General features: G+C 42.9%; 2 protein-coding genes across 2 annotated transcripts in view; both read left to right on the top strand.

Moving 5' to 3' along the window:
* Nucleotides 1-36, top strand: part of LOC132896100 (fibronectin type III domain-containing protein 7-like) — a 19732-nt gene extending 19696 nt beyond the window's left edge. Inside the window, exon 14 of the mRNA XM_060936817.1 lies at nucleotides 1-36. This exon is cut by the window's left edge and continues 527 nt beyond it. The gene's annotated coding sequence lies outside the window, so the exon portion shown is untranslated.
* Nucleotides 37-24945: 24909 nt separating this feature from the next.
* Nucleotides 24946-47166, top strand: LOC132895910 (fibronectin type III domain-containing protein 7-like). Its single transcript, XM_060936654.1, has 12 exons — nucleotides 24946-25099; nucleotides 25544-25804; nucleotides 29071-29187; nucleotides 29444-29704; nucleotides 36233-36493; nucleotides 36753-37028; nucleotides 37279-37539; nucleotides 37855-38115; nucleotides 41283-41540; nucleotides 41807-42067; nucleotides 45004-45264; nucleotides 46898-47166. Exons 1-12 carry the CDS (start codon nucleotides 24946-24948, stop codon nucleotides 47164-47166), a joined length of 2901 nt encoding a protein of 966 aa, XP_060792637.1.
* Nucleotides 47167-72089: the final 24923 nt, after the last annotated feature.

Here is a 72089-nt window from a genome sequence, read left to right as displayed (position 1 = left end):
AAGTTAAAGCAAAGAGATCCAACTAATATGGTAATTGTCAAGACACTGAGTTGAAATTTTATTTTGTTTTTAAATTTGCATTAACTCAAATTTTATGAATGCTTTTCCTATGTCTTGTGCCTCCAAAGGAAACAATTGTTTTTATTTAATAAATACTATATATTTTTACTCCCTTTGGATGTGATTAAAACTATTTTGAATATATCTATTAGTATGAAATAAATTCATGAACATTCCGTATTGTGTTGTCATTCCTTTCATTTCTCTCCAACTGCTTGAAGTGGTGGTTTGTCTCAGATATACCATATGTCTAGGTTAAATTTTGCTTCTTTCCATTGAGGGAATGAAACAACAAAGATGATTTGAGATTAACCAAGAATAATGTGATTAATGTTTGCATAGATGGAATAAAGTATTAGGCACAAGCAAGGACAGCTTGATTAATGTACACACACACACACACACACACACACACACACACACACACATGAAATAATCTACATACTTACACCATAAATGTTACCGTATATTCAGAGGTGTGATTAGAAATCCTGGCACCTTGTGAAAAATTCTTCTGGCTTTGGATACATTCCAGATTCCTTGGAGACTAACTAATTTGAGGGTAATTTCCAGTTATAGAGAATGTGAAGTTACACCATGCCATGTTGCATGTTGGGACAGAAGCACCATCTGGTAAGTTATGCACTCTTATACCTGTGCCTGCAACAATGGTTACCTGTATACCTTTTGTTTTGTTTAGCTAAAATGTTGGTTAAATCAGTCAAATTTGACAGAGAAGGGAAGTGATGGAGAAGGGACCAGAGAAAGAAAAGGAGCCCAACGGGGAGAAATGGAATCACAGTGACAAGCTTGTCCATATGTTGATACACAGATTCATATGTCATGGGAGCCAAAGACTGGATTACACACCCCAGTGCACTACATCCACTCACATTTCCAGACACTGTAATCTAGGGACTGTTGGAGAGACTGTGCATTTCCTCGTTTCTTATGATAGGTGTTGACACCCCAACTTTCTGGTGATATACTGCCCCCGATTTTTTAGGAATGTGGAATATGAATTCGACAGGTAGCCAATTCTTACATATAGCCTTAGAGGACTGATACAGAATGAAACACTTGACTAAACTGTCTAGAAATGCTTAGAAAGTTCTTTACCACAATTTCTTTTTTATCTTTTTTTTTAATATTGTTATTAGCGGGAAGGACATACACAAGAAATGTTATGGACGTTGGGTGGTGCATTATAAAGCCCAAATGATATTACTTGATACTCATAATGCCCCATACTGGCCACGAAGTCTGTTCTATACTTTTTCCTTTCATTCTAAGAGGGAATAATGCACTCCAGAAATGTTATAATGGGCTCTTTTTAGCCTAAAGGTACAGCTGATTGTCTATGGCATAATACAGCTCTTACATAATATCTATTACACACTTGACCAACTTATCCCTTTGAATTTCATTAACATACACCTGGAAGATGGAGGGATCATGGACAAGCCCATATATTTGTAGTATTCTTTATAATCATAGAAACTTTCCTATTTTCCTCCCCTCCTTTTATTGTACTGAAGTTATAAGCTATAATTTAATACATTTGATCACAACTTTCACATATTCTATGGCAAAGGGCATTAAAGGTAAAAGGTAACCATAATAAGGCCCTGATACCTAGTAAATGGTGTGAGAAGAGGTATAAATGAGAACCTGACCATGGAAGGAGAGTCGGATATCCTAATACTAAACCCATTTCAAGAAAAGTTGATCTATATTCCACAATGCAATAAAAACAAAATTCAGTGATTTGTTAATTCACATGAAACTTTATTTAACTGACAAAAGTACAAAGAAAAGCTTTTCAATAGTTTTACTGACCAACTTAATTGTATTTTGTAAATATAAACAAAGTTAGATTTGATGCCTGCAACACACTCAATAAAGCTGTGACAGAGCCATTATTACCACTGCGTTACAGCACATTTCCTTTGAATAACACTTTTTTAATCATATGGGATCTGAGGATACTAATTGTTGCAGCTTTGCAATGGGAATTTTTGTCTCTTCTTGCTTAATGCAAGACTTCAGCTGCCCAACAGTCTGTGGTCTCCGTTACCTGATTCTCCTCTTAATGATGCACCATACATTCTCAGAGGGAGACAGATCTGGACTGGCAGTAGGCCAGTCAAGCACACACACTCTGTGTCTATGAAACCACGCTGTAGCGCAGATAATGTGTGGGTGGAGCACAGAGGATGGCAGGACAACGTTTAGATGCAGAGACAGCTTATTTATTTTCCCAAACTTTTCAGTCTAAGCAGCGTAAGCCAAAACACACACACATAAATACACTCTGCATCCGATCCCGGGTTGCGCTCCTTCTGCTCTCTCTCAACCTCCTTAAATAGGGAGCAGTTTACTGGGAAAACACACACAAAACACAGGTTAATTACCGTCAGGTGTAGAGATTCTGCCACTCACCTTCCCTGGCTCCACCCTTCTGTCAAAGACTGGCGCTTGACCACGCCCCCGCTGCCACATACCCCCACCGCCCGACTCAGGCTGGGCGCCCGTCCGGCCCGCAGCCGACTTCCCCCCCCCCCTTGACGGGAGAGGAAGTCCGCCACGACCATCTGCGCCCCCGGCCTGTGGACCACCTTGAAGTTGAAGGGTTGGAGTGCCAGATACCAACGGGTGATCCACGCGTTGGCATCCTTCATGCGGTGGAGCCACTGGAGGGGCGCGTGGTCCGAACAGAGGGTGAAAGAGTGCCCCAGCAGGTAGTAATGGAGGGCGAGGACCGCCCACTTGATCGCCAGGCACTCTTTCTCAATTGTGCTGTAGCGCCCCTCACGCACTGACAGCTTCCGGCTGATGTACAGGACCGGGCGGTCCTCCCCCTCCACCCGCTGGGACAAAACGGCCCCCAGCCCTCTGTCCGACGCATCCGTCTGTAACAAAAAAGGGAGAGAGAAGTCAGGGGAGTGTAAAAGTGGCCCCCCACACAGTGCAGCCTTTACCTCAGAGAAAGCCCGCTGGCACTGCTCCGTCCACTGGACCGGATCTGGCGCCCCCTTTTTAGTGAGGTCAGTCAGCGGGCTGGTGACGTCCGAATAATTAGGTATAAACCTACGATAGTAGCCAGCCAGCCCCAGGAACTGTCTCACCCCCTTTTTAGTCTTGGGCCTCGGGCAGGCCACAATCGCTGCTGTCTTATTAATTTGGGGACGCACCTGCCCGTTGCCCAAGTGGAAGCCCAGATACAGTACTTCCACCCGCCCAATCGCACACTTCTTCGGGCTGGCAGTGAGTCCCGCCCGCCTCAGCGACCTAAGGACGGCCCTCAGGTGTTGCAGGTGCCGCTGCCAGTCATTACTATAAATGATGATGTCATCTAGGTAAGCGGCCGCATAGGTGGCGTGCGGCCGGAGGACCCGGTCCATCAGCCGCTGAAACGTAGCAGGCGCCCCAAACAGCCCAAACGGAAGTGTGACGAACTGGTGTAAGCCGAACGGTGTGGAAAAGGCCGTTTTCTCTCGGGATAATGGAGTCAAGGGGCTCTGCCAATATCCCTTCGTCACATCCTGTGTCGAGTAAAAGCGAGCCGTGCCTAGTCGATCGAGCAGCTCATCAATACGAGGCATTGGGTACGCGTCGAATTTAGACACCGTGTTGACTTTTCTATAGTCCACACAGAACCGGACCGAGCCGTCGGCCTTGGGAACCAAGACCACCGGGCTGCTCCAGTCACTGTGGGACTCCTCGACGATGCCCATTTTGAGCATGGCCTGAAGTTCTTCCCGAACCACCTTTTTTTTGTGTTCGGGTAATCTATAAGGGCGGCTGCGCACTACCACCCCCCAGGGGCGTCTCTATGTGGTGTTCTATGAGGTTAGTGCGACCGGGCAGGGGCGAGAACACATCCGAAAACTCGGCCTGCAACTGGGCGACCTCCGTGAGTTGGGTCGGGGAGAGGTGGTCTCCACAGGGGACCGGAGAGGTACGTGATGCTAATGACCCTTTTTGGACCTCCGGCCCCAGCTCCGCCTTCTCCGGAACTACCGACACCAACGCCATGGGGACCTCCTCGTTCCAGAGTTTCAGCAGATTGAGGTGGTAGATCTGTAGTGCCCCCTCCCTGTCCATTCGCCTAACCTCATAGTCGACGTCCCCGACTCGCCGTGTGACCTCAAAGGGTCCTTGCCACTTGGCGATTAATTTGGAGCTCGACGTGGGCAACAGGACGAGTACCTTATCTCCCGGAGTGAACTCTCTAAGGTGCGTGCCCTTGTTGTACAGGCGGGCTTGCCGTTCCTGGGCCTGCCGCAAATTCTCCTGAGTTACGGTAGGTGGGTGAGCGTGTGGAGTTTTGCGCGCAGATCCATAATGTACTGAATTTCGTTTTTGCTCTGTGAAGGTCCCTCCTCCCAATTTTCCCACAGTACATCTAAGATGCCTCGTGGCTTACGCCCATATAATAATTCAAACGGGGAGAACCCCGTGGAGGCTTGGGGGACCTCTCGCACTGCAAACAACAAGGGTTCGAGCCACTTATCCCAGTTACGTGTGTCCTCACTTACGAATTTTTTGATAATATTCTTGAGGGTGCGATTGAACCGTTCAACTAAACCGTCCGTCTGTGGGTGATAAACGCTGATGCGGATCGGCTTAATACCCAGTAGCCCATACAGTTCGCTCAGTGTTCGTGACATAAACGAGGTGCCTTGGTCAGTCAGAATCTCTTTCGGGATTCCAACCCGGGAGATGACGTGGAAGAGGGCCTCTGCAATACTGCGTGCTGAGATATTGCGAAGAGGCACCGCTTCCGGGTATCGCGTTGCATAGTCCACCAGAACCAATATAAAGCGGTACCCTTGTGTTGACCGATCTAATGGCCCAACGAGATCCATCCCAATTCTTTCGAACGGGGTCTCGATTAATGGTTGGGGGCGCAAGGGCGCTTTTGGAATGGCCGCTGGATTTACTAACTGGCATTCGCGGCATGCCGTACACCACTTACGGACGTCGCCGTGAATCCCCGGCCAATAGAATCGGGCCATTATCCGGGCGAGTGTCTTATCCTGCCCGAGGTGTCCAGCCATGGGATTAAAGTGAGCCGCCTGGAATACCAATTCCCAGCGGCTCTTTGGAATTAACAACTGGGTGACTCGCTCTTTCGTCTGAGTGTCCTGCGTCACTCGGTATAACCTATCCTTCAAAATGGAAAAATAGGGGAAGGACGGGGTGGCGTTCGGCTGGAGTGTTTGACCATCGATTACTCTCACTTGGTCAAACGCGTGTCGCAGAGTCTCGTCTCGCAATTGTTCCAGTGGGAAATCCGCGAGGGATTCCCCAATAGAAAGAGGAGGGGCTGGTGGCTCCTCACTCTGTCGCGGAGATGACGTAGACGGCTCTGCGACCGCAGCTCCAGCCAAAGCGACACCGGGACCTTCCCCTGTCAACCGGCAGGACCCACTCTTTACTAGGCATGCCATTAAACCCCGAAATCCCGGCCAATCAGTCCCCAAGATCAAAGAGTGGGTAAGGCGAGGATTAACCGCCGCCTTCACTATCGATTTTTCCCCTCTGAAATATATGTGGACCGACACCAACGGGTAGCTGTGAATATCCCCGTGCACACACAACACCTTCACCCCTTGTGCTCCTCCCAATGCCTCGTCTTGCACCAGGCTTTGGCGGATCGAGGTCTGATTGCAACCTGAATCCACCAACGCCTGATATGTAGCCCCTTGTACACTTACCGGTATGCAATACGCTCCGGCCCGATCGAGGGCAGCCTCTGGCGCGTCGGGGATCCGCACCACCGCCCCCACCTCCATCGCTGCACACTGTTGCTGCAGGTGGCCCGGTTCCCCGCAGCGCCAGCAAACCGGCCCGGGCCTTCCCTCTGCAGCTGTGTTCTGGGGCTCACTCACCTGAGGGGGGGAGAGACAGACACAGAAGGGAAAAATGGGAGGGCACCACGGGTGCGGCGGGCCGGCTGGGGTGGAGCCGGCCCCCGCCTCCGTGGTGGGAGAATGGGGCGAGGACGGGACATGGGAGGAGGGGGGGAGAAAGAGAGAGAGAAGAGGAGAGAGAAGACGATGTCGTCAGTTGTCCTGCCGCCGGAACAGCCGCCAAATGATCCTCCGCCAGTCCTACAGCCTGATCCAGCGACGCCGGGCGGTGGCACTGGACCCACTCCGCGGTTCCTGCTGGTAAGCGGGCGATGAACTGTTCCAGTGCCACCTGGTCGATGATTCCCTCGGCGTCGCGATCTTCGGCCCTCAGCCACCGCCAGCAGGCGTCCCGGAGCTGCTGGCCGAACGCGAACGGGCTGCCGACTTCCTCCATCCGCAGCGCGTGGAAGCGCTGGCGCTGCTGCTCCGGCGTGCGTCCCACGTGCTGGAGGGCGGCCTGGCGAAGGTCGGCGTAGGCCAGCCGGCGGTCGGTGGGGAGCTGTAGTGCGGCCAGCTGCGCCTCTCCCGTCAGGAGGGGGAGGAGGCGCTCCGCGCGCTGCTCCATCGGCCACCCCGAGGCTTCGGCGACCTGCTCGAACAAGGTGATGAAAGCCTCGGGGTCATCCTGCAGGCCCATCTTGGTCAAGGTGAGGGGAGACGGGCCCGCGGCCGGGGCGCTGGTGGACCCCGCCAACGCGAGGAGACGCCGGAACGCCTCTTGATCTTCCTGCTGGGCCAGCAACAGGGCTTCGAAGCGGTGCTCCTGCTCCTTTCGGAGCGTGATGAGTGCCTGGTGCTGGCTCTGCTGAGCCGTGGCGAGGGCGTGGACCAAGTCCGCGAACGGGGAGGATTCCATGGGGCTGCAGGACTGGTGCTCCACCTTCCCGGGTTTCGGCACCACTGTAGCGCAGATAATGTGTGGGTGGAGCACAGAGGACAGCAGGACAACGTTTAGATGCAGAGACGGCTTATTTATTTTCCCAAACTTTTCAGTCTAAGCAGCGTAAGCCAAAACACACACACATAAATACACTCTGCATCCGATCCCGGGTTGTGCTCCTTCTGCTCTCTCTCAGCCTCCTTAAATAGGGAGCGGTTTACTGGGAAAACACACACAAAACACAGGTTAATTACCGTCAGGTGTAGCGATTCTGCCACTCACCTTCCCTGGCTCCACCCTCCTGTCACAGACCGGCACTTGACCACGCCCCCGCTGCCACACACGCTGTTGTAGCCCATGTAGAATGGGGCATTGTCCTGTTCAAATAAATATGGGCTTCCCAGGAAGAGATATTGCCTTGATGAATATGTCTTTTTAAAATCCCAATATATAGTGGTGCTTGAAAGTTTGTGAAACCTTTAGAATTTTCGATATTTCTGCATAAATATGACCTAAAACATCATCAGATTTTCAAACAAGTCCTAAAAGTAGACAAAGAGAACCCAGTTAAACAAATGAGATAAAATATTATACTTGGTCATTTATTTATTGAGGAAAATGATCCAATATTACATATCTGTGAGTGGCAAAAGTATGTGAACCTTTGCTTTCAGTATCTGGTGTGACCCCCTTGTGCAGCAATAACTGCAACTAAACGATTCTGGTCACTGTTGATCAGTCCTGCACAGCGGCATGGAGGAATTTTAGCCCATTCCTCTGTACAGAACAGCTTCAACTCTGGGATGTTGGTGGGTTTCCTCACATGAACTGCTCGCTTCAGGTCCTTCCACAACATTTCGATTGGATTAAGGTCAGGACTTTGACTTGGCCATTCCAAAACATTAACTTTATTCTTCTTTAACCATTCTTTGGTAGAACAACTTGTGTGTTTTGGGTCATTGTCTTGCTGCATGACCCACCTTCTCTTAAGATTCAGTTTTGTTAGGGTTTTGCTGGGATTCGAACCTGGTTCGTTGGTGTGATGATCCAGCAAACCCCCACTAGGCCACCAGGGGAATGACTCAAATGCAGAGGCGTGAGGCAGAAGTAGAAAAAGAACAAAAGGTTTATTTATACTATGTACACTATATACAATCCAGGGCAAAACAAAAAAAACAAAAACAAAGAGTATAATTCAAAAAGAAAAAGGCAAAAATGCAAAAGCTCAGAAGATCCACAAAACACAGTATAAAGGAAACTGGAGATAAACATAACAGCACAAAGACTCCATGACAAGAGGACTGAACTCAGGGGTATAAATACACAAACTAATTAAGGACACAGGTGAAGATAATTAGGACTAACAGGCAATTAACAAAAAAAAACACAAAACACAGGAACAGTGGCAGCCTCTAGAGGCCAAAATAAATATGACACGAAAAGGAAATAACAGCGGCCTCTAGAGGCCAAAACAGTCCAAGTCCTAACAGGACCCCCCCCTCTAGGAGCGTCTCCTGACGTTCCCAGGGCGATCCGGATGGGCCGAATGGAAGTCCCGACACAGTTCTTTATCCAGGACATCCCGAGCAGGAACCCAGCAGCGCTCCTCAGGACCATAGCCCTCCCAGTCCACCAGATATTGCAACCTGCCGCGGACCCGGCGGGAGTCAAGCAGGCGATGCACAGTGAACACAGTCTGCCCCTGGAAGATGCGGGGGGGTTCCTAGGGGCAGGGGCATACGTAGACGTCAGTACGGGCCGCAACAGGGAAACATGGAAAGTGGGGTTGATCCTCAGAGTCCGGGGCAACTGGAGCCGGTAGGAGACAGGGTTCACCCTGCGCACCACCTTGAAGGGGCCAATGTAGCGAGGAGCAAGCTTGTGGTTCTCCACCCGCAGCGGAAGGTCTTTAGTGGACAGCCAAACCTGCTGCCCAGGGCGGAAAGTGTGTGCAGGTCTTCTGTGGCGGTTGGCCTGAGTCTGGTTGGTTCTGGAGGTCTGTATGAGGGTCTTCCTGACCTTGCTCCAGGTCTTGCGACACCGTCTCACATATTGGTTGACCGAGGGCACCCCCGCGTCCTCCTCCTGGTCCGGGAACAGAGGTGACTGGAACCCGAATTGGCACTGGAATGGCGACAGCTTGGTGGCCGATGACTGTAGGGTGTTGTGGGCGTACTCTGCCCATGGCAGCCAGGTGCTCCACGATGTCGGGTTATCCATAGCCAGGCCTCGCAGGGTGGTTTCCAGGTCCTGGTTGAGCCTCTCCGTCTGACCATTGGACTGTGGGTGAAACCCAGAGGAGAGGCTGGCAGTGGCTCCGATGACCTTGCAGAACCCGTGCCACACTCAGGAGGAGAACTGGGGCCCTCGGTCTGAGACGATGTCCTGTGGAAGACCAAAGACTCGGAAGACATGATTAAATATAAGTTTCGCTGTTTCAAGAGCAGAGGGGAGTTTGCACAGAGGTATGAAGCGGCAGGCCTTGGAGAATCTGTCAACAATGACCAAAATGACCATGTTACCTTGTGACTCAGGGAGACCCGTGATGAAGTCGACTGCCACGTGGGACCAGGGACGCCGGGGAATGGTCAGAGGATGCAGGAGACCCTGGGGACGCTGTCATGGGTTCTTGGTTCTGGTGCAAACCTCACAGGACAGGACAAATGACCTTAATTCCTGCTCCATGTTAGGCCACCAGAAGCGTCTTTTCAGGAAGTCCAGGGTCCTCCGAGCTCCCGGGTGGGCGGTAAGAGGGGAAGAGTGACCCCACTGGAGAACCTTGGCCCGGGCTTGATGTGGGACGTACAAGAGGCCCGGTGGCCCCGTCCCAGGACCGGGGTCCTGGCATTGGGCTCGTCGAACAGCCTCCTCAATACCCCAGCGGACAGGGGCCACAATCCGGGACACCGGGATAATAGGCCCGACTTCATTCTCCCTGTTAGTGGCAGAGAACAGCCTGGACAGTGCGTCAGGTTTGGTGTTCTTGGAGCCGGGACGGTACGAGAGGGTGAAGTCAAACCGACTGAAAAACAGGGCCCACCTAGCCTGTCGAGGGTTCAGTCTCTTGGCTTGCTGGAGGTACTCCAGGTTCTTGTGGTCAGTCCAAACCAGGAATGGATGTTGCGCTCCCTCCAGCCAGTGCCTCCACTCCTCAAGGGCCAGTTTGACCGCTAGCAGTTCTCGATCCCCCACATCGTACCGGGACTCCGCAGGACTCAGGCAGTGGGAGAAGTAAGCGCAGGGGTGCAGCTTTCCTTCCAAACGTTGAGAGAGTACCGCGCCGACACCACTGTCCAAGGCGTCCACCTCCACGATGAATGGTTGGGAGGTGTCCGGGAGGACCAGAATGGGTGCCGTGCAGAAGCGGGCCTTGAGGTCTCTGAACGCCTTTTCTGCCTGAGGAGACCAGCCATAAGATCCACCTGTCCCTTTGGTGAGGTCTGAGATGGGTGCTGCCACAGAACTGAAGTTCCTGATGAACTTGCGGTAGAAGTTAGCGAATCCTAAGAACCGCTGAACCTCCTTAACGGACTTGGGAGTAGGTCAGTCCTGGACGGCCAGGGTCTTGGCAGGGTCCATTTGGAGTTGGCCTGTCCGTACAATAAATCCCAGAAAGGAGACCTCGGGAACATGAAATTCGCATTTCTGGGCCTTGGCAAACAGATTGTTCTGTAGCAGCCTCTGGAGAACCTGGCGGACATGGTGGCGGTGCTCCTGCACGGTCTTGGAAAAGATAAGGATGTCATTGAGGTAGACAAAGACGTACAGGTTAATCATGTCCCTTAAGACGTCGTTGATAAGGGCCTGAAAAACAGCTGGTGCGTTGGTGAGTCCAAAGGGCATCACCTGGTATTCGTAGTGCCCAGACGGGGTGTTAAAGGCAGTCTTCCACTCGTCTCCCTGTCGGATACGGATGAGGTGGTATGCGTTCCGTAGGTCCAACTTGGTGAAGCTCAAAGGTGAGTTGACACTGGGTAAGGAACTCTCGGCACTCACTGAGCTTGCCGTCATACCTCTGTGGTGCAGGAAGGCTGGGTTCATGAGGTGAAGAAGGCAGCATGGCAGGAGGCACTGGAGCAGGAGTGGGAGCTGGATCAGGAGATGCAGGCAGAGATGTCAGCTGTGCCAGGGTTTTCCCAATTTGCTGAAGCAGTTCCTCGTGGCGAGCAAGGGCCTCACGTTGGCTGGTGAGCGTACATCCATGAGCGTCCATGGTCGCTCCGAAGCGTGTCAAAGCTGCCATAATTCCCTGAAGGTTGGCCGGGTAGACAGTTGAAGCAGCCTCTGCTGAGTCAGTCATGACGGAGTCTTTCTGTTAGGGTTTTGCTGGGATTCGAACCTGGTTCGTTGGTGTGATGATCCAGCAAACCCCCACTAGGCCACCAGGGGAATGACTCAAATGCAGAGGCGTGAGGCGGAAGTAGAAAAAGAACAAAAGGTTTATTTATACTATGTACACTATATACAATCCAGGGCAAAACAAAAAAAAACAAAAACAAAGAGTATAATTCAAAAAGAAAAAGGCAAAAATGCAAAAGCTCAGAAGATCCACAAAACACAGTATAAAGGAAACTGGAGATAAACATAACAGCACAAAGACTCCGTGACAAGAGGACTGAACTCAGGGGTATAAATACACAAACTAATTAAGGACACAGGTGAAGATAATTAGGACTAACAGGCAATTAACAAAAAAAAACACAAAACACAGGAACAGTGGCGGCCTCTAGAGGCCAAAATAAATATGACACGAAAAGGAAATAACAGCGGCCTCTAGAGGCCAAAACAGTCCAAGTCCTAACAAGTTCATGGACATCTGTCCTGATATTTTCTTTTAGAATTCACTGGTATAATTCAGAATTCATTGTTCCATCAATGATGGCAAGCCATCCTGGCCCAGATGCAGCAAAACAGGCCCAAACCATGATACTACTACCACCATGTTTCACAGATGGGATAAGGTTCTTATGCTGGAATGCAGTGTTTTCCTTTCTCCAAACATAACACTTCTCATTTAAACCAAAAAGTTCTATTTTGGTCTCATCCGTCCACAAAACATTTTTCCAATAGCCTTCTGGCTTGTCCACATGATCTTTAGCAAACTGTAGACTAGCAGCAATGTTCTTTTTGGAGAGCAGTGGCTTTCTTCTTGCAACCCTGCCATGCACACCATTGTTGTTCAGTGTTCTCCTGATGGTGGACTCATGAACATTAACATTAGCCAATGTGAGAGAGGCCTTCAGTTACTTAGAAGTTACCCTGGGGTCCTTTGTGACCTTGCTGACTATTATACGCCTTGCTCTTGGAGTGATCTTTGTTGGTTGACCACTCCTGGAGAGGGTAACAATGGTCTTGAATTTCTTCCATTTGTACGCAATCTGTCTGACTGTGGGTTGGTGGAGTCCAAACTCTTTAGAGATGGTTTTGTAACCTTTTCCAGCCTGATGAGCATCAACAATGCTTTTTATGAGGTCCTCAGAAATCTCCTTTGTTCGTGCCATGATATACTTCCACAAACATGTGTTGTGAAGATCAGACTTTGATAGATCCCTGTTCTTTAAATAAAACAGTGTGCCCACTCACACCTGATTATCATCCCATTGATTGAAAACACCTGACTCTAATTCCACCTTCAAATTAACTGCTAATCCTAGAGGTTCACATACTTTTGCCACTCACAGATATGTAATATTGGATCATTTTCCTCAATAAATAAATGACCAAGTATAATATTTTTGTCTAATTTGTTTAACTGGGCTCTCTTTGTCTAATTTTAGGACTTGTGTGAAAATCTGATGATGTTTTAGGTCATATTTATGCAGAAATATAGAAAATTCTAAAGGGTTCACAAACTTTCAAGCACCACTGTATGCCCCAATATATCAATGGTACCATCACACACATGCAACTCACCCATGCCGTGGGTACTGATGCCCCCCCATACCATCACAGATGCTAGCTTTTGTACCTTTCTCTGATAACAAACTGGATGGTCATGTTCACCTTTGGCACTGAGAACTCGATGTCCAGTTTTCCTAAAAACAAGCTGAAATGTGGACTCATCTGACCACATCACATATTTCCATTCTCTTTTGGTCCATCTGAGATGAGTTTGGGCCCAAAGAAATTGGTGGCGTTTCTGCATAGAAATGATGAATGGCTTCCTCCTTGCATAATACAGATTCAGATTGCATTTCTGGATACAGCGATGGACTCATGACAACAGTTTTGTGAAGTACTCACAAGCCCATGTAACTATATTTGTCACATTAGCATGACAGTTTCTGAGGCAGTGACACCTGAGGGCTTGAAGGTCACGTACAATCAACAGTGGTTTCTGACCTTGCCTTTTATACACTAAGATGTCTCCTCGTTCTCTGAATCTTTTCCACAATATTATGTTTTGTCAATTTTGAAAGACCTAAAATCTTTTGTTAATAAATGCTCTTTTTGAATTGACAAAAAAAATTCTCTCATGGATTTTGGCAAACGGAGTGAGCCATGACCCATCCATGCTTGCAAAGACTGAGCCTTTAGTGCTGGTCCTTTTATACTCAATCATGTTACCAATTAACCTGCTTATCTTCCAAAATATTGTTACTTGAATATCCTATAAACTTTCAGTCTTATTTTGTCTCTGTCCCAACTTTTTTTTGAGTGTGTTGCAGGCATCAAATTCTAGCTTAATTTAGAATTTTACAAAATACAATTAAGTTGGTCAGTGAAACTATTGAAAATCTTTGTACTTTTGTCAGTTAAATCAAGGTTCGTGTGAATTAACAAATCACAGATTTTTTTATTGCATTTTGGAAAATATTCCAACTTTTCTGGAAATGGGGTTAGAAAAGTTAGGAAACTTTCAATAGCAATATTTTATAAATATAACACAACATAAAATATTACAGTTATTAATATAATATTGCAAATATTGCCTTACTCTTTAGACACTATATCATTCTGATCTAGTGATGCAGCAATGCTGTATTCTGTATTCTGCATGTATTCTGCACATATTTTGCATGTATTACATTATAACATGTATTTTTTTAAAGGTCATGTAATGTTTCTTGACATCAGTTCACAATCCCCACCTTCCTCAACAGACACATAGAGGACATTCAGGAGTGCATTATATACAAATGCAAACAATACAATTCTGTGGAGCAGTGTAACATTAAAATTAATCACACTATTCGAACCAAGAAAAAGTAATTATCACAGTGCAGTAACTGGAGTTACACCTGTTATTACATGCATTATTACACCAGTTATTACATTGTCATTATATGTTTTATTATGCCGTTTGTTACAGTATAATTACACTGCTTATTACACCTTTATTATAGTGTTATTACACAAGTTATTACACTGTTATTACACTGCTTATCATGTTTGTTATTACTTTATTACACAGTATATTACATCTGTTATCACAATGTTATTACACAGCTTATTACCCCATTATTACGTTGTTCTTACACCAATTTGTACACCTGTTAATAGTGTTATTGCACCTATTATTACATTGTGTAATTACATCTGTTATTACATTGCTGCATTACATTATTATGTAATAACTGATTTAATAATAATAATTGTGTGATCATCCCTGGTTGGTTTTGAAAACCTGAAACACCCAATGATCTCAGGAAACATCACTGATGGTGTGTCCTAGTGCATCTACGGATGTATCGATACACCACTATCTATACACAACACCGTTATGTTATTTTAATAATAATAATAATAATAATAATAATAATAATAATAATAGGTTCAATTTATATAGTGCCTTTCTAAAAACCCAAGGTCGCTTTACAATTATAGACAAAAAAAAAAGAAAAAAAGTCCACCAAATAGGGGTCAGGATGTCATTTCAGTGGTGTAGCAGCCACAGTCCCACCAAAAGGCACACGAAAACAAGTCCCACACCGCCAGCACAGCCACTGTGACGCCGCCAGCAACATCGCTCGAACACCATGCCATGGATCCACAAAGCAAGCACAGACGCACCACCACACAGAGCACTGGTGTGTCCCAAACCGCCTGCACAGCTGCTGCGACGCCACCGAGCAACATCGCTTGGAACATCACGCCAAGCATTAAAGCACAGAGCACTGGACAACCATGATGTTAAAATGAGCAACGAGCTCACTGCAGTCCATAGCTGGGAGCACAGACATCACCCACAGCGAACCAAGGCCTGGAGGGAACCGACGCCCAAAACTGGATCCGGAGCTACACCACCACCGGCGGACAAAACACTCAAATAAACATCAAACTACACAAACACACACACAAAAAAATAAATGAATAAAAAAGTAGAGAAAATAAAATAAAAAAATTAAAAAATAAAAAAGCTCCGGTGAGAAGCGGCAGCCAGAATGCGCACGACGGACTCTCAACCGGAAACGGAAATGAAAAAAGTTTATAATATCCTATAAACTTTTCAGTCTCATTTTGACTCTGTTCCAACTTTTTTTTTGAGTGTGTTGCAGGCATCAAATTCTAACTTCATTTATATTTACAAAATACAATGGTCAGTAAAACCATTGAAAATCTTTATATTTTTATTAGTTAAACAAACATTCACATGAGTTAACAAATCATAGGTGTTTTTTATTGCATTTTGGAAAATATCCCAACTTTTTTGGAAATGGGGTTCATATTAATTGTAGGATTTTCTCATTATATTCATCCATTGCTGCAGTTTTATGTGTTGAAAGGATAAAACCTCTGATTCAGGGCTCTCTGAAACATTGATATTTTTGTAGGAAATGGTGGTTATGGTGGTTTCCAGGTTTTTGATCGTTATTGTCTGATTATACACTGAGATCCATTGAATCAAACAAAGCATGAGCCACTTAAAGCAAATCTCCCAGACATCACAAATTTGTGGGTCAGCAACCAGAAGTACCAGAGGATAAACTGAGTCTCTGTCAAGGGAATTGCAAGCACATATTTTGGTGAAAGATAAGCCATGAAGGAAATAGTTTCCATTTGCATTTCTCCTACCCCAGTGGATTTGGAGAAAAATGTTTACTAATGATAAATGATATAGTTCCAGAAATAGCATTGAAACATTGCTAAGTGTTCCATAAAAACATTGCAAACTTAACATTGAACTTATTGAGCACTGTATGAACAATTGCTCTTAATCATAGTATAACATTCAGGAGTTGTTCTGCTACATGACTGCTAAAATTCGTTAGCATCAACTGAAATGTCAAAATCATGAAATTGTTAGGTAAGGGACTGCACTGTAATGAAAATGGAAACTGAAAAGTTTTAATTTGGGGAAATAACCAGATATTACATACAAACATAGATCACTTCAGGAAAGTCTGTATTTATGATAATTATATTTTAATAGAAAATGTTAAAATGTCATCATTTGATTCATTATATCATTTCTCTATAATAAAAGTGCTTGATATAAATACAAAAAAAAAACTTTTGAGAAGGAAGCTGCCTCCTCTTTATGTGGTATTATAGAGCTTCCATATCCACTTTCCTATTGACTTTTTTCCCTCAGGTTCCACTGTTACAAAGCAGGAGTATGAAATTCTTTTATCCCTAAGCAATAAAAAGCCTTTTTGATCAGAATAATCAACTGCCGTAGGGGATATCACACACAGTGCAGAAAACGCAAAGGATACCTTTTTTTTAACTAAAGCAGGGCAATACAATCCCTTCTTGGAACATAAATGTTAGATTTTGTTCTGGTATATATCAGTTTTTTAAAAAGATCAATGAAAATGGAGACAAACATGCATTCATTTTTAAAAGCATGGTGTTGAATTTACAAGTAATACAGTAAGACCATTCCACCCATATTAGGTTTATATCTGAAAGGTCCAGTTAATGAAGTGTTTTTAAGAGAAACATTAGACATTAGAGAAAGAGCAGTGATCTGGTGTGTGTAATCCATGTATATATTTGGTTTCTTTTATCCCTCCAATAACATTGTATATTCCTTAGTCACAGCCTAAAATCTTTTAGACAGATCATATTAGAGTTAGTGTAGTTACAAATACAGAGTATTTTGGGTCTTCCGTGTGTCATGAAGGATGCTGAGTCAAGTTGAATTGTGCTTGTAGCTCAAAAACAACATGGTACAGAGCTTAATCATTTTGCCAGTCACATGTCTAGCAGTCTAAATGTGCAGCAAGTAGCATTATGGTAGCCTAGTAAACTAGACCCAACCGCCTAGTGGCCAAAAATATTTTTTGCCTAGCGAATGGGTCTAGCCTCGCACCATATAAACAAAAACACCCCGGGCATCAAATCGTGCCCGCCAATCACAACGCAAGGTTTTTGTTTGGATTCTTTGGGCGGGCTTTTGCAGGAGTGACGACAAAGCTGCGCGACGCTGGAGAAAGCGCAACAGGAAAGATGGCTACGGGCTAGTGAACAGCACGCGTTTGACTCCGCTTTGGAATCAGTTTTAGAAGAATTAGACTTGGAGTTTTCATTGAAACATGAGCAGGAAGAGGCTCTCCGCTCATTCCTTTTCAAGAAGGACATTTTCGCTGTTTTGCCGACCGGCTATGGCAACAGTCTGATCTACCAGCTGGCTCCGCTCGTAGCCAAAAGGATGGGGCTAGTTTGTGCAGTACGAAGAATTAATAAACAGCTTTGAAACATTACTTTTTGATTGTTTCTTATTTTCCCGTTATTTTAAATGTAAGGGAAATTATTTCACCAAACACCACTAAATAAAAACTCAAAAACAGTTTAAGCAAACCCTTGAAAAACACTTGGAAAAAAATGTGTATGTGGTACAGACTCCAAACTTGTGGTCATTATCTCCAAACTTCTTAATATCTAGAACCTGTTTATTAATTAATACGCATTTTGAAAAATTATTTAATTTCAAGGCCTCCCCCACTGCTTTCTGTCGCTCTGACTACGTCACAGTCACTGTTGCACTGATTGGTCAGAGCGTTGGCCTATACGCACAGAGACCGTTTGAAAGACAGCGGTTTGTTCCTCCTACCCGCTTCGGAAATGTCTACGGATCGAGGCCAGACTAAATATTCACATTTAGTCTGGCTTGCCAGGCTAGCATTATGGCTAATATAACTTTAATGCTAAAACATAATAAAACTGGTTTTTGCAGAAAAGAATGAGCAAAAGCTATAGTTATTATGTTGTAATATTATATGGACATGAGTGTTTTACTGGGAAATACACCACTCATCTTTTTCATATGAGTTACATCGGGGCTATTGGAGAACCAAAACTGTGACATAAATCTCTATCTGCCACTTGTGAGGAAATTGTTGAATTGCTCTGATAAATGACTTTTGTGAATGTGTTGATATAATAAAAAGAACATCGCATGTTGGCTCGAAGAGATGGAGTTTATCTTCTCATATTGGAAAACCTGCATTTTTCATATGAAATACTTCGTGGATCTGAGAGACATATTTTCTGGCATTTCACTCCGATGATGTCACTCCCAGTGTTTTCTGGCTGAGTAAACGTGTATTATCAAAATGGCAAACTGTCTCGTCTTGTCTCGTCTCGTCTTCTTCCGCTTTATCCAGGACCGGGTCGCGGAGGCAGCAGTCTAAGCAGGGAAGCCCAAACTTCCCTTTCCCCAGACACCTCGGCCAGCTCCTCGGGAAGAACACCGAGGCGTTCCCAGGCCAGCCGAGAGACATAGTCCCTCCAGCGTGTCCTGGGTCTTCCCCGGGGCCTCCTCCCGGGGGGACATGCCTGGAACACCTCCCCAGGGAGGCGTCCAGGAGGCATCCGAAAAAGATGCCCGAGCCACCTCAGCTGATTCCTCTCGATGTGGAGGAGCAGCGGCTCTACTCCGAGCTCCTCCCGAGTGACTGTGCTTCTCACCCTATCTCTAAGGGAGCGCCCAGCCACCCTGCGAAGGAAACTCATTTCGGCTGCTTGTATCCGCGATCTTGTCCTTTCGGTCATTACCCAAAGCTCATGACCATAGGTGAGAGTCGGAACGTAGATCGACCGGTAAATTGAGAGCTTCGCCTTTTGGCTCAGCTCCTTCTTCACCACGACGGACCGGTAAAGCGACCGCATCACTGCGGAGGCTGCACCGATCCGCCTGTCGATCTCACGCTCCATCCTTCCCTCACTCGTGAACAAGATCCCGAGATACTTAAACTCCTCCACTTGAGGCAGAACTTCTCCACCAACGTGGAGAGGGCAAGCCACCCTTTTCCGGTCGAGAACCATGGCCTCGGACTTGGAGGTGCTGATTCTCATCCCAGCCGCTTCACACTCGACTGCAAACCGCCCCAGTGCATGCTGAAGGTCCTGGTTTGAAGAAGCCAACAGGACAACATCATCCTCAAAAAGCAGAGATGAAATCCTGTGGTTCCCAAACAGGATTCCTTCTGGCCCCTGGCTGCACCTAGAAATTCTGTCCATAAAAATTATGAACAGAACTGGTGACAAAGGGCAGCCCTGCCGGAGTCCAACATGCACTGGGAACAGGTCTGACTTACTGCCGGCAATGCGAACCAGACTCCTGCTCCGTTCGTACAGGGACCGGACAGCCCTTAGCAAAGAGCCCCGAACCCCATACTCCCGAAGCACCCCCCACAGAATACTACGGGGGACATGGTCGAATGCCTTCTCCAGATCCACAAAGCACATGTGGACTGGTTGGGCAAACTCCCATGAACCCTCGAGCACCCTATGAAGGGTATAGAGCTGGTCCAGTGTTCCGCGACCAGGACGAAAACTGCATTGTTCCTCCTGGATCCGAGGTTCGACTATCGGTCGAATTCTCCTCTCCAGTACCCTGGAGTAAACCTTCCCCGGGAGGCTGAGAAGTGTGATTCCCCTATAATTGGAGCACACTCTCCGGTCCCCTTTCTTAAAAAGAGGGACCACCACCCCAGTCTGCCACTCCAGAGGCACTGTCCCTGACCGCCACGCGATGTTGCAGAGGCGTGTCAACCAAGACAGCCCCACAACATCCAGAGACTTGAGATACTCAGGGCGGATCTCATCCACCCCCGGTGCCTTGCCACCGAGGAGCTTGCAAACCACCTCAGTGACTTCGGCTTGGGTAATGGACGAGTCCACCTCTGAGTCATCAGCCTCAGTCTCCTCAGTGGAAGACATGATGGTAGGATTGAGGAGATCCTCAAAGTATTCCTTCCACCGCCCGACAATGTCCCCAGTTGAGGTCAACAGCTCCCCACCCGCACTGTAAACAGTGTTGGCAGAGTACTGCTTCCCCCTCCTGAGGCGCCGGACGGTTTGCCAGAATTTCTTCGAGGCCAACCGATAGTCCTTCTCCATGGCCTCCCCGAACTCCTCCCAGTTCCGAGTTTTTGCCTCCGCAACTGCCCGAGCTGCAGCACGCCTGGCCTGCCGATATCTGTCAGCTGCCTCAGGAGTCCTGGAGGTTAACATGGCCTGATAGGACTCCTTCTTCAGCTTGACAGCATCCCTTACTTCTGGTGTCCACCACCGGGTTCGGGGATTGCCGCCACGACAGGCACCGGAGACCTTGCGGCCACAGCTCCGAACAGCTGCGTCCACAATGGAGGTAGAGAACATGGTCCACTCAGACTCAATGTCCCCCGCCTCCCTCGGAAGCTGGGAAAAGCTCTCCCGGAGGTGGGAGTTAAAGACCTCCCCAACAGAGTGCTCGGCCAGACGTTCCCAGCAGACCCTCACCATACGTTTGGGCCTGCCAGGTCTGTCCAGCTTCCTCCTCCGCCAGCGGATCCAACTCACCACCAGGTGGTGATCAGTTGACAGCTCAGCCCCTCTCTTCACCCGAGTGTCCAAGACATAGGGCCAGAGATCAGATGAAACGACTACAAAGTCGATCATCGACCTCCGACCTAAGGTGTCCTGGTGCCACGTGCACTTATGGACATCCCTATGCTCGAACATGGTGTTCATTATGGACAAACCGTGACTAGCACAGAAGTCCAATAACAAAACACCACTCGGGTTCAGATCGGGGAGGCCGTTCCTCCCAACCACGCCCCTCCAGGTGTCACTGTCATCGCCCGCGTGAGCATTGAAGTCCCCCAGTAGCACAATGGAGTCCCCAGTCTGAGCACTCCTCAGTACCTCTCCCAGGGACTCCAAGAAGGCCGGATACTCTATACTGCTATTTGGGCCGTAGGCACAAACAACAGCAAGAGCCCTCTCCCCAATCCGAAGGCGCAGAGAGGCGACCCTCTCGTTCACTGGGGTAAACTCCAACACATGACGGCTGAGCTGGGGAGCTATAAGCAAGCCCACACCAGCCCGCCGCCGCTCACCACGGGCGACTCCAGAGAAGTGGAGAGTCCAGCCCCTCTCGAGGAGCTGGGTTCCAGAGCCCAAGCTGTGCGTGGAGGTGAGCCCGACTATCTCTAGCCGGTACCTCTCAACCTCCCGCACAAGCTCAGGCTCTTTCCCCCAGAGCGAAGTGACATTCCATGTCCCAACAGCTAGCCGCTGTGTCCGGGGATCAGGTCGTCGAAGCCCCTGCCTTCGACTGCCACCCAATCCACATTGCACCAGTCCCCTACTGCTACCTCTGTGGGTGGTGAACCCACAGGAGGTCGGGCCCACGTCACCTCTTCGGGCTGAGCCCGGCCGGGCCCCATGGGCAAAGGCCCGGCCACCAAGCGCTTGCATACGAGCCCCAACCCCGGGCCTGGCTCCAGGGTGGGGCCCCGGCTGCGTCATCCCGGGCGACATCACGGTCCTCAGATTTTTCTCCATAGGGGTTAATGGCAAACTGGTTCAAAATTTAAATTATTTTGATTAACTTGCATATTTTTTTTTTGTGGCTGTGTCCATATAATATAAAGAACATTACATAGTGGCATGAAGATATGAAGTTTATCTTCTCGTGTTGAAAATATTTTCACTCATTTGCTTCGCTCACTTGTGATATATACTTATACATTCACCACCCGAAGGTAAACTTCATATCTTCACACAACCATGTAATATCCTCTATATATGTCATATTTTGTTATATGTTGGTATGTTATGTTATGTTATTAATGCTGTAACCTGTCTCATGCTAGTTCATTTTATTACGCTAGCTAGCTGTCTAACCTTAGGCTATTTCTTCATTAATGCAGTAATATTAATTTCACTCATTACATATCAAATATTTTTTTAAAAAATCAATATTTTACATGAATTTCCCATTTGTGGTAAGGTGTCTGTATTTAATTCCATCTCCACTTTCCTGATGATGTCCTTTGTCTCAATGAACTGACATGGATCCTCTTTTTATATAAAGAGTTATATCATGTTTTACATTCATGCAGTACCTAAAAAGGAAAAGAAACCTACCCAAGCTCCAGATAAATGTCCTAGTTAAGAAATAAAATTCAGTAGCTGGACTGACACACATTGTGTAAATATCGCTTTGCACTCTGTCTGATATCTGGCCAGGAGTCTTATGGTTTCACAGCAGAAAAAAAGTAAATAAAAAGACAAAGGAAACAGAGACAGTTGTGGATTCATGGTCAGGCATGTATGACTCAGTCCACCCATATTATGTTCTTTTCAGAGAAATTTAAATCTCCGGTTAATCAAGTGATATTAGGTAATATATTTATAGTAGTTATATGGTGTATGTAATCCAGAAACAATGCGTTTTCCTCCTCTTGTCGTTCCAGTAAAATCCTGGATTTCTAATCAACCACATAGTAATGCAATAACACCACATCCTCCTATATTAGTTTCATTTGAGTAAATGGAACTGAAGGCTGCTCTAGTTAATGGGATACTTTTCCATGATTTCAGTGATGTCATCCATAGGGTGATTTTCTGTTTCTTTTATTCCTTTAATAATAACCTAGGTTCCCAGCATGCTTTGGAAGACAATAAGAAATGAGTACGTGGAATTTTGTAGTGTAATTGCACTGTTTAAAACCAGGTTTACACTTAGAAGTTGGAAACCTTTGTGGTGGACAGTCATTTGTTACTTCAGTATCCCAGATTAGGACGAGCTTTATTTAGTTATACATCAACCCACAGACCTGCCATTTTTAGCAAGACAATGCTTTTCTGATGCTTCAGTTGTATTAGCATGATAGCATGATAGACTATTTCAAAGATCCAGTCACTGTTTAAAAATATTCAATTTTTCATAATCTGGAATCCAATTTTGAGGAAGTGAATTTCCAACAAAAATCCCCAGATGACTAACCAAGTGTTATTCTCCTAATGTTCTTCCTCTTGGTATAGGAAGCATAACTTTTCAGAAATACGAAACCAAACTGATGGCAACATCACACTGCATGAAACTTAACATCTCCACTATAAAAACAAATAAGACAGTGTTATATGATTAAGCAGTATTTTTAGACTTGCTCTCAATGTCCTTTCTTTCAACCCTCTGCGTGTCTCGCTTTCTATCATCCTGTGATGCGTTGTACACCCCAGGGCATTGTCGAGAGGGATGACCCTGATTCCTGATTGGCTGTCATGTACTGTACGAGGTGTAACTTTGATGCCTCAAAAGAATCCAGAGCACCCTTTGTATTACACTAGCTTGTATAGAGCTAATAGAGGAAATAACAGAGTCATTGTCAAAGATGGGATCTTTGAGAGAATTAGGATTTTTCATTTGGGTTGCTCTGGCTCAGGTAAATACAATCTCTGACACACTGTAGAGACCTAAAAAAATCAAATTCTTGGCAAATAAATATGGAAAATACATATAGGACAATGATTTTTTTTTGTTTATGTCTTTCATAGATTAAAAACACTCAGACAAAAGGTAAGTCAACTGCTCCAAAAATGACTGGGGATGATATCTTCTATCTCATTAGAAAGTGTTACTGAATAACAGCTATTTATCAACAATATCAGCCAAACTTGGGCTGTTATATTATTATGTAGGCTTCAAAATTGTATAGAACATAATTATGGTAGACATCAGTTAAAAAAAATGATTGATGTTTTGGGCTGAATTGTGGTGAATTGTAAATTTGTGAACATTTGTATCCATTAGACTTATAGTGTGATATTAAAAAATTCTAAAAACCCATTAGATCAAATTGTGCTGTTACTTTAAAATAGAACTAACATGAGTATTAGATCCATTGACTTTCAATTTTCTGATTTATTTACAAAGCAAATTAGACTATAAAATTTTTCAAAAAGTGGACTGTCAGTCTCTTAATTCTAATAGCTTCTAGTTCTAGAAATTTCTCATTAAAGATCTGAAAGTTATTGGCATACTTAACACTTTAATTCTGTAAATAATGCTGCTCCTATATTAAAAATTTTTTATGTGTTCATGCATTTTTATGCTGAATTTTCATTTTATCAATATTCTGTTCCAGTTTTAGGTCATGTGCTTTTGGTTGTTGTTGCGTTGTTGTCGAAATTAAAGTGTAATTTAACTTCAGTTAAGCAGCAAAGTGTAATATCATATTACGTTTATTATACAATTATAAGAAATATACATTTTTAACGTATCAAATTATGAAGTCTTAGAAACATTCTATATCTTATAAACATTTTATAAACATCCTTGTGAAGTAAATGGCTTTAAAAATGCTAAAGTTTTTTGAGGACAAACAAGCACTTTTTTGGCTTGATATTTTGTATGCTGTATCTTTATGCTCGTCTTTATGTACTGTAGATGCCACAATTCAAAAAGTATTGCCACCATTATCCAATTAGATTTTAGCAATCATTTGACCTTTGGCTGTCATTTATACCATAATCAATCAATAGTGCCACAAGCAGGCCAAAATTGACCTAAAATTTTAATTTGTATCTCCTGGCCTGTATGATTTAGCATTCTTATTTCATTTGACTTGTGCCCAGTTAAATGCATATAATATCGCACTTCCTACTGCTTGTTTTTTTTTACTCATTTTAAATTTGTGTATCTAGTTTGCCCACACATCCCCTAATGGAGGCATTAATGTGCTAAATAGTACTTGGATAAAGATGACTTTAGCTTGCAAATGCATTATTATTACTAATACGTATTTCTTGGTAGAATGCGACATCATCAAATCCATCTCTTCCCCATCGGCCTCATCACTGCTTGTGCGATGGACCAGCTACACAGGGGCCACCAACTATATACTGGACCTGCGTGTAGTGAACATGAGCAGTGTGGCACCTGTGGTGGTCACAGTTTCTGCCTCAACTACACAGAAACAAGTCTTCGGCCTGAGCCCAGGCACTCTTTACAACGTTGTGGTCAAAGTATTCCGCTTTTACAGTGTTGAGTGTTTGGATACAGGAATAGGGAGGACAGGTCAGTGAAGAGTATGTGTGTATTTGTTAGGGATGGTCAGAAGATATCAAATCATAATATTTTCTGATGGGCAGAATGGTGGCACAGACACAAAATTCCTGCAGAACCTTATACTTGCACAATTTACATGAACAAAGAAACACTGCATTCTTTTTAAAACAGAAAAAAATGAAGAATAAAAATAGTAAATTATATGTAATAAGCTAGCAGGTTTTTACTGGTACCAAAAACGTTTTATTTTCTACATCCTACAAAAAAAAAAAGTAACTGTTTTACACTTGTAGAATATTTCCAACCTCAAAAGGGTTGGTTTGGTCAAATAATATAATACAATTAAAAAAAACAAACCTTCTAATTAAATATATTGTTCATAAAACATCAAATACAAGTGATAAAAGTTTAAGTGAGTTTTATTTATTTGTTTGTTTGTTTGCTTGTTTTCAGTCCCAGACATGTCTCAGATAATCTCCTCACAGGCAATATCAAGTACAGCCATTGCTTTAGAGTGGGACAGTGTGTCCTCTGTGGATCAGTATTTCATCTTGGTGAACTCCTCAATAACCAACGAGCGCTATAATCTCTCCTTCACAAACACTAGCGCAATCATCCAAAATCTGCAGCCCAACACCTTATATGACTGCTATGTTTACACCTCCAATTTAGCCGGCCTGGGTGCGAGGAGCCGAGTGCGCACTGTCACCACACGTGAGTGATCTTCTATGTGCTATGCTAAGCTTTTTAATGAAGAAAAAAAAACCCTGCAAATTACTTCTGTTATAATATAAAACATTCATTTATGTAATTACTGTAGATATAATTTGGAAATGTAGTAGGTGTGTTTTAAAGAGCATATATGGGAACATGGGCATGTATTGAAGTATATTGAATTCCAGAAGTCTTTAAGTGTTCAATATGGCATTCATATATGATTAACACTTATATAAAAACAGGGTGGCATGGTGGTGTAGTGGTTAGCGCTGTCGCCTCACAGCAAGAAGGTCTGGGTTCGAGCACCGTGGCCGGCGAGGGCCTTTCTGTGTGGAGTTTGCATGTTGTCCGCGTGGGTTTGCTCCAGTTTCCCCCAAAGACATGCAGGTTACACTGAAAAAAGTGAAACAAAGCTGTTGTTCATTTAATGTATTTGTTTTCATTCCAGTGAATAAAAAAAATAGTTTGCTCCCATATTCAAAAGTTGTTTAAATGAATTTAAAATATTCAGGTTTAACAAAGATTATTTATAAATAATCTTTGTTAAACCTGAATATTTTAAATTCATTTAAACAACTTTTGAATATGGGAGCAAACTATTTTTTTTATTCACTGGAATGAAAACAAATACATTAAATGAACAACAGCTTTGTTTCACTTTTGTCAGTGTACATTAAGTAATAAAACCAATGCATTTGAAGGTGCTGTGACTCAGTCGACTAAGGCGCCATGCCATAAATCCGGCTACCTGGGTTCGATTCTGACCCGCGGTCATTTCCCGATCCCTCCCTGTCTCTCTCCAGCTCATTTCCTGTCTCTACACTGTCCTATCAAATAAAGGTAAAAAAAAAATTACTTAATTTAGGAAAATCTGAAATAATTGCTTTGGTTCAACCATCAGAAATTGGTTTACATGAAGTTAAATATTTCAGGTCAAATCAAATGAATTATTTATATTGTATAACACTACAATATTAGGTGTGATCAATTACCTCAATTTTTTAAATTTGAGCCAATGTTTAATTTTTTTCAGTGTAGGTTAACTGGTGACTCTAAATTGACCGTAGGTGTGAATGTCAGTGTGAATGGTTGTCTGTGTCTATGTGTCAGCCCTGTGATGACCTGGCGACTTGTCCAGGGTGTACCCCGCCTTTCGCCCGTAGTCAGCTGGGATAGGCTCCAGCTTGCCTGCGACCCTGTAGAACAGGATAAAGCAGCTAGAGATAATGAGATGAGACTTATATAAAAACATTTGTTAGCCACCTTACTAACCTTTTTCAAAGGATTTCCAAGTCAAATTCCTAAATATTCAACTGCAGTGCTAATTCAGCAATATCTCATGAGTTAGAGTGCTACAGGTTATCACAGCTGTGCCAATATTCAGTATAATAGCACAGTTGTGACTGCAATATTGCTTTTATACAATACTGCTATTACCGTACTAAAGCATTAATATTAAATAACTGACATTTCAGACACAATATGGTGAAATAGTTTGTTTATTTTTGCTCCGTCAATGGGAATAGTTCCTAAAGCAGCTGCAGCTGGATAGAGTGTTGCATGTTGCTATGCTAACACACAGACAGAACACAGACAGGTGGCATGATATAAACAATGACATGTCCCAGTACTGTTATATGAAATATTAGCACTCTTGGTGTGCTGCTTGTCCAATCAAATTAGCGAACCAGAAATAACTATTGTTTAATGATAGTCACATAAGCAAATTTAACTATATTTCTAAAATAATTTTTTCCATAATGTTCATAAACTTCACTGCTAATGCTAGCCAGCAACATACAGTTCGAGTCAAAAATTTGGACACGCCTACTCATTCATAGGTTTTTCTGTATTTTGACTATTTTCTACATTGTAGAACAATACTGAAGACATCAAAACTATGAAATAACACGTGAAACACAGATGGAAATATGTGGTAAACAAAAAAGTGTTAAAAAGCAAAATTTGTTTCATATTTTAGATTCTACTCTTGGCACTATTGGCATTATCTTAACCAGCTTCATGAGGTCATCACCTGGAATGCTTTTCAATTAGCAGATGTGCCTCGTCAAAAGTTAATTAGTGCAATTTCTTGCCTTCTCAATGAGTTTGAGATCAAACAGTAAATAGTAAATAATATAAATACAGTAGGCGGCATGGTGGTGTAGTGGTTAGCGCTGTCGCCTCACAGCAAGAAGGTCCTGGGTTCGAGCCCCGGGGCCAGCGAGGGCCTTTCTGTGCGGAGTTTGCATGTTCTCCCCGTGTCCGCGTGGGTTTCCTCCGGGTGCTCCGGTTTCCCCCACAGTCCAAAGACATGCAGGTTAGGTTAACTGGTGACTCTAAATTGACCGTAGGTGTGAATGTGAGTGTGAATGGCTGTCTGTGTCTATGTGTCAGCCCTGTGATGACCTGGCGACTTGTCCAGGGTGTACCCCGCCTTTCGCCCGTAGTCAGCTGGGATAGGCTCCAGCTTGCCTGCGACCCTGCAGAAGGATAAAGCGGCTAGAGATAATGAGATAAATACAGTATAGCCCTATTCCACAACTGTAGTTATCCATATTATGTCAAGAAACCGCTCAACTAAGTAAAGAGAAACGACATCCATCGTTACTTTAAGACATGAAGTGACTTTTAATTAATAAAAATAAAGAAAAAACATTGAATTAGAAGGTGTGTCCAAACTTTTGACTTGTACTGTAAGCTAACCTGACAGGATTTCAGAGAGACGTTTTAAGTCATGTTTAATTTTTTTCTTTAAAATCTCCACTGCTAATGCTAGCAAGCTAACTAATATAAGCCAGCCTAACAGGATTTCTGAGAGGATTTTCAAATCATACTCCTAAATGTTAATAATTGGTACTATGAATACCAGCCAGCTAATTAGCACAAGGTAACCTGACAGGATTTCTGAGAGGATTTTTGTCATATTCATAAATGTTCATAAACTTCATTGCTAATGCTAGTTAGCCAGCTAACAATATAATTTGACATGATTTCTGAGAAAACCCTATCTTTTTGAGCACAATCATAAAACTACTGCTCAATGTTTCTTTGGAAACTTTTCAAGGTGTTTTACTTCTCACAGTTTTTGGATCTGTGGCGTCAGATTGGGAGGATTTTAAACTGCATTTGAGATGGAAGGAGTCAGTCCATATATTCTCTTAACATTACCTGTGTTTGTTAGAGCAAAGAACTCATCAGTGACCACAAAAGGCTCTGACTCTGACCTAGAACACTAACGGATTTTCCGCACGTTTTCTCAGTGGTTCAGCCACCAGCGGTGGTCACAGTGGAGCCCCTCTCAAGCCAGGTAGTGCGCATCACATGGCAGCCTGTGGAAAAGGTCCTCCTGTATAAGATAATGGTCGCATATGCCAACGGTACACAGATATTGAGCACCACCATCTCTTCCACCGTCCAGGATGTGCAAAACTTGCTGCCATGCAACCTATATTTGATAGCTGTCTCTTCTCTGAACATGTTTCTGACTCCTGGAGAACCAAAACAAGTAAACTATACTACAAACAGTAAGTAGGTGATAATGATGGCTATAATACACAGTGCAAAAATGTGAGTATGTGAATAATTGCTTGTGTGTGGTGAGTTCACCTGTACATGTATTTCTGTCACTCTCAGATCTACCTTCGGTGACATCAGTTTTGGCAGATTACAGCTGTGTGAGTGCATCTGCGGTGGTATCATGGGGTACTGTGTACGGTACTGACTCTTACCGTGCCACAGCAGTTGACCAGAATGGCAGGACCATTTCCTGCACTTCCACGGGCACAACATGCCTGCTGGCCAACTTGGATTGTGGCAGGGACTATATGGTGTGGGTCAGTGCCATTGCCAAAAACTGTGAGAGCACAAGCAGCATCTCTGCCTTCTTCCAAACAGGTGAGTGAGGGCCCCTGATCTGAGATCAGAGCAGTTCAATTAGATCACATTGCTGTTTGTGTGGAAGGATGGCCCTCCTTTCATCCCTGTTGATCAACACAAAGCTTTTCAGAAATCCAGATGTAAATTTAGATGATAAATGAACAAGCCAGGGAAGACAGCAGCAAGGAAAAACTTTTGAGACACCATGAGGAAGGAACCTGGTTGAGTGTATTGAAAGAATATTCATTATAAGCAGACTGTAAATAAGAGTCTTGCAATGAGCACAGGACAGTGCTTAGGATTAAAGCAGTAATTCTTAGGTATAAAATTACAGTAGAGCGGCACGGTGGTGTAGTGGTTAGCACTGTCATCTCACAGCAAGAAGGTTCTGGGTTCAAGCCCAGTGGCCGACGGGGGTCTTTCTGTGTGGAGTTTGCATGTTCTCCTCGTGTCTGTGTGGGTTTCCTCCAGGTGCTCCAGTTTCCCCCACAGTCCAAAGACACGCGGGTTAGGCTAATTTGTGGCTCTAAATTGACCATAGGTGTGAATGTGTGTGTGAATGTTTGTTTGTCCATATGTGTCAGCCCTGCGATAATCTGGCAACTTGTCCAGGGTGTACCCTGCTTCTCGCCCATAGTCAGCTGGGATAGGCTCCAGCTTGCCTGCGACCCTGCACAGGATAAGCGGTAATGGATGGAAAATTACAGTATCAAAGATTTAAATGTAATGAGGAAAGTAATGTTCTCCTCCAAGCTTGTTCAGCTGCCATATGATGTTTTATGAGCAGTTGTTTAAAGGATGCAGTAGCTTCACGTGTCTCGGAGTGTAAGCCCTCAGACTTCCAGATTCATAGTATACAGTAATATGAAAACTAGCCAAATTGGAAGAAACTGGAAATAAGCAAATGGTAGTATACTGTATTTCCAATTTAAGCAGATTCCAGATTATTATAATGGATAGATTTGATTAGTCGACAAGCAGTAGCCTTCATTTGGGGCATAAGATATTATCTGGACCAACAGAATCTGTCGTAGTTCTTTATTTATAAGCATAATTTATTCAATATATATAAACAGATGTTCAGCAAAAAGCATAAGACATTTTCTTGTCTGAGTGTTGATTGATGCTGAATGAATTTAGATCCATATATCAGAGATATTTAGTGAATGCTTCTTGAGATGACTAGATAGGACACTCTTGATTCCTTCTCAACCATCTTCCTTTTGTGAACGCCACACCAGAAAATCCCAGATTGTGTACCAGGTGCTATCACATAGTCTATTTGTTGGTGAGACCCACTATTCAGTGTTTGGTCCTGTTTCACATGCAAAAGCATCTGAACACACCCTCAGCACTTGAAGACAATGAGGTGACCCTGGAGGATCAGCTTGGGATTTCAGTCATGTAGTCTAGTTTACACATGCTCTTTTTTCACAGCAACAACAGCTGAGCTTATAATGCACTGAGACAAGATTAAATCAGAAGCATTTGTGTGACTTAAGACTCCTGGGATTGCTAGTTGTTTGTATTGTTGCCTCATTTTTTTTTCTCTGTAAGCATTAATGTGAATCCACCACACACTCTCTCACACTGTTTTTAAAGGTGTGGTCAGGGATTGTTGCATAAGACCCCTTACAGCAGGAGTTCTCAATCTTTTCTACTTTAAAGGAATAATCCGGAGTGAAATGTTTTTTAGGGCTATTTTCGCATGATTGGGAGCTCATACGTTGAGTTGGTAGCACAATCACGTTAATCGGTTGTGTTTTGAGAAAGTTTTTTTTTTTATTTAAACCGAAAGCGCTAACACGGCAGTGTGAGGGGCATGTCATTTCGCCGATACAAAATGCTGTTTTTAAAACCATTGCCAAGGTCCAAACAATATTACAGTTCAGTGGAAGTGAGTACAGGGTTGCTACACACAAACCGAAGTGTCCCTGGCTCTGTAAGTGTACGGACAGATTGTCTAGAAGACTGAATACAAAACGTGTACCTTCCCAAAAGTAGTTGTTCTCCAGACGCCATCTTCAGGGGACAGTCCGTAAAAGTCGAGTGCCGAGTGCAGAGCTAAATCCTCTGGAAATGTACAATTTCGTAGCATTTTATGGAAACACAATCTAGTGTTTAGTTCGAAATTGAAAGGAAACTACATGGAACAACATTATAGTCCAAGCGGGTTGGAATTTTGAATGGGAGGTCATGTGATGCTACGAAATTGTGCATTTCCAGAGGATTTAGCTCTGCACTCGGTACTCGACTTTTACGGACTGTCCCCTGAAGATGGCGTCTGGAGAACAACTACTTTCGGGAAGGGACATGTTTTGTGGGTCATTCTCCTCAGAACGTGCAATCTCTTTTACTGAAGCTTCAGTTCAGTTAGTAGAAATATTTTGCCCTAATGTATATGTCTCATTATTCACAGGACATGCGAACATCTAAACATGTCATTAGCAGTGCTCAATAATTTATGTATGTCTTCCCACAGATGTTTCAAAAGTGACTGTAGGTGACTTTGGGTCATTCCTGTTACTGGACATGAGCAGGATACAACATAGCAAAAAGCACACCAATATTCTAAAACAGATATCATAAATAAATTTGTTTTTGGTCCCATTCAACAGATTTAAAGACAAAACTCAAGTGATTTTAACACTATACTGCAAATTGCTGAGTTAACTACGCCCCAATACCAGTTTTGCACAAAAATGAAAGTGAAGTATTAGCCCTGTATGGTTGGACTATGGCCAATCTGAAAAAAGCATTACAGGATAAAAGGCCTTAGCCTGATGTCTGATTCTGTTCAGGTGATGATAGTTGACAATTACGACAGACTCGGTGAGAGGGTTAAAACCAAGCGGTAACAGGGATGACAACTTGGTAACAGGAATGACTGTTAGTAACAGGAATGACATAATTACATTATTTAGCAATGCTTCTCAGTGAATGACAGACAAGTCATAATTTGGGATAATACTTACAAATCTAAAATAACATTTTTATTACTAGCCAGACCACATGGATCATGACAGGCAGACCTAGGCCCAACTTGGCTTTAAAAAAACACATGAAAATTTAATTTTATTTTATTTTTGGCCTTTACCTCTCTAGCATGTCTGATGGCAAGTCCAAGAAACATTAACTCATAAAAAGTATGGCCTTACAGATGATACGATCAATAAACACCCATTTATGTCATTCCTGTTACCTTAGGAATGACAGTAACGGGAATGACAATTTTGCACATATCCCCTGCTACACTGCACTACAAGACATGCATGCATCCTTGGTCACTTGCTTCCTCGAGCTTGCACTTCCATAATGTACTTTATTTATTTACCACCACATTTTCTATTGTCTCTGTGAAGTTCTGGGCATAACAGTAATGACTGCTAATTGATATAACCATTAAAAAAAAACACGAAAACTTACCTTTCTCCAGCTTTATCCTTCAAATGCTCCCTCCATTGAACTTTCAAGGTCAACTATGAATGTGGACCTCCTATTGGCGAGTTATAGAACCAATCTAACCATAGAGTTTAGTGAGATGGTAACAGGAATAAAAGGAGTAACAGGAATGACACTGGAATTGAGGGACAGGGCAAAATTTACCCCCCAAAGTAAGAAATTTGTTCTAATTAACACTTAACTGACTACATATTATCTGAAATGAAGTATATTAGATAAATGATAGTGTTTGGATTAACTTTATGCGCTTTTCAATTTAAAAATCCTAAGATTTTTGACAGGAGCCAAGACTGGGGACAGCCAAAATAGGCTGGTGAGACTACTCTGATGAGGGGATTTAAAAATTTTTCAATCTGGGTCCGAGAACTAACACTTATCAAGGGAGAATTTCATAATTGTCTTATTTTCACACACATATTTATTAGGAAATCTCTTAATTTAATTAAAAAAAAAAACAGCTGGGACACAAACTGCACGTTCCGAGGAGAATGACCCTTGTATTCAGTCTTCTAGATGATCTGTCTGTACACTTACAGAGCCAGGGACATTTCAGTTTGTGTGTAGGAACCCTGTACTCACTTCCACTGAACTGTAATGTTGTTTGGACCTTGGCAATGGTTTTAAAAACAGCGTTTTGTATCGGTGAAATGACATGCCCCTCGCACTGCCGTGTTAGCGCTTTTGGTTTAAATCACACAAAAAAGACCTTTCTCAAAACACAACCGATTGACGTGATTGTGTTACCAACTCAACGTATGAACTCCCAATCATGTGAAAATAGCCCTAAAAAGCATTTCACTCCGAATTATTCCTTTAAGGCCCACCTATTTATATTTGTAATGAGTCGGGGCCCATTAAAAAAGATCTCCAATTATTTTGGCTCATCTATTCTATTAGAATCTAATAATCAATTGTAAAGTGTATTAATTGGATGCAACATCACTCCCTGTTACAGATGGGAGCCCAGGGATTAAATAAATGCAATAAAAACAAACTGTTTTTAATTGTAGATATTGTATTTAAATCTCTACAGACGTGCCAGAAGCCAACATAAAACCATGCATGCAGGGCATTCTCAGTCAAAAGGGATTAATGATTCAAAAGTGGAGTCTGGTCCATTAACACAAGAACTTACTGCCATGTTTGTGTCCAGCAAACAAGCAAGTTATTAAACTCAAAATGTACACTCAGAAGAAGTGGATATAGAAACCACTCAGTGGGATTAGATCCTTACACACTCGTAAAGAAGGATTTTTCCCATGAAAGAAAAATTTACAAGCTAAATTTGACATTAGTAGAATAAATTTTGTTCCTATTGTAGCCGGAAATAAATACAAAGACAATAGTTTGCATACTATTAATTAACTTAATGTGAAGATAATTAACAGATAATCAACAGATTCTAAGGGTTTTTTTAAGATTGTGTTTATTTTTAGTCTTTTGTATTTGTAATTATTTGTATCTGTACATGCACGACTCCACCAGCTCCACTGATCAACTTATCTTGTTTAAATAAAGTTATTAATTCATTCATTATGAGCTGGAAAATTATCCATCTGTTGAGTTCTCTGACATCTCAAACTACCTGGTGCTACAGACATCGTTCTACACGGACACACAGATGAAAACCTGGACAAGCATAGAGGTGTACAACATTTTATATGTGACTGGGTTAAAGATATGGGGATCAGGACACTACAAGATAAATCCTGTATCATTTTTGCCTGGGGAAGGAGGAATTTCTGGGCTTTGTACGCATCTTTGCGATGGTTGCAAGGATGCTAGTAGTTTTAGTATCGGGTGTAAACAAACCATAGCTGTTTGATTCTTAATCCTTCCTGCTCTTCTCTTCTAGCAGGCATCACAGGACCATATAATTTACCCACAAACGTATTTACTTATTCTGCCCAATGCACGTGCATGCTCTGTGTGTGTGCATGCGCGCGTGAGGGTTAAATGCAGAGGAGGAACGTGACAATAATAACAACCTGTTCTTCTTAATTTGCTCACAAATGTATTTATTCCACTTGAAAAGTATATGTCAAACCAGCTACTGGATTTGGGACGCTATGATATCCTGAACTATTTATGGCCCTTTTCCACTACCCTTTTTCAGCTCACTTCAGCTCGCTTCAGCTCACTTCAGCCCGACATGGCTCGCGTTTCGACTACCAAAAAACAGCACGACTCAGCTCGCTTCAGCCCTGCTTAGCCCCTAAAACTCGCACCGTTTTGGAGTGGGGCTGAAGCGAGCCAAAGCGAGCCGAGTGAGGCTGGGGGAGTGAGCAGACACTCCCCTGTGCGCTGATTGGTGAGGAGGAGTGTCCTCACATGCCCACACATGCCCCGCGAGCACGCTGGGATCTGTAAACACCGTAAACCCGGAAGAAGAAGAATTACGAATTACGAGAATTTCTGAAGCCTTATGCGCCTCGCCTCATCTATACGCTCTTGCCAGTATCTATTGGCGTTGTCGGTGACAACAAGCCACAGAACCAAGACCTAGCAACACTAACAACTCCATGTCCTCCATGTTTATTGTTTACTATTCGGGTCGTGAGACTACCGCTTAAAAGCTCACTGATGTCACTGTTTGCGCTGCTTAACGACATCACGTGACGTCCACCCACTTTCGCTAACTCCACCCAATGTGTCCACCCACTTCCAGCCAGCACGGTTCAGCGCGGTTGTAGTCGAAATGCAACTCCAATAGCCTCACTCAGCTCGACTCAGCACGGCACGGCTCAGCCCGACTCAGCCGCGTTTGTAGTGGAAAAGCGGCATTAGTATCTGGCTTCAAACTTGAAAAAAATTTCATGGCCCACTAGATGGCCCAGTGGCTGAGAAACAGTGCCTCACAGTACAATTTGGTGAGGGCTTACTTCAAAGAAAATATCTGCTCAGAGGAGAAACTCTGGTCTCTAAGGCTCCCAGGCTGTCCACCAACATCCACCCAGTCAGGACATACTTGCCTGTCAATCACATTTTTCCACTTCCACTTGCAAACTGGAAACATGGAACAAATGAGCTATAAAAATCATCAAAACCACTGACCATATCTTTAACTCTTTTTGTGTCTTACAGTACCATGCTCGCCAGCTAATCTGAGCGTGTTCCGTGAGTGCAGCAGCAATGTAATCATCTTCTCATGGGCACCAACAAACAACACATTTTTCTACAGGGCACGCATGGAGGACAATGCTGGCGGTTCACAGGACTGTCTAACCACAGAGACTTCCTGTTTCTTTACCAACACTGTGTGTGGCCGTAACTACAGTTTCAACGTCTATGGCATTAATGGAGATTGCAATGGTCCATTCAGCCCGACAGTGAGCATCCAAACAGGTAAACACACAAAGTAATGCCATCTTTCAAAAAAAGAAACTTACACACATTTCTCCACAAATATGTTTGATGTCTTTCGTTTTGCACTGGAGTTATGAAGCTAATAGGGTTAACAGTTCATAGAAACGTATAGCCACTCAGCAGCCTACAAAATACATGCCTGAATTGCATAAAAGTTTGGGTGGAAGATCTCTTAAAAATACTCATACTAGATGTCAAGCAGTGAAATCATCTGACAAATCTATTTCTGTTTCCTCAGCACCTTGCAAACCCTCAAATCTGATTACTGTGTCAGATTGTGAAACTGACATTTTGACAAGTTCTTGGGATACAGTAGATGGGGTCACACAGTACATCGTCGAAGGCAGAGGAAATCGTGAAAATACCAGCCACGAGAACTACTACAGCTGTATCTCAGATACAAACAGTTGTGCTATCCCTGGCGTTGCATGTGGAGAAAGTCTGACATTGAAGATCACTGCCTTTAATGATGATTGTTACAGTGACATGGTACTGGGTCAGCAGACAAATACTGGTAAGTGACGGTGCACTTACCTGGAAGCTGTATTCGAGAATTCTTTTGGGCTTTTGGGAGCTTTCTGTGTAAACTAAAAACCAGACAGTACACAATTAGGAACTGAACTAAGAAAACTGTTCTCCTGAGTGGCTCAGCAGAAAAGGGTTCATGCTATGAACAATAAATTAGCACCATGTGTGTTGCATGGAGCTTTATAGGCAGTATTACCAGTATTACAATATTTGTGTGTGTGTGTGTGTGTGTTTAGCTCCCTGTGTGCCCGAGAACCTCTTGCCCATTACTGATTGCAGTTCGGATTCCATCATCCTCACATGGAACATGGCCAATGGAGCGTTGTTCTACATTGCCTCAGTGACAGACTCTTCGGGTGGGATGTACACGTGCAGCACAATGGAGCTAAACTGCCAGATAACAGGACTGCGCTGTGGAACAACATACAATGCAACCGTCATGTCGTCCAGCTACAAGTGCAACAGTTCTCTCAGTAACATTATCACTGTGGAAACAGGTAACTGATGATCAGATCCCACTTGTTCAATTCTTTCAGATCTGAATATCCACCAATTTTATGGTTTCAGGTTCTTATGCACATACTGTAGCCATAGAAATTGGAATGTTACTGCACTGTCTATAGTCCTGAGGTTACTTCTGTCATGAGTTAAGAACTAGACACACAGAGTACAAATGACTGTTTCCAGAAATGTGCACAAGTTCTAAAGGTACCTGGTGCTATAGAAGGAATTCCTTTTTAGTTAATCCCAGAAATTACCCCCAATTTACATCCCTTTCATTCAATTTTTCATGTTTTCTCTCTTTCTCCCAGCCCCCTGTCCTCCATCTCAGGTGGAGGCCACTCTAGACTGTGATGAGAACCGGGTGCTAGTGAGCTGGCTGAGTTCAAGCTTTCCTGGCTCCTACACAGCCAGCATGGTGGACCAAAGTGAAGGCCTGCTGAACTGCAGCACCCTGAACAGCAGCTGCTGGGTTCCCAGCCTTAAATGTGGCCAGGTCTATGTTGTCAGTGTCACCTACCACAACAACATGTGCCACAGCAGGCCTTCATCGCCCATCCAAATTAACTCGAGTGAGTCAAGTGTAACCATATGCATTTTGTGCTTCAGTTTTAACCAAAACCTTGCAATGGCTTGCAAGTTTTCACTGAAGTGAAGGTTATGGTAGCACCATCTTGGGATTTACCATTGGCTACTTGGTTGCTTGTCTGTGCAATCTCATCTTTGCCCAGTCACTGACTTTTGGTGGATGGTCTCCTCTAGTCTGAGTCCTGGTTGTGCCATAGTTTTTTGCTTATTATTATTATTATTATTATTATTATTATTATTATTATTATTATTATATTTCACTACTATTTTTTATATCCAAATCCTGATTGATACTTTTCCGGAACCTAGCTTTGTTTTGATAAGTCATTGGTTTTCATGATGCTGTTTGTTTAGGTACATTCTCTAGAAAACTCGCCTAAAAACAGGTGTACTGATATTGAGATCATGTGACACTTTAATTTGTGCACAGATGACCTTCTTTCAACTAATTATATGTTGACTTCTTATGTTAACTGGTTGCACCAGAATTAATTTGGATGTTTTACAACAATGGGAGTGAATACTTGTGCAATCACAACTTACTTTTTTTTTTTGTTTTGGAAATAATTCTATCAAGAAAAACTATAAACAGTAAATATATACCCCCTCCTACAATATTCTGGGTTATTTTCTGTAGATTTATGATATAAAATCCAAATTAATTTCCTTTTAGTTCCAGGTTGTAACACAACAAACTATGCAAACGTTCAGTGTGTGAATATGTGTGCAAGGCACTGTAATTGATTCAGTTCCATTCTCTCTCCTTGTGTCTCTCTGTGCTAGTTCCATGTGGGCCAGGGAATTTTCAAACCTGGGTAAATTGTAGCTCAGGTGTTCTCCAGTTGACCTGGGACCAGACATATGGTGCTAATGGATACACCACAAGTGTGGTCTCTGCCAGCAGCGGGAAACAGATTTTCTGTAACTCAACCTCTCCCAGTTGCAGCCTCAGCTCTCTAACATGTGGCGAATCATACATGGCACAGGTCCGATCTTACAATGGTACCTGCTTCAGTAAACTCAGTCAGCCAGTGACCTTTAAAGCAGGTCAGTGAACTTTTCTGTTAGCTTTTTGCTTTTTTTTTGTGAACTTCCCCTAAAGCCCTTTCATATATGATATGATGCTCTGATGGAAGCAGGTTCTTGTATATATGTGATTTTCTCCACAATTATACATGTAAGTAGAAACTTTTTCCCCCAAATATGGCAATCCAATGATTGAGCTGTTAATGGTAGCAAAAGTAGGTTCAGTATTCTACCTACATCATTGTAGTTTCTCCTTCAGAAAAAAGAAAAGCATCAGAGTAGAACCTCTTTGGAAAACTAGAATCATTTACAAAAGCTTTAAAGCTAGACAGCCTTTCGATTTCATAAGATCGGTGAAATTTAGTTCCCTCTGAAATTTGGTCATTGTGATATATGTTTATTTATGTAATATCTCACAAAATATCAGGCCATTCTGTGGCTGGGAAGTTATTTAAGTTGAGGGGATTCCCGAGCAAATAATGTGCATGAAATTGCTCGCTTCGTACAGTCAAGCAGACAGAGGAAGTCTGTGTGCCCATGTGCTGGTTTACCTTTGACCATGCACTAACACAGTTATATCGTTCTGTCGCTAAACGAACACCTGATCACACCGAGGTGCTCGCTGACCGCCAATATTTATTAGTTTGGTCCTGCGTTTCCTTTCCTTTGCAACATAACATCTTTTCTTCTCGCTTTCCGTTATTGTAGTCGGTCTTCCACATTTCATTCGCATACTCACATCCTCCATTTTTCTCTCCTGTTTCAAATTTGTATCCCACAATGCCTTGTGCGAACAGGGAAAGCCCATCATGTGATTCATGAGGTAGTATCTTGAATTGGGTCATGTTGAAGCAGGAAAAAAATAGCAGAGAATTTAGGATCACATGGCCCTAAATTCATTAATTATTCTATTAGGGAAAAAAAACCTAATAAAATTGGAAGCCTGTGATTCGAATTCAGTAGCTTTCGGTCCACTAAAAATAAATAATTGGGTGTCGGGGAAAATTCTTTTTATGATGTACACTTGAAAAATCTGAAAGGCAGTCTACCTTTAAAGAATCATTTTTAGCATATGTATGTAGTGAAATAGGATTAATAATTTAAATAACTAGACTAAATCTCCTGATGTCAAGTTGAATTTTATATATATATATATATATATATATATATATATACAGCAAAATCCTCAGTGTTGAATTAACACCCAGACTGTTTATATAGGTCCAATTGGACCTATATAAACACTCTGGGTGTTAATTCAACACTGAGGAATTTGCTATATATATATATATATATATATATGGGCGGCACGGTGGTGTAGTGGTTAGCGCTGTCGCCTCACAGCAAGAAGGTCCGGGTTCGAGCCCCGTGGCCGACAAGGGCCTTTCTGTGTGGAGTTTGCATGTTCTCCCTGTGTCCGTGTGGGTTTCCTCCAGGTGCTCCGGTTTCCCCCACAGTCCAAAGACATGCAGGTTAGGTTAACTGGTGACTCTAAATTGACCGTAGGTGTGAATGTGAGTGTGAATGGTTGTCTGTGTCTATGTGTCAGCCCTGTGATGACCTGGCGACTTGTCCAGGGTGTACCCCGCCTTTCGCCCGTAGTCAGCTGGGATAGGCTCCAGCTTGCCTGCGACCCTGTAGAACAGGATAAAGCGGCTACAGATAACGAGATGAGATGAGATGAGAGGATATATATATATATATATATATATATATATATATATATATATCTCCAATACAGGTTTATAACTAAGGAATAAAACATGCTAAGGTGCACTGGTATAAGAAAATAATGAACAATCTTTTGGGCTTGAAACTGGTCCTCTGTTCCGAAGACTCTCCAGTAGTGGAAAACATACTGATTGTTAAAGTGCTGACACTGGTGACTCCTGCTACAAATATGAAATAATCATCTTTGTTTCAACACTTTATGATAAGTAACAGCTCATTTAAGCATGCAGTTTGCATAAAGCTAAACTGAAGGAATTACTGTACATTTCCCTTATTTGCTAGGTACACTATCCTTGTAGCTCCAATGCTAGTCTAAAGAAGCAAACCTCAAACATCAAGTACTGTTCCTTTATACATTGTGTTTGTGTTCTTTGTGACCTCTTGACCTCCTCAGTGCCATGTGTGCCAACCAACATGACAGTTGCAAAGACCTGTAGCAACCACACCACAGTGGCGTGGCAAGCCAGCCTTGGCGCTCAGACTTACAGTGTCATCGCCATGAGCAGCAAAGGTCATCAGACAACTTGCTCATCCAATACCACCACCTGCAGCCTGACCGATCTACACTGTGGCCAAGTGTACAATGTCAGTGTGGTGGCCATTAATGACGCTTGCTCCAGCCTCCAGAGCCAAAGTGCTACACTGCAGACAGGTGTGTGTGTCTGTGTGTGTGTGTTCAGTCTTGAATGAATAGTCATGAATGAATAGTTTGTACTAAACATTGTATATTATGAGTCTGTAATTAATCACTGTAATGTAATAATATGCCTTTTTGTTTGCTGACTACATTAAAGTCCATCTCAGATTATTGGTCTGTAATAACTTATTGTAACAACAACAACAACAATAATAATAATAATAATAATGATAATAATATTACTTTTTCATAAACCGTTTGCTCTACTTTGTCCCATACAGGTCCTTGTGCACCCTTTAACATCCGCAGTGTAATTGAGTGCATTACTAACGCTTTAACGCTGAGCTGGGACTCGAGCCCCACCAGTGTATCCTACACAGGGAAGGCTGTAGGATCAGATGGACATATGGTGTGGTGTAACAGCACCTCTGCAGTGTGTCAGTTCACAGGCCTGAACTGCGGTCAGGATTACGCAATCAGCTTGACAGCCAGTGATGGAGTGTGTGGGAGCACAGAGAGTGAGATCTACACACAGCCCACAGGTACATTTCAGAAATTTCACTTTGTCTCATTTATTCATGTGCTCATATTACATTCTTGTAATGTCATCTTGCAGTTGCTTTTTATCACTATTTGTATGAACTTAGTATTTCTATTCTACCTTATTCCATTGTGTTCTATTATTACAAAGTTTACCATTTGGTTTGAGGTTTATAACAATCACTCCTCACTATGAACTATTAAATAACAGGCTGTTTAATGTATTTACAGTGGTGCTTGAAAGTCTGTAAACCCTTTAGAATTCTCTGTATTTCTGCATAAATATGACCTAAAACATCATCAGATTTTCACACAAGTCCTAAAAGTAGAGAAAGAGAACCAAGTTAAACAAATGAGACAAAAATATTATACTTGGTCATTTATTTACTTATTGAGGAAAATGATCCAATATTACATATCTGTGAGTGGCAAAAGTATGTGAACCTCTAGGATTAGCAGTTAATTTGAAGGTGAAATTAGAGTCAGGTGTTTTCAATCAATGGGATGACAATCAGGTGTGAGTGGGCACCCTGTTTTATTTAAAGAACAGGGATCTATCAAAGTCTGATCTTCACAACACATGTTTGTGGAAGTGTATCATGGCACGAACAAAGGAGATTTCTGAGGACCTCAGAAAAAGCGTTGTTGATGCTCATCAGGCTGGAAAAGGTTACAAAACCATCTCTAAAGAGTTTAGACTCCACCAATCCACAGTCAGACAGATTGTGTACAAATGGAGGAAATTCAAGACCATTGTTACCCTCTCCAGGAGTGGTCGACCAACAAAGATCACTCCAAGAGCAAGGAGTATAATAGTCTGCGAGGTCACAAAGGACCCCAGGGTAACTTCTAAGCAACTGAAGGCCTCTCTCACATTGGCTAATGTTAATGTTCATGAGTCTACCATCAGGAGAACACTGAACAACAATGGTGTGCATGGCAGGGTTGCAAGGAGAAAGCCACTGCTCTCCAAAAAGAACATTGCTGCTCGTCTGCAGTTTGCTAAAGATCACGTGGACAAGCCAGAAGGCTATTGGAAAAATGTTTTGTGGACGGATGAGACCAAAATAGAACTTTTTGGTTTAAATGAGAAGCGTTATGTTTGGAGAAAGGAAAACACTGCATTCCAGCATAAGAACCTTATCCCATCTGTGAAACATGGTGGTGGTAGTATCATGGTTTGGGCCTGTTTTGCTGCATCTGGGCCAGGACGGCTTGCCATCATTGATGGAACAATGAATTCTGAATTATACCAGCAAATTCTAAAGGAAAATGTCAGGACATCTGTGCATGAACTGAATCTCAAGAGAAGGTGGGTCATGCAGCAAGACAACGACCCTAAGCACACAAGTCGTTCTGCCAAAGAATGTTTAAAGAAGAATAAAGTTAATGTTCTGGAATGGCCAAGTCAAATTCCTGACCTTAATCCAATCGAAATGTTGTGGAAGGACCTGAAGCGAGCAGTTCATGTGAGGAAACCCACCAGCATCCCAGAGTTGAAGCTGTTCTGTACGGAGGAATGGGCTAAAATTCCTCCAAGCCGGCGTGCAGGACTAATCAACAGTTACCGGAAACGTTTAGTTGCAGTTATTGCTGCACAAAGGAGTCACACCAGATACTGAAAGCAAAGATTCACATACTTTTGCCACTCACAGATATGTAATATTGGATCATTTTCCTCAATAAATAAATAACCAAGTATAATATTTTTGTCTCATTTGTTTAACTGGGTTCTCTTTATCTACTTTTAGGACTTGTGTGAAAATCTGATGATGTTTTAGGTCATATTTATGCAGAAATATAGAAATCTCTAAAGGGTTCACAAACTTTCAAGCACCACTGTAGGCCCTGTGACTACCAAGGTCTGTGTAGGATAGCGCATAACGTGAACAAAATTAAATTTGTTGTCTGGTTTGCACGTTTACCTTTGTAAGTACATAAAAGCCCAGAATACAGGATGGAGTTCATGCAAAATGATTGCAGGTATTTAGCAGACACTCTTATCCAAAGCGATGTGCAACATACCCAGGGCAGCCTAGGAAGCAGTTGGGGGTTAGGTGCCTTGCTCAAGGGCATGTTAGCCATTCCTGCTGATCCAGGGAATCAAACTGGTGACCTTTTGGTTCTCTAACCATTAGGCTATGGCTTCCCCTGATTAATTAAGCAACTGCAATGTGATTTACAGTGTGAGCCTGAATATCATTTTGAATGATTGATGATATTAATATATCCTAAGGGCAATTATGACATTTACAGAAGTCTGTTTCAGCCACTTGAGTATAAAATTAAACCTATTTACTAAGTCTTAATAATGGAAAAGTGTGCTGAAATGATGCCAAAAAAAATTATTTCTTCATTATTGGTACTTATTGTGACTTATGTCTACACTCCCTTATTTTAGGTTTATATATTTTTAGGTTTTTGAGCATTATATTTGAGAATCACTGTCAGTCTTATGATTTACTCTCTTCATTTAGGCTTTGTTTAAACTGGTTTATGTCTGAATGTCTTGTGTAGTAATGTACTGTCTGTGTGGCCTTCTTGGCCAGGTCTCACTTGTAAAAGAGATTTTTTGCGACTTTAAATTTCTAAATTAAAAAGAGTTTCTAATCTTTGTTAATTGTAAACATACTGTATATGTCATATTTATATGTATATATGTTACATAATACTATAATAATACATTAAATACAACTATATAGGTGATCTCAGTTCGGTTTGTTTCAGAGGGACCTGAGTTCATTTGGAGTGTTCATATATGTGCACATATAACTGAGATCATTTTGTAGGATCTCAAAAAGACCAAGTGTGAAAACACCCTCATTTAAAAACAAGAAATTTATTTTGAAATTAGTGAAGATACTTCCAGGATTTCATATCAACTCTAAAACTTTTAAATGGTCATGTAATCAATCAATAATATGGCCTTATTTTGTAGCTCCCTGTGCCCCGGCATCTGTTTCTAAATTCCTGCACTGTGATACCAACATGCTGAGTGTGACCTGGGCCCTGAGCCCCATGGCTCTGAGCTACAGTGTCCTTGTCAAACCCATAAATGGACTGGTGCGTGGCTGCAGTTCACCTGGCACAAGCTGTAACGTCTCAGGTTTGCAATGTGGTCTAAGCTACACACTCACTGTCATGGCTGCTAACAAAGTGTGTACTGGACCGGAGAGCCCAAGTCAGATCATCCAGACAGGTACATATCCCTCAATCCTTAAATGTCTTTAAAGGTCCCATGGCATGAAATTTTCACTTTCTGAGGTTTTTTAAAGTTAAAATGAGTTCCTCTGACCTTCTTAAGTCACCCCAGTGGCTAGAAATTTCATAATGTGTAAACCAAACTATGCCCAACATTTGAGAATGGCGCGTCAAAAAGGCGCGTTGATAAGCTCTTCCCTTTACTACGTCAGCAAGGGAGATGATCCCCCACGCCCCCCCTCTGGATTCCCACCCACTGTATGGATTGCCCCGCCCAGTTATAGTGAGGAGACCATAGAGGACACAACAACATTGCATCACCTAAGCGAGCGAAACATGGAAATTGCGCTGTACATGGATGTGACAACACAGAAAAGAGTCTGTTTTTACTGCCGATGGGAGAGCCCCTGAAGACGCAGTGGCTTAATTTTATTTACTTCAATAATACGCCGTCGAGTCTATCTAAGACGGTGTATGTTTGTCGGAAGCATTTTCCTGAGGAATGTTTCCACAACTTGGGACAGTACAGGGCAGGTTTTGCGCATCAACTGTCACTGAAGCCTGGGTCTGTACCAAGCATCCCTGCTGCATCAGCAACAAACACCGAACAAGTAAGTGTATAACTGGTCATTTTGCCGTGTTTTAAAATCGGTGCGTTAGCCTAGCAATGGCTACATTAGCTGTGCAGCTAACCGCTTCCTGCAGTTAGCCAGGTAATCTGCGCTACAAAACTAAAGAGCATGCAGCATGCTCTGTTAAACTGAGTTTAGTATGGAAATTGATTGTAACTTATGAGCTTATGTTTGACTATTGCTCCGCAATGCATGTCTTCTGTTGGATAAGCGCTATGTTGCTGTAGTTGCTGCTTCTATCCTCTTTGGTTATGGAGTGCGTATTCAAGCCTAGGGTATTATACGTTCGTAAACTACCACTCCGAACACTCTCACTCTCTGTTCTCTGTGTCACGTTGAGTTTACGAAAGGAGTCCGAGGGAGAACGGGGTTTTGTCTTAGCAGCGTGGCTACAGGCGCTGATAGCAGCGAGTATGTGTGTGCGCAGCTTGGTCAAGCCCCTCCCCCTCCCCCCATGGCCTGCCCCCACCCTCTACCCTTCCCCGCCTCCTGCTTCTCATTAGCAAAACGACGCACTGGGAAAAGCGCTGAAATGGGGCTTTCTCCCAGGAGGCTATATTTACGTGCCGAGGGTTCATTTCGAGAAAGGCTGCGGATATAACATCCGGAAGCCTCCACGAGCCCGTTTAAAGCATCAACAAACCACCATGCCATGGGACCTTTAAAAAAAGTATACCATAGCTCTGTTTAATTTTCGAATATGATTGATCATAAGATGTTGAGTAATTTTCTATAACAGCAGCTTTGACAGTAGCAGAGCTGCAAATCACACATTTATATCAATGAGTTTGCCAGTAGGTTTTCATTTTCACAGAGAGAGGTATGGTGGACTGTCCACATAAACAGACCAACAAAATGAAGCGACACTGATTTAAATTTATGAAAGGAGTCTTCTGAGTCAGCGCTTTGTAATAGTCTCATCCTTATGTTATTTATTGCTCTTGTTCCTCCTCCTCCTCTTTCTTCTCTCTCTCTCTCTGTCTGTCTCTCTCTCTCTAGCTCCGTGCACGCCTGCCTCTGTGTATGCCAGTGTGGCATGTGTCAGTAACACAGTACAGGCCTCATGGGCTCAGGTGGCGAGTGCGCTGTCCTACACTAGTGTCCTCACCGGCCCGAGTAGCTCCACCCGTACCTGTTCCACCTCTGCCCTTTCCTGCAACTTCAGCGGCCTGGACTGTGCTCAGACCTACACACTCCACGTGTTCGCAAGCAATGACAACTGTAACAGCACTACCACCACAGAGGTTATTGTTACCACAGGTGTGTGAGCTCACAGGGACTACAAATACAGAAGAAATACTGACTTTTGTGCTCACTTGACTCTCTGGCTTTTACAGGACCTTGTGACCCTTATAACGTGGTTGCTCAGGTGCAGTGCAGCTCAGGTGCCGTAAATGTATCATGGCAAGCAAGCGCTGGTGCGAGTACATACATTGTCCAAGCCTACATGCAGAGCCAGACAGTTCCCTCTGCTTCTTGCATCTCTTCCAGCACAAACTGCACACTTACACAGCTGCAATGTGGAACGGTGTTTAATGTGAGCGTGCTTGCTAGTGATGGCACCTGCAATAGCAGCCCTTGGGTGGGAACAACAGTGAAAACAGGTATGAAAAGATACAAGCCAGGGGCAAGATACAAGGACAAAGGCGAAGCCTTGATGAAAAAAAATTTAAAGGAGGAAGTAGAGGTTGAAAATTACCTAAAGGAAGTGATGCAAAGATTCTTTAAGGGATGTACCTTGAAATTCATTGAAACATACATGTATACATTATTAACCTCACAAATCCTGTGGTTTCTTCTCTCTGTCCTCTCTCAGCCCCTTGCCCTCCTGTGCTGCAGGTTTTCCCTCTCAATTGTATCAGCGATCAGGTCATGGTCTCATGGACCTCGGTAGAGGGTGCATTGGATGTTACTGTAAATGCCACCTCAGCACTCGGTCATTCAGTAGGCTGCAACTCTGCTAATAACAACTGCACCATGCAGGGACTGCAATGTGGACAGAGCTACACAGTGCAAGGCACCTCCCATGGTCTGTGGTGTAACAGCATTCTTAGTGTTCCTCTCAGCATTGTTACAGGTAAAGACAACACGAATAACAATGAGATGAAGAGGTTATGCTATGATAGAGATGATACTATCGATGTATGAGCAATTAATTAAGTGAAAAACTTATACTCTGAAAATTACAAGTCATTATTAAAGTTGAGTTCAGTTTTGAACTCTTTAGCCTTACACTTTAAACACTGTTTCTGCAGTTCCTTGCACTCCTGCAGCAGTGCGCATGGACTATATTTGTGAAACAAGCATGGTGGTGTTAAGCTGGAATGAGAGCCTGGGCCAGGAGAACTTCATTGCCTGGATTCAGACTCAGGACCACTCAGACTCTTACAACAGCAACCAGACAAATTGCACATTCTCTTCTCTGCTTTGTGGAAGATTGTACAATGCCAGTGTGGTGGCTGTGGCAGGACAATGCAACAGTAGCAGTGTAGCCAGGACCCAGAAGCAGACCGGTAATAAGATAAATACTAATGCACTACTGACAACTAACTTTTGGCACTATAGCACACAAGCATCTGGACTACTTGAGTGGTTAGAGTAGTAGCTATACATATGTACAAAGTAATGCCCAGGTCAGATGGCAGAAAGACACATGCTGCGACCTGCGATCGGTCGGGTGGCGACTGATTGCAGGTGGACGCAGGCGTTTTGCATCAAATCCTTCCTTGTGGTCAGACATATTGCAAGGCGCAGAGTTTTTAAGCTGAATCAACCAGTCAAGGCCTCTGCATGCTCTTGCGACAAGGCTTTCGCAGATAGCTTTTCGCAGACAGTTGTAATTTATCGTTGAGCGGGGAGTAATAGGCGTGCGCGATGTTATTCACCGGCACAACGCAAGGGGGCGCGAAGTCGCTAGGAGTAGTTGGTGGGTGTGGTTAGTGGAGTGTTTATCCTCCGGTTACTTATAATGACTAGAACTGGAGTCGTATAGATGTACGTACTTCCTCACTTCCTCAATCAACCGCTCTTCATGCTGCTCCATCTTCGCTCGTGTTTTTAAAAATGCCGGTCGTGAAAACAAAACAAACCGGGAAAGTAGGGAAGCGGAAGTGCATGTACAGCGGGTAGAGTGGACCAATCAGAGCCTTTTTGTCTGCGGCGCTGTCTGCGAGGCTTCTGCGGTGGTCACAATTTTTGGGAGGTGCGCGCAGAGCGTCTGCGAAGGTGGGGGGGCTACGCAGACACTGTCTGCGACACCGTCTGCGAGGACTGGGTTGTCAGCATAAATTGGCCTTCAGAAGCGGGTGCAGCTAGATGCAGGTTGACACAGTGCACAGAAAACCTTTAAAAAATATAAGGCCATAAGACTGCTCGCAGGTTGTTGTAAACTATTTGCAGGTGCAGTCTGCGTCTACCTGCAATGCATCACAGCCATCTCTAAAGACTTGCCTTCCCCTGCATCAGCCTGCATCTAGCTATCACTACCTGCTTCAACCTGTGATTGGTTGCTCAAGCGTTGTACGACCACCTGCCTCTATATGCATCAACCTGCTATTTGCACTGATTGGAAGCGAATTGCAGCTGAAATGCGAACAGATTGTGAGCCACTTGCGTCAACCTGCCTCTACTAAAGACCCTCTGCAACACTCTGCCATTATCTGTGTCGTTGTGTATCGCTGCAAGACCAGTCTTGCGTCTACCTGCAATTTTGTTATCGGAGGTAGACGCAAGTAGTCTTGAAAACTAGTTGCAGCCTGCCATCTGACCTGGGCATTATGCAGACAAATTCTCAGGCTACATGTTGTCTTATGGTTTCATATAAAAATTTCCCCCTAACATTAGCTATACATCCATTTTCAATTGAATCCCTCCTTTTTTAATTCCACTTTTCTTTTCCAGCCCCGTGTGCTCCTCAGAATGTGTCTGTCAGCCTACTGTGTGCCAATAACACAGCATCAGTGACCTGGACACCAAGTCCCGGTGCCATTGGATACAACGTCACTGCCCTAGGACTTGACAGCAATGTTAAATTCTGTCACACCTCAAATACCTACTGCCAAATACCCAACATGTCCTGCTCACAGACATACAACCTTGTAGTCACTCCATTTTCAGACAAATGCAATGGTTGGCAAAGTAGTCCTTTCACCTTCACTACAGGTACGTACACATGCAAGTGAGTTTCCCAACACCAGTACAATGTTAGGCAGATCACAGTAAGACTTGTACTCTATCTTTCTAACCTCATTCCTTTTTGGTATCAGGTCCATGTCCACCCAGTGGAGTTCAGGTGTCCTTGCTCTGTCAAAATAATGTTGGCTCTGTCAGCTGGATTGCTGCCCTCAATGCTGAGAAGTACATTGCCACAGCAACAAGCTCAGATGGCTTCAGGCACAACTGCACCACAAATGGGACCAGCTGCATGTTTTTTGACCTCTACTGTGGAAAGGACTACAGCATCACAGTCATTGCTATACAGCGTGGCTGCTGGAGTGACCCGAGTGTACCTGTGCTACTGAGATCAGGTGAAAAAAAGGTGTAGGGCTATGTAAAATGATGACAATGATGACACAACTTCGGTAGCAGCCAGTCTTGGTGATCTTGCTAACTTCACTAGACTTGTCAAACCCACACCCTCTATCCAAACTGCTTGCTTAAGCCCCTCCATCCAATAGACGCATGTGCATCCAATTTTTAAAAGCCTTTAATGTCAGTAACAGTAACATCATAACACCCATTTCCTCCAGCTGTCTGCCCCCCTACCAACTTGGCTGGAGTTACTCAGTGTGGCACCAATGACATCAACATCACGTGGGACCCCAGCCCTTGGCCAGGTGCCACCTATTTCCTGTTGTCTCAGCAGGACAAGGGAGCAAACTCTACTTTCAACACCACAACACCATCCATCACATTAAACAACCTCCAGTGTGGTTGGCTCTTCACAATGCAGGTGGCAATACAGGATAACATCTGCACCAGCCAGTACAGTGCACCAGTGCAGATCCGTACAGGTATGCCACATAATATTGGGGTGTTTAGTTCTTGGAAAACAGCACTTATTAAATAGTGTGTTCTCTTTTGGTTTTTGTTTAGCTCCATGCTCACCATTTGGTCTGGTAGCTACTGTGAGTTGTAACACAAACCAGGGTAACCTCACTTGGCTTGGAGGTGCCGGTGCCCTCTTTTACACCACTTCTCTGGTGAGCAGTGATGGTGGTTCCATTTCCTGTACATCCAACACTACTTCCTGTGTGGTGAAGCTGGACTGTGACCGCATTTACACAGCTACTGTAATCTCTTCCACTGGACTCTGCAACAGCACTGCAAACAGCAGCACCCAATTTGCCTCATGTAAGCAAGTCATACATCAGTTTACGTTCATGAAAGACCACATCTCTTCAAGCTTGTTAGATGCATCACATGGCATAGGATTATATCATATAGGACATGATATAGACTTAGAACTATAGGAGTATCCATGTTTAATAAAATAGCAACAGTAAGGCTGCACATCAGAAAGTTTGGTAGTATTTCTCTCACTGTGGAGGTTTTGTATTTGGCTAAAGCTGTCAACATTTTTGCTCTCTTTCTTTTCTCTTCTACTCCTTCTTTCTTCTCCACTCCATCTCTGCAGCACCATGTCTGATTAGTAATGTACAAACTCAGCTTGATTGTACTACCAATTCATTGGCAGTGCAGTGGGCTGCTGTTACTGGAAACAAAACTTACACTGCACTCGCTATTGGCACTGATGGCACACACACATCCTGTAACACCAACAGCACTTCCTGTACCATCCAGGGCTTAAGATGTGGGTGCAGTTATGGCATTGCTGTGACCACCGCCAACATTCAGTGCAACATCCAGGATTCTGATCTCCAAGTACAGACAGGTATGGACTTGCAGAAGTGCATAGATACACTGTAGGTAGGTTGAATCCATAGAGATACAGAAGATGGATACTTATTATATCCTTTAAGTTCATTTAAATATTTTGGTGTCTATGATTAAGGGCTCACTGTATTCTTTCCCATCAGCTCCTTGTAAAGCAGAGAACCTGTCAGTTTCTCTGGAGTGCAATAGCAGCATTGCAACAGTGTGGTGGAACACCACTGGGGTGGACCAGTTGTACACTGTGTCAGCAGTGAACATCACAGGTGGAGTGGTGGGCTGTAGCACCAGGGAATCATACTGCACTTTCAACCAGTTAGACTGTGGAGAGAAATACACAATCACTGTTACTGGGGTTACGCAAGCATGTACCAGCCAACCCAGCACCTCTGTGGATCTCAGCACAGGTAAGTTTAATAGAGGCAGACAAGTTAGAATCAAAATAGAGACACCTGTCCCCACAGGTGAAAGACAAAATTACTTATGCAGTGGTAACAGACAGTGGTACCTGCTCAAAGGTGAAACAGTGATACCTGTGTACAGATGAGAGACAGAGGTGCAGTACCTGGACATAAGTGAGATATAGGGATACCTGATCAAAGATGTAAACAGATACCTACACACATGAAAGTCAGAGTTGCTTATACAGTGGTGAGAAACAGTGATACACAGGTGAGTGCGTGCAGGTGAGAGATCAAGACATCTGCCCAAAGGTTAGATACAAATGTACCTGCACACAGTTGAGAGACAGAGGTACCTGCAGAGAGGTGTGAGGCAGTAATACCTGTACACAGGCAAGAGATAGAAATACCTGCCCAAAGCTATGAGGCAGGGATGTCTGCACACAGGTGAGAAACAGAGATAGCTTTGCACAGGTGAGAGACAGAGATAACTGCCCAAAGGTGTGAGGCAGTTATACCTGCACACAGCTGAGACATAAAGACACAGTAGCTCACACAGGAGATGGTGAGACATCTAACAGGTGTGAAATAGCAGTACCTGCACAAAGGTGAAAGATAGAGGTACTTGCACACAAATGTGAAAGAGAGAGGTACTTCCACACAAGTAAGAGACAAAAATCCCAGCACACAGGTGAGAGATAGAAGTACCTGGATACAGGTGAGAGACAAATTTGCTTATACAATGGTGAGAAACAGTGATACCTGCACAAAGGTAAGAGACAGAGATACCTGCACACAGGCGAGAGACAGAGAAACCTGTTTAAAGGTAGGGCGGTACAGTGGTGCAGTGGTTAACACAGCAAGAAGGTTCTGGGTTCGAGCCCAGTAGCTAACGGGAGCTTTTCTGTGTGGAGTTTGCATGTTCTCCCCGTGTCTGCGTGGGTTTCCTTTGGGTGCTCCGTTTTCCCCTACAGTCCAAAGACATGCAGGTTAGGCTAATTGGTGGCTCTAAATTGGCCGTAGGTGTAAATGTGAGTATGAATGGTTGTTTATCTTTATGTGTCAGCCCTGCGATAACCTGGCGACTTGTCCAGGGTGTACCCTGCCTCTCACCCATAGTCAGCCGGGATAGGCTCCAGCTTGCCTGCGACCCTGCACAGGATAAGCGGCTACAGATAATGGATGGATAGATGCTTCAAGGTAAAAGACAGAGATGAGAGGCAGAGTTGCTTGTAAGATAGTGAGACACAGTGATACTGTTGTGGAAACTCTCAGAACTTAAACTCTCCCAAGCAAAAATGATTCAAAGTCAAAGAGGTTGCAGAAGAGTTTATACTTTTATTAAATCAATTAACAAAGGCCAAGTTCGGTCTGCAGAGTGAACCGACTCCAAATCACAAAGTTCTCATTTTATACAGTTTCAAGATAACACAGTGTATACAGATAATCTCATTAGTTAACATGTCAAGTCATACCACTTCAACATTTTCTATTGGGCAGTACATCTCATGCTTCTCATATTTTGTATCAACTGAGCCAAGTTTTCCAGTATGAATGGTCCATTCAGAAAGAATCAAAACACATGATAAGAAGTGATACGTCATGAACAACACAGCATTCGGAGCGCACAATACATGATTCAAAATGACTGGAGCCAAATCAGTATAAGATAAAGATTGATACAGGCTGCAGGTGCAAACTAGCACAACACTCAATAGGGTACAATCGTGGCTTTGGCCAGTCTACTACAACATAGGATTAAAAAATTGATGCACATTGCAGCTGTGGAGCTTGTGTTGTAACAATACCCGATTCAGAATAACTTGATAAAATATATTACATTAGCATGCAAAACACTCCAGAATGAACAACTGCTTAATTCAAAATTGCCTTGGCTCACTCGTTACAACAAATGATAACACTGCAGGCACTGAAATTAGAATAATGCACTTTTTGAATAGGCCTGTGATTTAGCAGAAAACAACCTTTTAGTATAAGCAATATCAAGGTCTTTACTGTGTTTTACTTGTTTACTGTAATTATGATCATTCATAAATCAATTTATTATTACTTTTATTTTATTATTACATTTATTCTTTCCTGAAAATCAATGTACTTGGCTTTGAATTAAAATACAGTCATTATAAACTACATTATTGCTTGTATGATGACATCAAGGCATGTGTGCATGGTTACATTAAAGCAGATACACAGAGCCCATCCATCCATCCATCCATCCATCCATCCATTATCTGTAGCCATTTATCCTGTTCTACAGGGTCGCAGGCAAGCTGGAGCCTATCCCAGCTGACTACGGGTGAAAGGCGGGGTACACCCTGGACAAGTCGCCAGGTCATCACAGGGCTGACACATAGACACAGACAACCATTCACACTCACATTCACACCTACGGTCAATTTAGAGTCACCAGTTAACATAACCTGCATGTCTTTGGACTGTGGGGGAAACCGGAGCACCCGGAGGAAACCCACGCGGACACGGGGAGAACATGCAAACTCCACACAGAAAGGCCCTCGCCGGCCACGGGGCTCGAACCCAGACCTTCTTGCTGTGAGGCGACAGTGCTAACCACTACACCACCATGCTGCCCCGATATGCAGAGCCTTTATTTTTAAATAAATTTCTGAGTGGATAGTATCTCCATCCTTGACTCTTGTATGCTGCATAAATGGGAATAAAAAATATATATTTTTGAGAGTTAAAATCGACCGAAAAGTTGGCATTCGAGCTGCCCCGCTGATCCAGCCAGCCCTGAGCGCGTGACGTCACAGCGGTAACCGGTTTTAAGGCCGAGGCCTTTTACAGCTATAGACCAAAGTCATATAAATAAAAATTTACGGTGAAAGTAAGAAACACCGTTACCGACTTGCTCAACTAAGACTGATTTGACTCCATTGATTGTGGGTTGACTCTCATTAAAACAGGATAGGTGCTATAACTTATGCAACATCCTTGTCCATGCATGCGTTTTCATATAAAACATAAAAGGCTAATTTAATAATCAGATGAACTGAGACAATCACATTCTGAAGCAAATTAAATAATCTTATACCGGTAACTTAAACACACAATACAAGTTATATGTATTAATCTAAATGCAGGTAAACAGCGTATTGTTTTTGTTGTTGTTTTTTTATCCAAATGAGAGTCGGAGCTTACCCGTCTGTGTTCTCGCTTCTTGAAGGCTGATCTTGTGGCCGATTGTTTTGAAACAATCTGACTTTCAGTTCTTTTTTCAGTTCTCCGTTCATTCACTTCTTTCACGTAAGGGCGAGATGGCAGCAATATCCAGTTTAGAAATAAGACGGCTGGTCCATTCATTCTCTCTATACTGTGTATTCCGCCATTACTTCTCGGCTCAGGCAATTACCCCAGGACGGAATGGGACGTCACCGGTTTTAGCAACAACCGCGGGGAGGTCACTACCCGAGCGATATGTCCTGTCCCGTTCCGTCCCAGGTTTTAGCAACAACCCTCGGCTCACGCTCCAGGAGGACTGGTGCAACTGAACTCACTTAAAAAAAATCAAATAAAATAAATACTTTCCTTTTCTTGTTTTATTTTTCTTTAATTGTTGGTATTGCACCCTCTTTCAATATGGGCTTATAGCCAACGCTCCTCAACAGATCAGAGGTCTCGTACGAGTCTTCAGTAAAATGTGCAGAGCAGAGGAGAGACCACTTCGTAGCCTCCCAATGTGCCCATGAACTTCTCGCAAAACATGTCCAAATCTTTGCAGTTTGAACATTCTTGGGCCATGAATGCAACGTAAATCCACCTTCTGTCGTGTTGCTGCACCCACCAGCAACACATCTATGTGGCATGGCGATAAATTAGTTCAAAATGGAGGATCGGAGTTGCAGTCAGCTCTGTGTTTTAGTATAGTCGAAATGGCGATGAGACCGATAGACTTCAATGAAGAGTTACAACATCAACGAAACTGTCTTCATGTTAAAACTGTTAATGTTATAGTCATGCTGTCTGTTGTTGCCCAAATGAGGATGGGTTCCCTTTTGGGTCTGGTTCCTCTCGAGGTTTCTTCCTCATGTCGTCTGAGGGAGTTTTTCCTTGCCACCATCACCACAGGCTTGCTCAATGGGGATAGATTAGGGACAAAATTAGCTCATGTTTTAAGTCGTTCAAATTCTGTAAAGCTGCTTTGCGACAATGTTTATTGTTAAAAGCGCTATACAAATAAACTTGACTTGACTTGACTTCCTGTTGTGACGTTACGGACGCCAACGTCATTCACTCAGACCGCTACCTATATAAATCACTTTCATCGTAAAAATTACTATATTAGATTTATTGTTAATGCTTAAAACTATTCCTGTGCCATTCTTGAGGTCTCAAGGCATTTATAAACGAAAGTGAGGCCATGGCTCTGTGTATATGCTTTAAGGATATAAAATTACCACAATACCTACTCAAAGGTGAGAGAGTGATAGTTACATACAAGTCAGAGATACCTTATGAGAGCGTGATACTGTTACTCCTTAACACATTGCTTTGTCTTTTTCAGCACCTTGCATCCCTACCTATGTCACAGCGAACTATGATTGTGACACTTCGATCACCTCAGTCAGGTGGGATGCAGCCCGCGGAGCTAACAATTATATGGTGTACACAGTGGGAAGTCAAGGATACACGTCCAACTGCAGCACCACAGACACTGGGTGCAGTTTCGCAGATCTACAGTGTGGTCAGGACTACAACATTACAGTTATCGCAAAGAATGGTGGTTGCAGATCTGAGCCCAGTCAACCCTACACCATATCTACAGGTACTGAGAATGAACATGGGGCAACACTTGCAACCCCTTTTTAATTTTTTTTTCGAACCTGTTTCTGTGAATTTGTTTTTCCCTCTTATTACTCACCTTATTTAAAAGACTAAGAACATGTGTGCTTTGAAGAAAGATGGTGGGATTATATATTGAGATGATAGAGGGATATTTAACTATTTTTTGTTCTTATTTCATTCTTTCTGTTCAGGACCATGTCCTCAGTCAAGTCCTCGTGTTTTGTTGGACTGCAGCAGTAACTCTGCTCTTGTTTCATGGACACCGGGTTATGGAGTTCTATATTACAATGCCTCCGCTGTTGCCCTGGATGTGGGTGAGCATGTGAATTGCAGCACAACTGGATTTTCCTGTAATGTGACTCAACTGCAGTGTGCCCAGTCCTACATGATCAGCGTCAGTGGTCAGGGGTACACCTGCCCTAGCCCTAGCCAGGGGTGGGTGTTAATTACTTCAGGTAACAGGTCCTTAAAATATCAAAGTTGATGTCAATATTCAACACTTTTACCTTCCTTTTTTAGGTGAAAGAGATCATTCCTGTACACTTTATTTGTATACAGCTTTTATGTACAAAACTTCCTGTTCTATTCATACTTTGCAGGCCCGTGTCCCCCAAATCAGGTGTATGTCCAGCTTCCTTGTGCATCGAATGTTATGTCTGTCTCCTGGCAGATCTCTCAGGGTTCTGTATCTTACTTGGCTGTTGCTCAGAGCAGTGGGGGACTAATGTTCAATTGTAGCAGCAATGGGACAACATGTGACATTCCTGGACTCCAGTGCGGACAGACATATGAGGTTTATGTGTCAGGAGTTGTTGGAACGTGTATAGGACCGAAGAGTCTGAGCCAGATTGTGAAAACTGGTGAGCTGGGTCACCAGTTTTTGAGATACCATCCACTTTCTCAAATAATGAATATGTCTCATTTAATCTCAGAATAATTATGACAACCTTGTTGAGGATAGATTAATTATCTTGACTTCTGACCTCATTAACGCAGCTCCCTGCATGCCTCAGAACATCCAGGCAATACTGCCGTGTCAATCAACGGTGCTTAATGTTACCTGGCAGCAGAGCGGTGAAGCCACATTCTACAGAGCCATGGTGGAAACCAATGCTGGTCAAGTGATGTTCCCAGTTACAGACAAGCCTTTCTTCTCAGTTCCCAACATCCTCTGTGGCCTGATGTACAATACGACAGTGGTTGCCCAGAATGATAAGTGCAACAGTAGCCGCAGTTCTGTACAAAGTGCCATGTCAGGTGAATATACAGCCATGATTACAGTACACCTTCTTCAGTGAGGATACCTTTGCTGGTTTAGGGTACAAACTCTTCTTGAATATCACATCTCAGTGTTTCTATTTTGAAAAGTTACATACATTACTGATCTTCATTGATAGTTTTTGGGAAAAGGAGTAATAATGCCCTGGGTCTTTGCACTTGTTCTCTTTACCATATACATATAATCCAGAGTGTAGCATCTTTGATCTGTGAGTTGACTGTGGTGTGTGTCTCCAGCCCCATGTCCTCCTCAGGCCATCAGTGCAAATATAAACTGCACTTCCAACACTATCTCAGTGAACTGGTCCTCCAGCGTGGCTGGTGTTAGCTACATAGCACAGGCCGTCTCTTCCAATGGCTATTACAGATGCAACAGCACAAACACGTTCTGCAGTATCCATGTGCCATGTGGCAGAACCTACAACATTTCTGTAATCCCGAGTCAAAATGGTTGCAATGGAGTCAGTTCAGCTTATGAAATGATTCAAGCAGGTCAGTGTGAATTTCAGTGTTATTGAAATCTCACTGTTAATGAAGGACACTTTTTCCATACAGTATGTTTCTATGTTTTTGTATGTGTAGCTCCATGTGTCCCTACCTTGACAAGTGTGGAGATGGACTGCCTGTCGAACTCGGCCTGGGTGATGTGGAACACATCAGTGGGGGCGGAGTCTTACACTGCTGTGGCAATAGATAGTGAAGGATACCACTATCAGTGCAATTCCAGTGACAGCACGTGTCTCATCCCTGGGTTACAGTGTGGGATGAATTACAGTTTCAGCCTCACAGCTGCCAATGCACAGTGTAGCAGTGGAATCAGCAACACCATGCAGTCTGAGACAGGTGAGAGACACAGAGAGGAAGCCAGAGAGAGAGAGAGAGAGAGAGAGAGTTACTATATCGCAGATTAAAGCTGATTTTATCTGTAGAGCTGTGTGTATATATATATATATATATATATATATATATATATATATATATATATATATATATATATATTACACACTTACACACTACCGTTCAAAAGTTTGGGGTCACTTTGAAATGTCCTTATTTTTGAAAGAAAAGCACTGTTCTTTTCAATGAAGATCACTTTAAACTAATCAGAAATACACTCTATACATTGCTAATGTGGTAAATGACTATTCTAGCTGCAAATGTGTGGTTTTTGGTGCAATATCTCCATAGGTGTATAGAGGCCCATTTCCAGCAACTCTCACTCCAGTGTTCTAATGGTACAATGTGTTTGCTCATTGCCTCAGAAGGCTAATGGATGATTAGAAAACCCTTGTACAATCATGTTAGCACAGCTGAAAACAGTTGAGCTCTTTAGAGAAGCTATAAAACTGACCTTCCTTTGAGCAGATTGAGTTTCTGGAGCATCACATTTGTGGGGTCGATTAAATGCTCAAAATGGCCAGAAAAATGTCTTGACTATATTTTCTATTCATTTTACAACTTATGGTGGTAAATAAAAGTGTGACTTTTCATGGAAAACACAAAATTGTCTGGGTGACCCCAAACTTTTGAACGGTAGTGTATCACAGAGATCACAATTTTTCCCATTCTGATGTTTGAATTGGGATGTAGGGATGTAGGGATTGGCTGATTAGAGAACTGCATAAAACAGCAGGTGTATGGGTGTTCCTAATAAAGTGCCTGGTAAGTGTATATGTATTTTCACAGTAATGCTGATATTTTATTCTCTCTTTCTTTAGTACCGTGTGCTCCTGAGGGTGTGAATGTGTCGGTGGGTTGTGACACAGGGACAGTGAGTGTGCAGTGGTTGCGCAGTGTTGGAGCTCTCACATACACAGCCACGCTTGAACCACCCGAGGGCATGGCTTCCTGCTGCAGTACTCTTAATGGTAGCACTTCCTGTGAGATCACATCCCTTCCTTGTGGTCAGTCATACATGGTGACTGTCACTGCAGTAGGACGAACCTGTAATAGCTCTCAGAGCATGGCCATAATGGTCCAGACAGGTAACACCCTCGCACGGACATCTACACTTCTCCTCAACCACTTTCTACACATTACAATACTGTATTTTCAGGACTATTAGTTGAAGAAAAGGCCACTGCACATAGTTTGCAACAAATGATGGATGACAAATTCATACAGTGACAATTATAAACAAACACAAGCTGCTCCATTGCTACTTGCATACCAAAAGTCCAATCTTTTGCCAAAAATTCAGTTTCTGCTTTTTGAGGATGCATTAAAAACCAGAAAAAGGGGTGTTTCTGATAGCTAGCAAAATGAATATATAATGTGTAAGTAATAAAACACTTTAGGATGTGCTGTTAAAGGAACATAATCAATGATGTCCGCAGTTTGCCAATGATTTAAATTTATTATGAAATAACAAATAATTTTTTATCCATTTATAGTTACATTCAATGATGTGTAATGTGTTATATCATCTCCATATAGTAGCTATAATCACTTACTCTCTTTCCTGACTGTTTTTTCTCTCTTAAAATAAGACAAAAAAAACCCCAAAAAAACTTCTATCATAAATGTTAAAATAGAAGAGGATAGGTTTTTCCTTTGTTAAATCACACATTTTTAAATCTTACATTATTAGGTGTAAATTGTATAGAACAGATATTAGAATGAAAATGAGCTCATTAATATAAACCTGTCATTTATAACTGTCAGAGCTGTTGTTATAGAAAATTAATCAACACCTTCTGGCCCATCAGATTTAAGAAGTCAACAGTGCTGTGGTATAATATGCAATATTCTTTCCAAGTTACACAGTATATCCAATGTCATGATATATCAAGTGTTACTATGAATGTTCCCTATTTCTCATTATCCTAATCATGTTTTTTTGCTTGGGCAGCACCATGCCAGCCACCACGCCTCAATGCCACTGTGAGCTGCACTGATAATGTGGCAAGTGTGAGCTGGATGAACAGCCCGGGTGGTCAGCTCTATACAGTAAACGCAGTAAGCATGAACGGAACATTCACAGACAGCTGCAATGGCTTTGACGGATCTTGCGACCTCAGAGGCCTGGTATGTGGCCTGCAGTACACGGTCACAGTGGTGGCACAACACAGCTCCTGCCAGAGCCTGCCGAGTCCACCGACACTCATCAAGACAGGTGAGAAGGGTCACCTGACATCAGACCCACTTGTTAAACTTGCAAGAGGTAAATGGAATTGAGAGTGTATTTTTCATTTCCCGCACAGCTACATGAACACATAAAATTTTAAGACCTAATCCCCTGAAGTATTTTTTTTTTAATTATATAAACATACTCAGTCACTAAGACTGAATGGCACCCAAGCCGTGCTTTCTTTGCTAGGACTGAAAGCATGTTCAAGAGACCGCACCTCTATCTCTGAGACAGAGCAGCACAGAGGCCACACCGCTTTATGAGAACCAACAAGTAGAAAGGCCATGCCTTCTTCACTTGACTTGACAGATAAAGAGGCCACACCTCTTTCAGTGGGACTGACAGGCACATAACCCTTACTAATCTCAGCTTCCTGATATAGCATATTAAAACTACTCAAAATTTCTATATTTTTCTCTGCTTCAGTACCATGTGTTCCTCAAAACATCATGTTGGACTTGGACTGTTCTGCTAGCAACCTGACTGTGTCCTGGAACATGAGTTCAGGGGCACAATTTTACACAGCCAAGTTGATGGATGGCTGGGGGCATTCCACTAACTGCCAGAGCCTTTCTGACCGTTGCGCCATTAGTGGCCTGGCCTGCGGAAATATCTACTATGCAAGCGTGGTTGCCTCTGATGCATACTGCAGCAGCCAGCCCAGCAACATCCAAGACACAAACTCAGGTAATAAACACACAATCATCACGTGAATGAAAAATAGCCATGCTGTTCAACAAATACAACCCCAATTCCAAAAAAATTGGGACGCTGTAAAACATAAATAAAAACAGAATGCAATGATTTGCAAATCATGGAAACCAAATAGTTCATTGAAAATAGTACAAGACAACATATTAAATGTTGAAACTGAGAAATCTTATTGGTTTTTGAAAAATAGGCTCATTTTGTGTCAGGGTGCAGGCACTTATGAATGCAAATGCAGGGGGGAGCGGGTGCGTCGCAAACTGTTAACAAAATCCAAATAAGCAAACAGAAGACAGAGTCAGGGTCGGGCTAGGGTCAGTCGATGTGCTAAAGGCATTTCAGGGATCAGGTGAGAAAGCAGAGTCAAAGTAATTATGGGAAAAAGGGTCAAAGTCACGGGAGGTCAGTACTGGAAAATAAGGTTTGGTCTAATCAGGCATTAGGACACAGAATGATATTTCGCAACTAGCGTGAGTGTTTGCTGAGCTTATATAAAGAGGTGATTACTGAGGAAATGGGAAACAGGTGCACTTCCTAGTATTTGGGAGATGAGGGGCACTGTGGCGTCTGGAAAGTGTAATCCGGAACAGCCATGTTTGGAGGCTGCTCTGAGCTCAGGTTTTTGGTGCTATTACTAACATTTTGAATTTAGTGCCAGCAACATGTTTCAAAAAAGTTGGGACAGAGGAAACAAAAGACTGGAAACTTTGTGTAATGTTAAAAAAGAAAACAATTTGGTTAATTAGCAACAGATCAGTAACAGGACTGGGTATAAAACGAGAATCCTAGAGATGCTGAGTCTCTCACAAGTAAAGTTCACCACTCTGTGAAAGACTGTGTGGGCAAACAGTACAACAGTTTAGAAAGAAAGAAAGAAAGAAAGAACGAAAGAACGAAAGAAAGAAAGAAAGAAAGAAAGAAAGAAAGAAAGAAAGAACGAACGAACGAACGAACTTTATTGATCCCTTCGGGAGGGTTCCCTCAGGGAAATTAAAGGGGAACAGAGGGCAATATATAGAGTAAATATAACAATAAAACACACATTAACGAACCTTATTCAAGACTTACAAAAGTTTTTTGTTCTAAGGTTGGAAAGTTATAGTGTTTTGAAAGTAGCTCGAGCAAACTATTTCCGCAGTTTGAACAGCCCGCCATGATATTAATTTTATCCAATCAGAATGCACGTTCATTTTCTCTGCATAGCACTCATGACGTATGTATGTGCCCAGTTGTGTTGGCTCATTGAGGTTGAGAATAGCACGTGTGAAATACCTGTTTCTGCCTCTTGCGACGATTTCGCAAGTCCACGGGTGGCGCCTATCTCATTGCAGCAAATAAATTCTGCTGGACTCGTGAGCAACTCCATGTTACATTTTCCGCACGAGCACCACGCCGTGTCACCTGCACGCAGACGCTGTGCCCCACGCTCGCCATGCCCATGGTCAGCATCAGTCTCATCCTCGCCGTCATCCGAGCTTTCTTCTCTTATTTCATCACCGGAGTTGAGAGTACCTCTCCTAGGTTCAAACTGGTACCCTTCTAAGCCATAGCCTGCTTGCAGTGTGTCTTGCGGGATCTCTTCGTATGATTTGACAGAGCTGTCGCTTTCACTTGATGCACCCGATGCCATGATTACACGCTTATCTCCTCTATTTCGGAGAGTTCCGCTAGTGCAGTGGGTAGCGCTGACGTCACGGTCTTTTAAAAATGGCGACTCTTGTGCGGTTTAGCGTATAAAGTATTATATTTACAATTACCAAGATATTTCGTTGTTTTCTAGTATATAAATTTGATAGAATACTTAAGAATACGTTACTTTGTCACATCAGCAACTGTATATATTATATTTGGTACCCCTTTAAGAGTCCAGCAGCATCATTACAGGATAAACAGAGAATAGAAAATAGAGAAAAAACTTCTAGATAAATTAAATTAAGTATTTACATATAGAATATAAAAAGAATAAGATATGGGGAAGAGAGGAAGGGGGAAGGGAAAGGGGGGAGGGGGCAGCAGGAGCCATGTGATATAAGTAAAACACACTATGTCTTCGTAAGAAGAGCAGAAAAGTAAAAAGGGTGAAAAAAAGAGGTTTAAAGAGCTAAAAACTACAGAGCTACTGGAGAGGCAGCCATCTCACACAGCACCCCATATGAAAGAATAACATTCCTCAATGTAAAATTGCAAAGAATTTAGAGATTACATCATCTACAGTACAAAATAGGGATAAATGTATTAGTTCATATGTTTAAAATCTATATTTTTCTGTAAAGCTTTTTTGATACAATGTCTACTGTTAAAAGCACTATACAAATAAATTGATTTGATTGGATAATATCATTAAAGGATTCAGAGAATCCAGAGAAATCTCTGTACACAAGGGGCAAGGCCGAAAACCAATATTGGACACCCATGATCTCTGGACCCTCACGTGAAACTGTTTTAAAAGCAGACATGATTCTGTTGTGAAAATCGCTGCATGGGCTCAGGAACACATATACAAACCACCATCTGTGAATACAGTTCATCACTGCAGCCTCAAATGCAAATTAAAACCATATATAAACAATATCCAGAAACACCACTGTCTTCTCTGGGCCCGAGCTCATATACGATGGACTGTGGTGAAATGGAAAACTGTTCTGTGATCTGAAGAATCAGAATTTGAAATTCTTTTTGGAAATCATGGACGCCGCGTCCTCCAGGCTAAAGAGAAGAGGGACCATTTGGGTTGTTATCAGTGCCAGCATCTGTAATGGTATGGGGGTGCATTAGTGCACATGGCATGGTTAGCTTGCACATCTGGGAAGGGACCAGTAATGCTGAATGATATAAAGTGGTTTTGGAGCAACATGCTACCATCTTTTTCAGGAAAAGCCATGCTTATTTCAGCAACAAAATGCCAAACCACATTCTGCAGGTGTTATAACTGCATAGTTCTGTGGTAAAAGAGTCCAGGTGCTAAACTGGCCTGCCTGCAGTCCAGACCTCTCTCCCATTTAAAACATTTGGCATATTATGAAGTGCAAAATACGGCAAAGGAGACCCTGAACTGTTGAGTAACTGAAATTGGATAACATTTCACTTTCAAAACTACACCAATTGGTCTCCTTAGTTCCCAAATGTTTGCAGAGTGTTGTTAAAAGTAGAGGTGATGCAACATAGTGGTAAACATGCCCCTGTCGAAACTTTTTTGATATTTGCTGCTAGCATCAAATTCAAAATTAGCATATATTTTTCAAAAAACAATAACTTTTCTCAGTTTTAACATTTGATATGTTGTATACTATTTTCAATAAAATATAGATAATTCCATATTTGTGAATGTATTTGTAAAATTCAGTGATTTGCAAATCTTTACATTCTGTTTTTATTTACATTTTACAGTGTCCCAACATTTTTGGAATTGAGGTTGTAAAAAAAATGCAAAACTAATAACCATTTCATACAAATTGTCAGTGCAATTGGTGTGGTAAAAATGGAATAACAGTGATGTCACGACAGTCCTTGCTAATGTTAATTCTAGTTGGCATGCTAACTCTAGCTTAACCTCCATAAGCCATTGTTTTTTTTGGCAGAGTTTGTGGACATGTTTGGCAATGGGGCCTTAATGAGTAAACAAAATTCATGCAAATGTTATTCAGCTCCACCCATTTTAATGTAAGAGACTGCTTTTTCACAAATCTTACCTAATGCACATTTAACAGCATGCTCTGATACATTTTATTCCTTGCTTAAGACATACTTATAAATCAATGCTTATACAGTGGTGCTTAGATTTTTCTATATTTCTGCATAAATATGACCTAAAACATCATCAGATTTTCACACAAGTCCTAAAATAGATAAAGAGAACCCAGTTCTACAAATGAGACAAAAATATTATACTTGGTCACTTATTTATTGAGAAAAATGATCCAGTATTACATATCTGTGAGTGGCAAAAGTATGTGAACCTTTAGGATTAGCAGTTAATTTGAAGGTGAAATTAGAGTCAGCTATTTTCAATCAATGAGTTGACAATCAGGTGTGAGTGGGCACCCTGTTTTATTTAAAGGACAGGGATCTATCAAAGTCTGATCTTCACAACACATGTTTGTGGAAGTGTATCATGACATGAACAAAGGAGATTTCTGAGGACCTCAGAAAAAGCGTTGTTGATGCTCTTCAGGGTGGAAAAGGTTACAAAACCATCTCTAAAGAGTTTGGACTCCACCAATCCACAGTCAGACAGATTGTGTACAAATGGAGGAAATTCAAGACCATTGTTACACCCTCGCCAGGAGTGGTCGACCAACAAAGATCATTCCAAGAGCAAGGCGTGTAATAGTCGGCAAGGTCACAAAGGACTCCAGGGTAACTTCTAAGCAACTGAAGGACTCTCTCACATTGGCTAATGTTAATGTTCATGAGTCCACCATCAGGAGAACACTGAACAACAATGGTGTGCATGGCAGGGTTGCAAGGAGAAAGCCACTGCTCTCTAAAAAGAATATTGCTGCTCATCTGCAGTTTGCTAAAGACCATGTGGACAAACCAGAAGGCTATTGGAAAAATGTTTTGTGGACGGATGAGACCAAAATAGAACTTTTTGGTTTAAATGAGAGGCGTTATGTTTGGAGAAAGGAAAACACTGCATTCCAGCATAAGAACCTTACCCCATCTGTGAAACATGGTGGTGGTAGTATCATGGTTTGGGCCTGTTTTGCTGCATCTGGGCCAGGACAGCTTGCCATCATTGATGGAACAATGAATTCTGAATTATACCAGCGAATTCTAAAGGAAAATGTCAGGACTGAATCTCAAGAGAAGGTGGGTCATGCAGCAAGGCAATGACCCTAAGCACACAAGTCGTTCTACCAAAGAATGGTTAAAGAAGAATAAAGTTAATGTTTTGGAATGGCCAAGTCAAAGTCCTGACCTTAATCCAATTGAAATGTTGTGGAAGGACCTGAAGTGAGCAGTTCATGTGAGGAAACCCACCAACATCCCAGAGTTGAAGCTGTTCTGTATGGAGGAATGGGCTAAAATTCCTCCAAGCCAGTGTGCAGGACTGATCAACAGTTACCGGAAACGTTTAGTTGCAGTTATTGCTGCACAAGGGGGTCACACCAGATACTGAAAGCAAAGGTTCACATACTTTTGCCATTCACAGATATGTAATATTGGATCATTTTCCTCAATAAATAATTGACTAAGTATAATATTTTTGTCTCATTTGTTTAACTGGGTTCTCTTTATCTACTTTTAGGACTTGTATGAAAATCTGATGATGTTTTAGGTCATATTTATGCAGAAATATAGAAAATTCTTAAGGGTTCACAAACTTTCAAGCACCACTGTATAACTGTATAAGAATAGCTAGCAGTGATTGTTAGTCATGACATCAGGATGCGATAATCTTAGCTAAAGGCTGCAGAGTTGTTTATCTTTTATTGGTATTCTTTTGACATTGAATTCTGCACAATCAGGCAACTCCAGTCTCTCTTAATAAATTACCTTTTCCATTTTGTCTTTCCTTGCACAGTTCCATGTGTTCCCAGTAAGATTCAGGCTCAGATGGACATTCTGACTAGCACTGCCATAATCTCGTGGTATTTGAGTGCTGGTGCATTGTGGTACAAGGCCATGGTGGTGAGCAACATCTCAGGAACCAATGTATCCTGCAACACTAATCAGACTAACTGCAACCTGAACAATTTGTTGTGTGGAGACGAATACAGTGTCACAGTCCAGGCTGTGGGAAACATCTGTAACAGCTCCACTTCCATGAGTCAATATCTTCAGACAGGTGATATTTTATTCCTTACTTTTTGTTTCGATGTGGTTTTATATAGCAGACGCGACAAGCATGTCCTAGGTTTACTGTCATAACGTTTATTCTCTTACCTAGTGGTTTCCACATAAACTGAATCTTAATCAGGATGAATTATTGATTTATCATGACATCCCCCTTTTTTTTTTAACAAGAACTATCAGCATATGAACTTTTGTCACACTGTAAAGTCCATGACCTGAAAATGAAAAAGAAATTATGCTTGGCATAACACACTTCTCGTTTGTAAACACATTTTTACATTTGTTAACACTTTTAACATATTTCTTTTTCATTACTTTTTTTTCGCATCTTACTTTTTTTTAATTGTTCCTAAATTGCCCTTCAAACTAGAACACCTGTTCAAACATGACAAAGTTCATAGCTACTCCTCGACAAGCCTTCTTGGCTTGGTGACAATCCGTCCACTTGCTGTTTTGGTTGGGAGACTTGGAAGCTCTGTTGGACTGACATCTCTTTGTTGTGTTTTGTTTTGAATGTCCATTTGTTGTTGTTCCTCTGCGTTGTCACACAAATTCTGCAGTGTAACATTTTGATTGTCCTTGTCTTTGGTTGTGTTCCTTTTTTCCTTTGACTGCATCAGAAACTTTCTGTTCCGTCTATACACCGTTGTCATTTGTTGTCATCATGTGTCTGTACGACATAGGATCTGGGCTGATCAGAAAGTCCAGTTACTTGAGCTGGATTCCATAAGCCATCTTGCCATATTCTGACATTGTCGCCAATCTGAAGTTTCTGAAGCACTTTGGTTCCTTGATCAAAGTATTCTTTCTGTTTTTGTTGTCTTGTTTCCAACAATTGATGCACTGTCTTAGAGACCATGCAGGGTTTCAACATTTATGACGTTGTTGGAAGTCTTGTTCTCACGCGTCGACCCATCAACAGCTGGGCTGGTGATGCTCCAATGTCCTCTAAAGGTGTACTCCTCAGGTTCAGTAAAGAGAGATACGGATCTTTTTCATCTGCCTTAGCCTTTTTCAGCATGAGTTTAACAGTCTGTACTCCTCTTTCTGCCATTCCATTTGATTGCGCATGGTGGGTGTGGCAGCCGGGGCGTGGTCAAGCGCCGGTCTGTGACAGGAGGGTGGAGCCGGGGAAGGTGAGTGGCAGAATCGCGACACCTGAGGATAATTAACCTGTGTTTGTGTGTGTGTTTTCCCAGTAACCGCTCCCTATTTAAGGAGGCAGAGAGAGAGGAGAGGGAGCGCAACCCGGGACCAGACAAGTGTGTGCGTGTGAATGCGATTATACTGAAAAGTTAAAATAAATCGCCTGTCTGCCTCCAAACGCTGTCCTGCCGTCCTCTGTGCTCCACCCACACTCGATACGCGCTACAGTGGGGGCTTGATGTTTTGTGAGTAAACTCCCACTCTTTTGCAAAGGCTTGGAATTCACGAGAGCTGAATTGAGGTCCATTATCTGAAATCACTGTTTCAGGAATTCCATGTCTAGCAAACTGTGACTTAAGATGGGTGATGACTGTTGCACTTCTTGTGTCTGACCTCAGCCACTCAACCTCGATAAACTTGGAATAGTAATCCACTAAGAGTAGATACTCCTGTTGGTCCAAGGTGAATAGGTCAACACCTATCTTCTGCCAGGGTCTTTTTGGAACACTGTGTGGATGTAACGGTTCTTTGGTCTGTTGTTTCTGATGTGCACTACACATGTCACAGCTGTTCACCATTTCTGTGATATGCTGCGACATTCCTGGCCAAAAGAGTACTTCTCTTGCTCTGTGTCTGCAACTTTCAATGCCCAAATGACTTTCGTGAATGTGCTTCAGCATTTCAGCTCTCATTGCAGCCAGAACTATGAGTTGTTCTCCTTTGAATAGAATTCCTTCAATTACTGAAATTTCCTCTCTGTAATTCCAATACTTTTGTATTTCTTTTGCAGCTTGGCACTTTGTCTTTGGCCATCCATTCAGGACTGTTTCTGTGAGTTTGGTCAGTGTCAAATCATTGTTTCTTTTCAGAATTCTAATTCCTCACTTGACACAGGCAAGTTGGTGATCACCATGTGCACCTGAGCTGCTATGTCTTTATCAGGTGAGCCGATCACTGGTAAGTAAGCTCTGGACAATGCATGTGCGATGTGCATCTCCTTTCCCGGCTTGTACTGTATGTTCACTTGATATTTCTGTAGTGCCATTAAGAGTCTCTGTATTCTGGCTGGAGCACTGCTCAACGGCTTTTTTATTATCACTTCAAGTGGCTTGTGATCTGACTCCACATTAACTTCTCTTCCATACATGTACTGATGAAAACGTTCTGCTCCGAAGACAATCGCTAACATTTCCTTTTCTATTTGCACATAGCGCTGTTCTGTTTCAGTTAATGCACGCGATGCATATGCAACTGGCTTGTCCTCTTGCATTAAGACAGCACCCAGTCCACTTTTGGAAGCATCAACTGACAGCATTACAGGGAGCTTTATATCATAGTATCTGAGCAAAGGAGCTTCAGTGAGCATTGTTTTCAATCTGCTGAATGCCTGCTGTTGCTCATCTTTCCACTGCCATGCCACATCATCTCTGGTAAGTCCACGTAGTGGCTCAGTGTGTTGTGACATGTTTGGAATGAACTTTGCAAGGTACGTGACCATGCCCAGAAATTGCTCCACATCTTTTTTGCATTCTGGTGTTGGCATTTTCTTTACAGCCTCAATTTTGCTCCAATCTGGTTTCAAACCATCTTTCAAAAAGATATGACCCAGGTATTTGATTTCTTCCAGGCCCACTTTGCATTTTTCTTTATTGAACTTGAAGTTCTTGGCTCTTGCTCTCTCTAGCACCCATCTCAATCTGTCATTATGCTGTTCTTTTGTCTCACCCCAGATCAGAAGGTCATCTATGTATGTCTCAACGCCTTCAATTCCTTCATACAGTTGTCTCACTGTTCTGTGAAACACCTCTGGAGCCGAATTAATTCCAAAAGCAAGACGGAGGAATCTATAACAACCAAAAGGAGTGTTAAATGTACAGAGGCGAGAGCTGGCTTCGTCTAATTTCAGTTGCCAAAATCCTGAGCTTGCATCCAGCACTGTGAAGTATTTGGCTTTTGACAGTCTGCAGGTTATTTCCTCAACTGTTGGTATCTGGTAGTGTTCTCTCATTACTGCTGTATTGAGATCACGTGGCTCTAAGCAGATTCTCAATTTCCCATTGGGCTTTTCCACTATCACGATTGGATTTACCCACTGTGTAGGCTCTTCGATTTTTGTGATCGCTTTCATTTTTTTCCATTCTGTTCAGTTCTGTTTTTAGTTTTTCTCTTATGGTGATGATACACGGGGCAACTTTTTGGGCAATGTTGCCGAGCAATGTTGCTGGCAACGGGCAACTAGGTGAGACACAGGGCAACTTTTCAGGGCAACTAACAATGGGCAACAACAGTTAGCAACGGCAGTTTACAGTTAGCTAAAAAAAATCGATGTCTTAATTTTTGCTGTGACCATTTAATCAAGCTGTCTGTTGTTTTTTTAGAGCTTTGGTGAGGTCAATTCCTCCATATAGAATATTAAAATAACAACTTACCGGCGTAAAAACAGATGAGGAGTCTCTCCATCTCTTCACTCCACTGACACTGAGCGGCCGCCATATTTGTTTGAAATTTCTGATCCGAACCTCACCGGAGGTCACATGACTCGATACTCGCGTTCTGATTGGCTTATCTCAAAAAGTTGCCAGAGATTATCAAAACCATTCAGAAAGAAACAATGTTGCCCAATCTCAATAGAAAAGAGTCAAAACGCAATTGCCCAGCAACATTGCTCGGCAACATTGCCCAAAAAGTTGCCCCGTGTATCATCACCATTAGAGTGACAGGAATCTTCCTAGGTGGGTGTACTTTTGGTGTCACACTCTCATCAATTCGAATAGTGTGTTTTCCCTCTAGGCAGCCTATGCCCTCGAACACATCAGCATACTCTTTGAAGATATCCATTTCATCACTTTTATTCAGTGCCATCACTCTCTTGATGAGCTCCATTTGTTCACATACTTGAATTCCAAATATTGGTTTGGCATCTGATTTTACGATAATGAATTCCAGGAAAAAACTTTTCTTTTTGTATTTCACTGCCCAGTTGCACTTTCCTTTTACAGCTATTTTGTCTCCA

This window comes from Neoarius graeffei, chromosome 13 (genome assembly GCF_027579695.1).
Source record: "Neoarius graeffei isolate fNeoGra1 chromosome 13, fNeoGra1.pri, whole genome shotgun sequence".
Taxonomy (NCBI): domain Eukaryota; kingdom Metazoa; phylum Chordata; class Actinopteri; order Siluriformes; family Ariidae; genus Neoarius; species Neoarius graeffei.
This window is presented reverse-complemented; position numbering and strand designations above follow the sequence as displayed.

What these genes read in the sequence shown, in the direction of transcription:
- LOC132895910 (XM_060936654.1), top strand. Translation starts at nt 24,946, where the DNA reads ATGAGCAGTGTGGCACCTGTGGTGGTCACAGTTTCTGCCTCAACTACA. An exon ending in AATGGTCGCATATGCCAACG is followed by an intron (nt 29,188 to 29,443) that starts GTACACAGATAT and finishes TGTCACTCTCAG; the next exon opens with ATCTACCTTCGGTGACATCA. An exon ending in GGGTCAGCAGACAAATACTG is followed by an intron (nt 37,029 to 37,278) that starts GTAAGTGACGGT and finishes GTGTGTGTTTAG; the next exon opens with CTCCCTGTGTGCCCGAGAAC.